At 36.1% G+C, this 71,710-nt stretch overlaps 5 protein-coding genes across 10 annotated transcripts; 2 read left to right on the top strand and 3 right to left on the bottom strand.

The window, feature by feature from the left end:
* Positions 1 to 26,701: 26,701 nt before the first annotated feature.
* LOC132175351 (transcription factor GTE3, chloroplastic-like) lies at positions 26,702 to 30,653 on the top strand. The gene is made up of 5 exons (XM_059587271.1): positions 26,702 to 28,640; positions 28,731 to 28,776; positions 28,894 to 29,007; positions 29,137 to 29,213; positions 30,290 to 30,653. The coding sequence occupies exons 1-4, from the start codon at positions 27,108 to 27,110 to the stop codon at positions 29,190 to 29,192; spliced, it is 1,749 nt and encodes a 582-aa protein (XP_059443254.1). The 5' UTR covers positions 26,702 to 27,107; the 3' UTR covers positions 29,193 to 29,213; positions 30,290 to 30,653.
* A 1,767-nt stretch (positions 30,654 to 32,420) lies between these two features.
* LOC132175157 (malate dehydrogenase, mitochondrial) lies at positions 32,421 to 36,168 on the bottom strand. The gene is made up of 7 exons (XM_059587002.1): positions 35,810 to 36,168; positions 35,116 to 35,289; positions 34,638 to 34,806; positions 34,210 to 34,271; positions 33,924 to 34,045; positions 33,232 to 33,349; positions 32,421 to 32,872 (listed from the first exon to the last, which is right to left on the bottom strand). Exons 1-7 carry the CDS (start codon positions 36,062 to 36,064, stop codon positions 32,732 to 32,734), a joined length of 1,041 nt encoding a protein of 346 aa, XP_059442985.1. The 5' UTR covers positions 36,065 to 36,168; the 3' UTR covers positions 32,421 to 32,731.
* Positions 36,169 to 37,100: 932 nt separating this feature from the next.
* On the bottom strand, positions 37,101 to 51,480 carry LOC132176374 (tRNA dimethylallyltransferase 9). Of its 2 annotated transcripts, none has more exons than XM_059588565.1 (12): positions 51,131 to 51,480; positions 49,929 to 49,982; positions 48,765 to 48,807; positions 48,455 to 48,563; positions 45,971 to 46,169; positions 45,397 to 45,619; positions 43,172 to 43,269; positions 42,471 to 42,565; positions 41,836 to 41,911; positions 37,911 to 38,050; positions 37,691 to 37,834; positions 37,101 to 37,580 (listed from the first exon to the last, which is right to left on the bottom strand). In XM_059588565.1, the coding sequence occupies exons 1-11, from the start codon at positions 51,383 to 51,385 to the stop codon at positions 37,771 to 37,773; spliced, it is 1,356 nt and encodes a 451-aa protein (XP_059444548.1). In that variant the 5' UTR covers positions 51,386 to 51,480; the 3' UTR covers positions 37,101 to 37,580; positions 37,691 to 37,770. The 2 variants fall into 2 exon arrangements, with proteins under 2 accessions (XP_059444548.1, XP_059444549.1); XM_059588566.1 differs by having other exon boundaries at positions 43,172 to 43,266.
* A 6,444-nt stretch (positions 51,481 to 57,924) lies between these two features.
* Positions 57,925 to 62,905, top strand: LOC132176373 (protein trichome birefringence-like 31). Its single transcript, XM_059588564.1, has 5 exons — positions 57,925 to 58,298; positions 59,910 to 60,081; positions 60,559 to 60,758; positions 61,960 to 62,106; positions 62,551 to 62,905. Exons 1-5 carry the CDS (start codon positions 57,925 to 57,927, stop codon positions 62,903 to 62,905), a joined length of 1,248 nt encoding a protein of 415 aa, XP_059444547.1.
* Positions 62,906 to 62,922: 17 nt separating this feature from the next.
* LOC132176372 (uncharacterized) lies at positions 62,923 to 70,973 on the bottom strand. Of its 5 annotated transcripts, none has more exons than XM_059588558.1 (7): positions 70,858 to 70,973; positions 69,954 to 70,011; positions 66,935 to 67,141; positions 65,633 to 66,566; positions 65,468 to 65,554; positions 63,935 to 64,080; positions 62,923 to 63,408 (listed from the first exon to the last, which is right to left on the bottom strand). In XM_059588558.1, exons 3-7 carry the CDS (start codon positions 67,034 to 67,036, stop codon positions 63,208 to 63,210), a joined length of 1,470 nt encoding a protein of 489 aa, XP_059444541.1. In that variant the 5' UTR covers positions 67,037 to 67,141; positions 69,954 to 70,011; positions 70,858 to 70,973; the 3' UTR covers positions 62,923 to 63,207. The 5 variants fall into 5 exon arrangements, with proteins under 5 accessions (XP_059444541.1, XP_059444543.1, XP_059444542.1 ...); XM_059588560.1 differs by having other exon boundaries at positions 66,935 to 67,134; XM_059588562.1 differs by having other exon boundaries at positions 63,236 to 63,365.
* Between the last annotated feature and the right edge of the window lie 737 nt (positions 70,974 to 71,710).

Below are 71,710 nucleotides of genomic sequence, written 5' to 3'. Positions count from 1 at the left end.
CATCACCGGGACTCCGACTAAGATCCCACCAAGACCCGACCGGGACCTCGAAAACATTTTACATTGAAACAAATGGAGTTTTAAGTAAACAAGTGGCATGCATCCAAATGGTGAAAATTTTGTGGCATTCATTGTTTGTTGAAGTTGCATATTGTGATCAGATAAAAGCCCATGTATTTGGATTAGGTGTTAAAAAAAAAAAAAAAAAAAAAAAAAAAATTGAAAGTGTGAATATAAATCTAAATCATTAAAAAAGTAAACCATACATCCTGTCTTTTTTTTTTACCGCACCTAAGCCTAATTCACAGCCGATATAGGGCAATATAAGCGGTTAGTGATAGTAGATTCATAGCGTTATCGAGACTGAATTTTCATTCGAACTTTTGAAGATTTCATGAAATATCTCCCCATAATTATTTGAAGTAAAGTTATTAAAAACTTCATTAAAGAGGCTATATTTCATTAAGACAAATTGAGCACATTACATCTCATAGGCCCTAGGCCAAGTAGTTTTGCCCCTTGCGTACGATAGGGTTCATACATATATATATAACTCCCTAAGCTTTTGCATGAAGTGACTACGCACGTAGATTAGTGATGACGTGGATCAGGACCTCCAGGACTTAGTCGCTTTGACTCGAAAGGGCTTACAACATTTCGTTCATTTCTAGCCTTAAACAATGCTTTGGCACTCTCAATCAGTGCATGGCTGCTGGCCTTATCGGAAAATGCAGCGCGAGAGCGAGCTTCATAGATTGAAAAGGAAACCAAGAGCAGGAAAAGGCATGACCAGAATTTCAGGCCACCCATTGTACGTGTATGCATTTCTCAAACTCTTGGCTTTAGTTTACAAACTTCTCGGCTTTGAGATTCATTGAGGGGATTATATATATATATATATATAGAGAGAGAGAGAGAGAGAGAGAGATCTCAAATGTCACTATTTTGACAAATGGGAGAACTTGTATTAATTGGAAGGTATATTCTTTTTTGATCGGTGCACGTTTCATTCTTCTCTCTACCTTTTCGGTTTTGAGGATTCTTTTTTACTTTCTTTTTCTCCCATTCATTAGTGTTTGCATTCTATTGATTCAAAGACAAATCTTGGACGACTATATATGTTTATTAATGGGTTTTGTTTGGACGACTATATATGTTTATTAATGGGTTTTGTTTTTTGTGTGTGTGTGTGTGTGTGTTTTCATTCGAAAAAGTTTTTGATATAATAAAAAGTTTGGAAGTACTGTTCTCACTTGAAACCAAATTTAAAAAGTGCTTTCATTTTGTAGGGTTCCCATACGAAAAATATTTGATAAACTTTTTAAAAAGTGTCATATGTTTTTTTCTTTTCATGTACGTGTAGAAGATCACTAGAAGCTATACGATGGCCCTTTCCTTACAATATATATATTAAGTCATCATTCAGACCTAAAAAATTAAACACCTGTTTTCTTAAAATATTTCTATAAAAAAGAAAAGTGTGAGAAGTTTAATTTCTAAAAAGGGTTTTAAGTTTTGTTTGGTATATATTTTCTGAAAAATGAAAAGTTTGTTTTGTATTTGAAAAGAAAAGCAAAACAACGCATGAAAATTAATTAAGAATCAACGTTAATCACGTGGTTTCGTTTTTCTCTTCTTTTGGAGCTTTATACCTATAAAGTTTCGTCTAAAGTCAAAGGTTAGTGCTTTGACACTCAAATCTACTTTTTGGAATGTTAGATGAGATTAATAAATAATACAGAAAAGAATTTGCTTTTCTTATAGAAAAAAATAATGATAATATATGTAAAATGAAGTAATTCTCTTATGAGGGTATGCTTAACACACGATCCCACTTCATACATATATGTAAGAGGATGCTGTACAAATTTTTTATTTGTATAATAATGTCCGCAAAATGATTAGATTTTGAATATCAACATATATATATGGTTCATACTGTGATTACGAAAAATAGGACTGACTTGGTGAAGTAATTTCTGATCCTATTCCCACCTTTTTCTTTCTTTTTAATTTCTTTTTGTTCTGAATATGGGTAATGGGTTAGTCACTGATCATCCCATCCTTTTTTTCTTTTCTTTTCTGAGCCGGCCAACAGGTATGTGGATCCTACTCAATGTGAATACAATCCAAGTTGAGCCTATCGACCGACCAGACCACTAATGGCTCATCCATATCTTTGCTTCCAGACTATCTTAAAAGACAATGGTTACAGTGGGTGCATGCACGCGTAGGTTTTTCCTTCTATTGTTATTGTGGTTCCTTCTATTGCTATTGTGATTTGGCAATTCTCTCTCTCTCTCTCTCTCTCTGTACCATGTTTTTGGTTGTCTTTTATAATGACCTGGATTGACTACAGTCTTCGGAGTCTCTTATCCCACTTTCCTCCACTTCTCATCATGCCCTATGCTTGAGATTCAGGGTTCTCAATGAAGAAGAATGAGAAATTGATTTAGGAATGACTAGGGGTGGGCAAAAACCCACCCCGATCCACTCGGATTTGGTGATTTATTTGCTGAAACGGGTCGAATTTCGTCCAACCTATGCAGGGCATGGCGGGTTTCGGGTAGAAACAATTTTGGGCAGTTGGTACCCTCCCTGATCTGCCCTGCCTGGCTAATAAGCCCAAAAAGAAAAAGAAAAAGAAAAAAAAAAAAAAACCCTACTTTTCTAGTTTTAGGTTCTCTCTCACGCCTCCCTCTCTCTCTCTCTCTCTCTCCTCCTTCTAGAAAAACCCAGCCTCCCTCTCTCTCTTGCCTCCCTCTCTTTCTCGCTGCTCACTCTCCCTCGCCAGTCGCTGCTCCCTCTCTCTCTCCAGTCGCTGCTCCATCTCAACTCTCAGGTATCTCTCTCTTTCATTCTCTCTCTCTCTCTCTCTCTTTCTCTAGGAAGTGTTGATTATGTTGGGTTGCAGTATCTCTCTCACTAACAAACTTGCAGGGTTGATTATGTTGGTTGTTAGGTTGGATTTTTGGTCTATGATTCACGTTCAAAAAAACAATACTGCAAGATCCATAGCACCCGCCCCGCAAAACCCGAAACTCGGCAGGTAAGGTTAACTGTATCCAGGTTACGGGTAGGTTTTTTCAAACTTGCAAGGTCCGGGTCAGGTGGCAAGATATGGATGAGGGTCACCGATCTAACCCGTGCCCACCCCTAGGAATGACAAAGAGCTTCGCAAAAACATGAGTTGCTCTAACCATATTGTTCTTATATACATTAAGGAGAAATACAAAGGAAAGTATGCACTATATGGTATATGTGTGTAGATTAAGGAAAAACCTTAATCTACAACAGTACAATTTTGGCTCATATAGGAAACTATGCAATGGTCATTTTAACACATATAGAAGTTCTTGTCTATGTCCACATACACATCCATATATACCACTTAATTATTGAATGTCTTCAACGACTAGGTCTTCTCTTGGTAACTTGAATATATCTTCAACGGCTAGGCAATCTTCTCTTGATCTTAGGTCCACAAATCCACATACATTACTTATGGAATATCTCCAACGGCTAGTTCCACCAATTATGGAATATATATGTCCCTAAACCAATTAATCTCTTCACCCATAATTATTTTTGGTGAAGCTTAATTTCTTTTAATTCATTTGCTTTATCACTCTCCTTCAAGCTGGAAGGCATCAGAGGCAGGACTCCAAGCTTGATGCGAAGAGTCTTAAAGCAGTCTTTAGGTAGTGCCTTTGTTAGAATATTAGCTACCTGTAAAGCAGAGGGAACATAGCGGGTAATAAGGGCACCGGCAGCAACTTTTTCACAAACATAGAGAACATCAAGCCCAATATGTTTAGTGCGAGCATAAAAGACAGGCTTCACTATCATATGAAGAGCACTATTGTCACAAAATAATGTAGGAGGATGGTGTATTGTAAGACTAATGTCATGGAGCAAATAAGCCATTCAGGTAAGCTCAGCTGCAGTGGAGGGCATGGCGCGATATTCAGCTTCAGCACTAGATTGGAAAACTGTGGGCTGCTTCTTAGAAGTTCAAGAGAGACAATTTGCACCCAAATAAATAGAATAGCCAGTTGTAGATCGCCGTGTGTTAGGGCACCCAGCCCAATCAGCATAAAAAAAAAAAAAAACCATAGAGATTAAGGGATGAGCAGGATAGTAATCTTATCCCATAATGCAGCGTACCTTGGAGATAATGCAAGATGCGTTTGATAGCTTGGAGACAAGACAATCCAGGTTGTCGTATAAATTGACAAACAAGATTGATAGGGTGTTTGAGATCAGGACAAGTCAAGGTGAGATATTGTAAGGAACCAACAAGACTACGATAATTTGTAGCATTAACAAGAGATTCATCCTTACTGTGCAGTGTTGTGCAAATTTTAATATACTCGTAAGTGCACAAATCGTTTGCAATATAATGTTTTGCAAGTGGAAGGTCGATCCCACAGGGAATTGTGTTTTTGAAAAAAAACAAATTATACCTAAACTAATTTAATCATAACCTAGTTTCAAAAGAGGTTTGAATTTGGGGATTTTTAAAATTAAAGAATAAACATACACTAGATTAGATAAGAACAAAAGAAGGTACTAAGGTTTGAGAATCCACACTCACATAATCACAACAACATACTGTATGTTCATTAATATTGATCCGAAGTTCTCACAATTAAAATTTTAGATATGTTTTGCTATGCTTCAAACAATTAATCAAAACCATCCAATGTATCCATTCATTGCACAAATCACAAAAGGTATCCAATATCAATTAAATCATTAGATGTATCCGTAAATCACAAAAGATATCCAATTTTAATTGAAACACCAAATATATCCGTAGAACAAATCACAAGGGATATTCAATTTTTAGGCAAATAAAATCAAGCAATCAATTATGTGAAATTATTTCAAATCATCAAGTGTATCCTTGAATCACAAAAAATATCCAAGGATCACTCCACACATTGAAAAGAAGTAAAACAATTGAAATATTAAACTCAATAAAATCGGATAAATAAAGACTTACATAAAAGAAATGTCGTTCTTCATTGGTGAGGCTTTCATCCCCAACCTTAGTTGAGAATTTAGCTCCACATAAAAATAAAACCTAAACCTAAAGAAAACCTATACTAAAAAGAGAAAAGCTGTGTAATTTTGTTATCTTAGAATTGTCTCTAGAATTCTCTATTTTTCTTGAAGGCTTAGAGGTCTATTTATAGGACTTACGAGCGTCCTAGAAGCCCTAGTAATCCTAGGAAATTCGGAGGTCTGTCTCCCAATCAAATTAGAAAGCAATTGGAGCTCAAATAGAAATAGGATTCGTCCAAGTTTGCGTTCTTATATTTTGGGACGATTTTGGCATAGAAAACGTCCGAATTTGGAAAATCCTATTTCACAATAAATTGTATCATTTTGAGATAGCTTTCCAATGCCACTAGTTTCACCTCAATTCAATTCTTGAACAGAAAGTTATGGGCAAAATACTTTGGTGTGTGCAGAATCTGAATTTGAATCCAATCTGATTTTGACTCCAATTAGAGAAATTCCGATTTAATCCTTTACTTGATTTGGTTAAACTTAACCACATCATCTAAGTCTTCTCAAAGTGTGCTTTCTTCCAAAATTTGCATTTTTTCCTTTAAAGACGCAGTTTTTCTTCAACAACCTACAAAATATTAAAAACACAAAACATTATATTACAACACAGTTAAGGGATTAACTAATGTAAATTAAGGGGTCTAAATATGCAATATTTGACAATTATCATGCAGCTTAAGCTTTAGAGCAAGGGGAGTGCCAATAGGATTGGTGATAAAGAGCAATGAGCTCACCTTGCATAGCTTGTAGCCAATGGGGACTTTGTAGAGCAGAAGACAAATTACGAGGCTCCAAGAGAGGTGTTGAGCGTGAACTTAATTACTAAGCCAATATGCTTACGGGTTTTGCTTCGAGTGATCATTGGATGAATATTAAGCAATGAAAAGACACTATTGCATGAGTCCACAGGAATGGGAGGCAAATCAATCTATAAGTCACCTAGATGAACAGGTGTCGGAGAAGGAAACACTTGAGAAGTGGCAGAGCTAGTGCTTGTTGATGAAATGTCTGATGTAAAGGAAGTATGCTGAGGAGTGTCAGGTGACGATGTAGTCTTGGCAGTAGTACTATTGATTGAAGAAATTGGAGTGTGATCATCTTCAATGGTGGGAGGGACCTAGATGTTGTCATTCTCTTATCTGTCGCATGGGTCCAAGGCAGATGGATCTTGGATGCTACACGGGTCCATGGAAGCTGGAGTTGGAGATTCGGTGAAGCTGGGTTCCCCGTTTGACAAAGTAGGCACAAGAGAGAGGGCAACGTCTATGGGCTATTGGGAAATGGCACGTGCTAATGAACAAACACGTGATTGGTCATGTGTACCAAATTGTCTTTGTTGTTCACTACAGGATTGCCCAATGGTTGCATCTTAGAGCCCAGTGGATGAAGGTTGAAAAAATCCACATGCAAGTTCGGTAAATGTAGAAAAAACACTACTTTGTTGTGCAAGAGAAAACAACAGTTTTGGCTCATATAGGAAACTATGCAATGGTCATTTTAACACAGATAGAAGATCTTGTCTATGTCCACATGCATGTCCATATATACCACTTAATTATGAAATTTTTTCAACGGCTAGGTCTTCTCTTGGTAACTTGAATATATCTTCAATGGCTAGGCAATCTTCTCTTGATCTTAGGTTCACACATCCACGTACATTACTTATGGAATATCTCCAATAGCTAGCTCCACCAATTATGGAATATACATGTCCCTAAACCAATTAATCTCTTTTCCCATAATTATTTTTGGTGAAGCTCAATTTCTTTTAATTCAGTTGCTTTATCACTCAAAGCGGTTATGAAAATCGTCTAGGTGGCATGGAGGTGGTGTGAGAGAGAATCATGTGCGCCAATGGTTTGGTGAGCTCGGGTCAACGAATTGGTATGCTGGTTATATGGGCTTGTCACCTCATAAGTCTACTAGCTAGTTACTCTTTAATTCCCTTGCCCAACATGTCAAGTTGGACAAAGTAAATTCTATGTTGTGGACATATGGATCGGTGTCTCCCTATGATGAGTGGAGCTGACCGTTGGGATTATATAACGTAAGAGAAATGTTGGACATAAATCCGCCGACTTGGAGATTTGCATTTGCCTATTCTGTTACAGATTTTAAACTTCAACACATGCGACATTTGAAATTTTTTAAGTATGCATCCCTCCAGAAATTCTTTAAAATTGAGCAATTAGTGCATTCATCCCCATTCTAGTATTTTGTTTCCTCGCACTTCCTTGTCATGGTCGTTTCCATTTATGTGATCTTTCTCTTCACATTTCTAGTGGCACTATTAGGTTACCCTTCAAATTTTCTTGTCTTTTATTTCTTTAAGATTTGCCGCTTTTGTGTTGCCATTGATCAATTTCCAACCCTTGAACAATTTGTTGGAATAGATTCACCGTTGTCAATTGTTCTATCTTGTATTATGTACCTTGGATTAAGCCCTCTATCTCTCAAATCTGCTAAAAAACAGCTTCTCTCATGGCTTACACTAGTGCCAATTGTGGGACATCTCGGAATGCAAGTAAGTAGGTTGAGTCGCATTAGGCCCGTCATGTTGTTCTTGATGGAACTTCGTGGTGTACAATGTAGGGATATAATGATTTGGAGAGGCTGCATGTTAAGTACACTATACTCAAATGAGTTATTCTCTATGCTCATTAACCAGAGGAGAATGCCTTGGTGGACAGAAAACAAGATAAAGTATGCTTATATGAAGAAATGTTCAAAGCTGGCCTTCGACTTCCCTTTTCACAAGGTGAATAATTTTGTGGAACTTTCATTCTTGTCCAATAAGGAAGCTAATCAAGATAGCTTCCATGAACTCAAGCATAAAGAGATGAGAGCAACGATTCTTTTTAGTGTCAAGAAAGGGATGGGAATTTTGTTCATGGGAAGTTGGTAGTCCCTCGGCATCTCATAGAGTCAACCATTCATGGGGAAATTCAACGTAGAAAGTGAGTACTCCAACACATTTTTATGATTTTTTTTTTATTGTGTTTGTTTGTTCTGTGATCTTGTTGCAATGACTTCTAAACTTGACCTTAGCCAAATGGAAGGGTATCAAACAAAGAAGATTGTCAATTAGGTGAAGGATAATAAGGTTTTGTGCGATTTCAACGAGCTTGCATCCGAGGATCACTTGAAAATGTGTATTCTTTATTATGAGAATTTGGTTAAGGTTGCTCTGAACGAGTTAAAAGACGGTCTTCCTATGATGCCCCAAAATTTCAGAACCTAAAAAGATTACAACTATTTGAAAAATAATTGTCGTATTAATCACTTTCATAATGCAACCATTGCTTGCAGTGATTTTAAAAGCCTCTTTATTTTTGAAAAGCAAAATTCAACTGTTAGCTTATAGTTGAACGTTTGATGAGGGGCCACCAAACATTAACGTTCGAGGCTGTACCACACCCAATGTTTGACCTACAACCATAGAACTATTAGGTAATAGTACATAGAATGTTTGAGTATAGTACTGAATGTTCGACTTCAGTCTGAAAATCAATTTTAACCTATTCTCCACTTTTTTCAGCATGCAATACACCCCTCCCATTATGAATACCCCCACTTCTGCCCTTCAACCTCCATTCCTCACTCCCACATCCTATTAACCCTAAACCTAGAAGGAAAGAGAGATTATAGAGAAGAGAGAAGGATATTTTGAGGTTGCTTTGCCCTCATTAATGTAAGCCCATTTGTACTAAGTTTGTTTTCATGTTGTTAATATAATTTGCATACTTCTTGAAAGGTTTTAAAGTACCATGATAAGTTTGTGCTATTATTTTCTTTAAAAATCAAAACAATTTTCAAACATTTTAAAACACCTCTTGCTTTCTTAGGCTTGCGTGTCATTATGGTTTACTATGTTCTTATGAACCTATTAAGAGCCTACGAAGAGATTTCTTACGTGATGATTTGAATATAGGAGCTTTGCATGCATTCTGGCATTCTAACCGAACGCTCCTTGCATTCTGACCAAACATTTAACCTTGAGTCCAAACATTTGACCATAAGCCAGAATATGGGTTTTGTGACCTTCTATTTATTTGCCTCTCTGTTAGAAATTTATGTGTTTTTAATAGGTTCTCTAGTACTATGTGTAACCCTAGGCTATGTTTTGTTATAACAGGAACTCGAGATGTTTGAGGATTTGAGTGAGCGTACAAGGTAAGTAAACACTTCTTAGAAACCAAAACTATACTTTTATGGTGTAATAACAGAGGCAACACCCAATACGTTTGTGAAAACACACATTTACTTAGGCATATAACGTAAGCTCATTTCATACTTAACTGTGAAATTTACTTACGCAGTATTTGCGGTATGTCAGGTTATAAGAGGACTCCCTAAGATGAGGAAGCTAGGAGATTGTTTCGCAATACCAAGTTTGATTAGAATGATTATTTTGGTTAGAAGCTCCAAATCTATGATTAATGGTAATTCTTACATACTTCATGATTTTTAGATATCTTAAATCTGTTACTTTCACATTTCGCTTATATTTACTCTGAGTATGTTAGACGGGCGATCTCTTTAGTTAGTTACCAATTAACTTAACTGGATGAATTGTCAGTAACCCTACCAAAGTAATTCAATCCAATTTTGGGAGCATTACTGTAGTGACCCAAATAATTAATTAGTCTTAGGACAACTTAATTGGGGGATTAATTGGACTTTGGTCACTAAGAACATTTGGAGGGGCATTTTGGGCATTTTAAAATTTTGCTACAATAGACGAACGCTCAAGTGGAGGACCACATGAACGCTCGCCTGGCAACCATACACGAGCGCTCGTATGGGGACCAAGACGAGAACTCGTTGGCCTTTTGTTGACCGCTGATTTTTACCCGCACGTGCCACCTGCAACTCTGACCCTTCTGAGCTATAGTGCACGAGCACTCGACACTGTAGCACACGAGCGCTCGACACTGTAGTACACGAGCGCTTGCACCTTTCCAGAAATTTTTCATTTTGCCCTCAACCTCTTTCCCCTATAAATACCCTGTAACACCCCACCCCATTGACACACAATATTATACTCTTTTGGCTCCCCCAAACCAGACTTCCCAGGAGGTCACCCATCCTAGTACTACTCTCGCATAAGTTCGCTTAACTGCTAAGTTCTGATCGGATCATGACCATCACGGCTTTAAAATGCGTTATTGTTATGAATAGTGTAAGTATACATATAAGCACATCCTCATCTCCATACCCACGCGATGTGGGATGCCACAATCACTCCATCTTAAGACCCAGCGTCCCTGCAGGCGACCCTCATAGGATTAAGTGCCCGCTAGCAACCCATGGGCTTGTGCATGCTCCCCCCATCTCAGGCTGGGCAATGGTTCTGATACCATTTGTGACACCCCACCCGATTGACACACAATATTGTTTGTTTTTGGCTCCCTCAAACCAGTTCCAGGAGGTCATCCATCCTGGTACTACTCTTGCATAAGCTCGCTTAACTGCGAAGTTCTAATGGGATCATGATCATCATAGCTTTAAAACGCGTTATTGTCATGAAGGGTGTAAGTATACATATAAGCACATCCCCATCTCCATACCCAGGTGATGTAGGACGCCACATACCCCACTCCCCATTCGAGTTTTTCAGCCTCAGAAGCCTTAGGGAGACTCTACTGGTTTGTTTTGCGAGTGTTGTGAGGTTTTGTGTGCTTTTGGTGAAGAAGGGGGCGCTACTTGGAGGACTTGCTTGTTGAGGTAATCTCTACCCTTTTCCTTGAGTTATTAGGTTGATTAGCTCGGTTCTTGTTTCTAATAGCTTAGTAGGTAATTGTAGAGAGTTTTAAGCTTTAAACTTGCTTAGTCATTCTTTTTTGCTAGGCTTAATCTTGTCATTTGGAGACTTTTTTTGATTAAGGAAGTGTTATAAACCCTTTTGTAGCCTCAGGACTAATCGAAGGAAGCTCGAGAAGCATTTAGACCAAATGAGGTTCTACATGAACCTCACTAGCCGAACGCTTGTTCCAAGGGTCGAGCGCTCACTCAAAGATGTTCAGGGGAATGCCTTTTTGGCCAAGCATCCAAAGACTCCTGTTTTCAAGCCCTAGGTTCGTTCTAGTTGGACTTAGGACTAATAGAAGGTTTTCTATAGATTTGGAGAGCCCAGGACTTTTGGAGAAATACTCAGAGAGCTTATACAACCCATGTGAGTTTTAACTCACATAGTTCTCGCCATTTATTGTCCCGCATAACACGACTATTTTTGTATACCAAAACCTGCATATTTACAACTCTCAAGGTATATTCCTTGCTGCACATGAACTCTAACTTTTTGTGAAAAATGTGCTACTTAACAAAGATAATGACATTGAGATTTGTAAAAGCATGCATGTAAAATACGGACAAGATTAATTGCATCGTATGACATGGTACACCGGTACGTGCAGGATAACTGCCATGGGCTTACTATGCATGTTAACTTTTGGTCAAATATGTGTGTAATATATAGGCCTTGGATCTAATGGTTGTTCGTGACCAACGCAGCCTTAATGGGTGGTCACTACAAGACATACATCATTAGTAGCATGAGCCACCCGAGGTCCGACTCAGTCTGGCTACTAGTGTTATGGACGGTAGCATACAATATTCGAGGCATCAGTATTGTATTACAAGTCCCTCTGGACAACGCCAACCCTGCTGAGAATGGTTAATATCTCGGGTAGACAATACTGTTGAACTATTACTGTTACTCATGATTATAAGCATGTATTATATCTATATCGCATCATTGGATAACTGTCATGACTAAACTGTTGAATTCTTTACCAAATGGAATTCATCACTAAAATGGCATGGGTATTATGTGCATTAACTTTCACGAAGTCCTTGGACTTATCCCCTTTATTTTTATGTCTTCTCCCTCCATTATATACAAATTGTGTGGTCTAGCTAGTATAGAGGAGGATGCCTACAGACCGGACCTAGGTGGTGGCACAGGATTTGATTAGGATTGTGTTTGAAGACCTGGACTCGGTATGGCTAAAATCGATATGGGATGGTGGAGGTATCACACTGGCAGACATGATGGAGATTGTCATCTCTCTGGGAATACTCAAACTTAGGATTTGATCTTTTGTCATATTGCAATACAATTATATTATGGATCTATATGTTTATCCTGATGATGGTCTATTGACCGATACATTTGATGACTTATTTATATTATGAGGTGTTATGATTATTTTGGTGTATGAACTTGTGGTTGTTTAATTAATTATTTCTTTCTTCCTAAGAGTAACAAGTCTTCTGTTGAATTCTCTCATCTAGAAGAGGTTAAGATCCCTGAGTCTTGTTCTATGAGGGATAGGGCTGGGAGACGAACCATGGAGTCAATTACCAGTTAATTGATTTTTCATTGGGATCGTTACACATTTTCCCCCTCTCAACCCGAAAAAATTTATTTATCCTTGGCAAAAATTTCTCTTATATCTTGGTTGCCCACCCTCAACTACTCATCAAAGGGCATTTACATTACACCGGCAAGGTTTTCCAAGACTAAGAAGATCAAGATTCAGTATTTCATGTTAACACAAAAGTTTCACTGTCTCAAAATTTTCAAGTAATGGAGGCCACACACAAAGTTGGCAACGACACTGTATGGAAAGTTGAAACAAAACAAAACTTCTGTGGTTAATTTTCAAAATTCATGAGAAATAAATGTGATAAACAAAACCTTATCTAACGATCAAAATTTTCAAATTCTTTAATTCTTTCTCAAGAGGGTCCTTTGAATCCAACAACCATTCAACAAATCAAATCAAGTATGAGCTTTTTCTATTTTTTTTTTTTTTTTCGAGATGTGCAATGAAATGAAAGTGCTTAAAACAAAGCAAAAGTTGGCATTTTTTTTTTTTTTGACAATTTTCCTTTCTAAAAAATTTTTAAGTATGTAACCAAATTTTTTATATTTTTAAATAATATAATGTCTATGTATATAAGCTTTTATATTTAGATTGATTTTTGAGTTAATTGTTTATGAATATATGTTATTTCTGTTATATGGAATATATAATTGTAAGTACCTGATATTATAAAAGACAATGATTCCATTGTCAAATTCTAAACGAGTTCCAACTAAATTTTGTTGAATTGTTTATTTATTTAATTAATTATATTAATTTTAAATCAAATAATTTTAGTTTTAAATTTTGACCCCCTGAACCAATTAATATCTTGGCTCCGCCATTATATATAAAAGCATATGAGATTTTTTAGATTTATTTGTGAGTACGTTTTTTTTTTTTTATTGCTCAGTGTATTATCGTCGGTTATTTTTATGGTATTATATTTCAGAAAGTACGTATTGCTCAAAAAGCAAAAAGAATAAAAATATTTTTAACTATTAGCTTGGCTCCATCCCCCAACAGTTAATCCATGGCTCCACCACTAATTATATCATATCGATCCAATAGATTAATCTAATTCCAGTTCATAGAGTGGAAGAGATTGACTTTCTATATGTATATAATTTGTATCTAGAAGAATTTCTTTTTTTCTTTTTTTCTTTTTTTGTAAGTTAAAAGAAGGGAAACTTTTATAAAGATTAAAAAAATCATGAAATATATATATATACATATTTCGTGATGAATACGATGAGTCCAACTTGCCATATATAATTATAACATGTGGAAAATGACAGCTTGGATGAAAGCAACTACTCAAAGACAAAATGAATGACAAATGATGAGAAGGAAAGAGATGATCAAGAGAAAGATTCCGATTTTAATCCATGAAGGAGAAAAAGATTTAAAATTTAGAAAAAGAGTTAATTTCCACAATTGATACAGTACAAGAAAATGAATATTAATTGATATATTGCACTTGAAAGTTAAAGTAGTCAATATTCATGATCATGCATGCATATGCTGTCATACCTATCCTTTACCACGTAGATTAGCTCTCTCCTATTTGAAAATTTCAAGTTATTCTCCATTTGTGTCTTGCACTTAATTTGTCTCACATTGAAAAGTTAAAAGAATTTTTGTGTTTTAATTATAAGAGATTGTCTGTCTTTTACCAAGACTAAAAATGGCTCTTGAGTAGACACGTACTAGTAAAGTTATGCACTTGGCGGCGTTATTATATATGCTTTCTTTAATTCTGAAATTCCCAGATCTTTATTTTCTAACATTGACCATCCTATGATGTTCTTTTTTTGTGATCCTCTTTGTACCAAATTCTATTAAATCTCAACCCCAAATGATGTTCTTTTGACATATATATATATATACCTACCATCATACCTATCCTTTCCATGTAGATAAGATATATCATATCATGCGTGTGAAGAGAATCCTAATTAATTTGACAAATCCTGTCTACTTATAGAAAGTTCTGACTCTCTCAACCTAGTCCAGATTCTAAAAATCTCAACACCAAATGATGTTTTTCTTTGACCTCTTTAATCCCATGTCGGCAAGGCCGGCTAGTAAGTGGCATCCAATTCTTTGTGGGAAAAGCATTAAGCATACAACAACAAATTAATGATAAGGATATATATACAATTCCACTTGTGGATCAATTTATTTAGTTAAAGTTCATATGGAAAGAGGACAATGAAGGATGACTAGATACATTGTGAACTGAAAACATCGGCTTGGCTTCCAGTGATAAAAAGATTGATCCAATTTGGCTGTCCCAATAAGCATCATCATCAATGACTTCAGAAAGCAGAAAAGTCCACGTTTGAAATAAGACAAGCTAATAAGCACACTTCTTATTTGAAATTATCTGCTTAATCAGCTTGCATTATCAGCCCGGCCGCCTATGATTTCATTAAAATTAAACAGCAGTCCGTACATCCCATTGGCCTGATATATATATAACAAGACTTGAATCATGTTTAAGGATACTCTTGCCCTACTACATACACACTGACTAATTAAGCTGGTTTTTTTCACAAATATTGTAAGCTTAATTACTTCCTATAGCTATGGCTACTACTTTATTAAAGGCAATTAGGGTGGTGATCATCATTGTATTATTGATTGTAGGGGCTTCGGAGGCTCGTCTTATTTCTCCTGGCTTCTCAAGAATGCCAAGAAACATCGACAGAAGCATTATGTTGCGTGAGCTGCAGGTAAAAATATTCCAGTACTACTACCAAAGAAGGATGATGCTTGGTGCAGCAACCCAGAGAGTCTCACCTGGAGGACCAGATTCTCAGCATCATTAACCAAAAATAAAATAAAAAATAAAAGAGAAAACATCTTTCTCTCATCTTTTTTTGGATGAATAAACATCTTTCTCTCATCGTACTTGTTAGAAATGAGTCTTGGGCCTAACTCAACCCAAAAGCTAGCTCATGAGTTGAGGTTTTTCCCCTCACATTATAAATGGCCCATCTCCTTAATACCCAGGCAATGTAGGACTTCCAACAATACTCTTAAAAGGCATATTTTAATGAGCAGTGTCTACGGCAGTAAAGCTTTGCTTGTCATTACCTTGTCTTCTTATCTCATTTTCTGGGATTTTTATTGGTTTCCATGCATTTTGCATTATATATATATATATATATATATATATATACTACTGTCGGCAATGGATTACATGTCTTTATATTATTATACTCTCAAGTTGGCACTCGACGCCGATGACGCGTAAAAGAGAAATTATCTTTTTGCGTCTCCTATACATTTCTAGTAAATTTCTTCTATGTGGGTCGTATAGATTCAATAGTTAATTATAACGGCCATCTTTTTTTTTTTTTTTTATGAATAAGCATTCATTAAAACCAAAGCTCAAATCAAAGCAACACCAAAACACAAGTACAACCCCCTTACAAAGCAAAACATGGGAAAACAAAACCCTCAAACCAACACCAAATACAGCACCTTACACCCCTTACAGATTAAAAACAAGGAAAAGCAAAACTACAAGCTAACATTATAGAGGATGGCAGAAGGTAAGTTCCACAAAGAACACAACAAAAGGTTTTCCCTAGTTCTAAGAAAACCTCTTTTTACAGCAATTCTAGTCCTGATTTCCCAGAAAATCTGCTTCAGCAGTTGCTCTTCAATTTTTGGAACACCATCATGTCTAAGCTCATTTCTAGTACACCAAAAGTTATAAACTACAAAACCAAGAACTAACTGACATATCAAGCATTTAAGAGAGTTCTTTCCCCACCTATTATAGCCTAGCTACACAAAGTTCATCCCAAATCACAGGAGGCATATCAATTCTGCAACGAATCATGCAATATAATATTTCCAAATTCTCGAACTATAGCTGCATTCAAAGAAAATATGATCATGAGTTTCCAGTTGGGAATGGCAGAAACAACACTAAACCTCACCCTTATAACCCCATTTGAATAACCTTTCATCTGTAAGTAGCTTATCCTTCATAGCAAGCCACAAGATAAAAGCTTGCTTAGGAATTGCAAGAGGAAACCAAACTATTTTCCACCAAATAACATCTGCATTCTTCTTTCTAAGGGCTTCCCAAGTCTCAGCACTAACATAGACACCCTTCTTAGAAATAGTCCAAACTGGCTTATCACATTTGCCTAAACAAACTTCAGAAAGCCTAGCTTGAATATCAACTAGAGCTTCTAATCTTGCTGGTCTCCAAAACCAATCACCACTGCAAATAATAGAAGACAGTTTAGTTTCAATATTACTTTGAGTATCATAAACAACCCTAAAGCCATATTGCTCAATCAAAACTCCTGCAAGATGCCACAAATCTAGCCACATATGAATGGTATCCCCATTCCCAACCTCAAACTTCAAGAACCTTTTGGCAATATCTCTTAGCTTCAAAATTTTCCTCCAACTCCAAGAACAATTCTGAGGAATACCTACACTCCAAAAACTCCTTCTTTTCAAAAGATTTTCTCTAACCTAGGCAACCCAAATAGAACTAGACCTAGCAAAAATACTCTAGATATGCCTAAGCATAGAAGTTTGATTCCGAATTTCAAGCCTCTTTAATCCCAAACCTCCCTCCTTCTTAGGAAAACAAAGATCAGGCTAGGAAACCTTTGATTTAGCTACACCTTCTTCTTTCCCATTCCATAGAAACCTATTGAATTTTTGTTCAATAGCTCTAATGATCTTTTTAGGAAGAATGAAAATGCTCATCCAATATACTTGTAAACTATAAAGAAGAGAAGATAACAACTGGAGCCTGCCTGCATAGGAAAGATTCTTGGAAAGCGAAGAATCTATACGGCTAGAAATTCTGCTAAGTAAAGCTCCACAGTCAGCTGCAGAAAGTCTGAAAGAAATAAGAGGAACCCCAAGGTACCTCCACAGGGAGATGACCTTCCTTTATCATCAAATCATCCACCAAAATATGCTTCATTCTATCTGAAATTCTAGAACAATAGAGAGAACTCTTTGAAGAATTAGCTTTCAACCCAGACAGATTCTCAAACTCAATAAAAGCAGCCTTGATAACTTTTATAGAACTCAAACTAGCTTCTGAAAAATGAAAAGATCATCTGCAAAACACAAATGAGTAAGCTTCATTCTCTCACATTTAGGATGGAACTTAAAACCAGCATTACCACCAGTATGTGCAGCCATAATCCGAGAGAAAACCTCCATAGCAAGAACAAACAAGTAAGGAGAAATAGGGTCACCTTGCCTCAACCTCTTTTTACCTTCAAAATAGCCAACTAAAGTACCATTGATACAAACAGAAAGTTTAAGAGATGTAATGCACACCCTGATCCAGCTCAAAAATCTAGTAGGGAAACCAAAACAGTGAAGACAATGAAGCATAAATTCCCAATTCACAGAATCATATGCTTTCATAACGTCTATTTTCAAAGTACACCTAGGTTTCCCTTTTTCTTTATGATAACCCCTCACAAGTTCCTGAGCCAATAGAACATTTTCAGATATATTCCTAGAAGGAATGAAAGCAGATTGGTTCATTCTCACCAAATCACCCAAAAAAGGCAACATCCTGTTAGACAGAATTTTTGCAATGCATTTATATATAACATTACAACAAGCAATAGGTCTAAAATCTCCCATGGCAGAAGGATTAACCTTTTTAGGAACCAAAGAAAGAATAGTAGCATTCACTTTCTTAAGCAATAAACCAGATGTAAAGAAACCTTTAATAGCAGCCACTACCTCCTTACCCACAATAGACCAAGTAGACTTAAAAAAATCTACTGAAAACCCATCAGGACCAGGGGCCTTATTTGCTTTCATATGAAACAAAGTGTCTCCGATTTCATCTTCAGAAACCTCCTTCTCCAAAGTAGCAGCATGTTCAGAAGAAATAGCAACAGGAATAAGTTGCCTAACTCGAGCTGCTTTTGCATCAGTGAATTGTAGGTGATTTGTACCTAACAGATTCTTATAAAAGTCCTCAGCCACCCTCTTAATCTGATCAACATCATCCACTTTAGTGCCATGCTCATCTCACAGATAATTAATAGTTTTCTTGGCATTTTGAAGCTCTATAGAAAAAACTATTATTTTGATCTCCCAAATTCAACCATTGATTCCTTGTCTTCTACTTCAAGAAAGATTTCTCAGCTCTAGAAATAGAAACATAAGCATGAAGACATTCCCTTTCCTTAAGAAGACTATCAGCACTGCCAAAAGAAGCAAGAACATCATTTTGAGCTAAATTCAGATTCTCTCGAGCCTGAATAACTTTTTGCTTCAAATTCCCAAAACAAACCGGATTTTTCTCTTTTAACATAGCTTTCACAAACCTAAGCTTAACATACAACTGAAACATTGGGAATCCCTCAACATGAATGCTCCAACCCTCCTTAACCCAATCCAAGAACCCTTTATGCTCTAACCAATAATTATAGAACTTAAGAGGTTTAGGGCCAAAACTTTGTAAAGTACCTATTGAAATAATAGCAGGAGAATGATCAGAAATGCCCTCTGAAAGGAATTCCACAACAATATTCCCAAAAATACTTATCCAGTTTACATTAGCCAAAACTCTATCTAGTTTTCTTGCTACAAACCGAGGCTCCTCACTTTTATTAGTCCAAGTGTAAAAACACCCACTAAAATTAAGATCCAAAACTTCAAGATCATTTAAACACTGACCAAATTCAATTTCATAAGAAGATAGTTTATCAGATCCCCATTTTTCAGCCAAGGAAAGAACTACATTAAAATCCCCACAAATCATCCAGGATTAGTACCTACTTTTGCCTTCATAGAACACAAATTAGTCCAAAGATGCTTTCTATCCACCCCCTGGTTAGCCCCATAGACAAAAGAATGAAACCAACAGAAATTACTAGTAAGGGACTTAATAGAACAATTAATACTTTGCTCACTTTTATCCAAAACAGAAACTTCATAATCAGAATTTTTCCAACAAATTCAGATTCTTCCCAAAAAGTGTTTATCGTAGTTAAAAACATAGTCTCAATCTAGAACAATACAAGCCCTAACTTTTTCAGCCTTATTTTCCTTCACTTTAGTCTCAATCAAACAAATAAGGCTAATCTTATGTCTTTTAATCATACTCACAACCTTCTTCTGCTTAAAGGGGTGATGCAAACCCCTTACATTCCAAATCAGAAAATTCATACAGAAGGAGAAAAACCTCTCATCAAGACCTCCTCCTCTTCACCCATTTTACCTTTCCCTTTAACTTTTGCACTCTCCTCCACCAAAGCAGATTCAATAACTTTTTGAAGAGAAGAAAAAGTATTTACACCCTTCACCTCTCCTGATTTAAAATTACCATCAGCTCTAGCCAAAAGATGAAAAGAATTAGTCCAATGACTATTGCTATCCTTTATAGTGGCCTTTGAAACAGAAGTTCTTTTAGCTCTAACCACATTCCATTTAGGCTCAACCACTGCTTTAGGAACAACATTCTTCACCTCAGCAACCTTCTCCAACACAGAACCAACATGCAAATTATAAACAGGCTCAGATTTTTTTGGAAGCCACACCTATTTCTCAACCTTAGAACAAGTATGGGAGAGATAACCAAATGACTTACACTTCTCGCATTTGATAGGAAGCCAAGGATATTCAATGCCAACTACAACCCTTCCCCCATCAACACCAACAATTTCAATCCCCTTTGGAAAACCAGAATCTATATCCACTTCAACCAAAGCCCTAGCAAAACCAAGCCTCAACTGCTCCTCAGTGACAAAATCGACACAAATAGGTTTACCAACACCACTAGCCACATAACTCAAACATGTAGCATTCCAAAACTCAATAGGCAGATTATGTAATTTAATCCAAACAGAAACAGAAGATAAAGAAATCTTGAGAAGTTGCATGCTAGGAGTCCATTTACGCAAGATCAAAGGTTTATTAGCCATATGCCAAAATTTTGCCTCCATCACCTCATCTCGTGTCTTCTCATCAGCAAATTTAAACAAATATAAGCCATTCTCCAACAAGTAAACTTCAACCTTCCCATATTGAGCCCAAATACTTTCTACAGTACGTTTAACAATATAATAGGGGAGGGGCTTGTCAAGAAACTGGCCAACTAGAGAAGAAGACCATTTTGAAATACCTTCCTCAATAGTTTCCTTAGGTGGCTTCACTACAACTCCACCATCTTCAAGAGAAGGAGCAAAATACTGCAATGTTCCTATAGATTTCTCCTTATGAAACAATTGCCTCCAATCCTGAACTGCACTCTTCTGAGCAACCGTAACAGAAGGCTCAACAACAACAGGATCACTCACTAATTCAACCTCAGGAAAACCAGAAGGAATCGCCATAGCCTTCTCTCGCAAAACAGAGTTGTTTTCAACAAGCAAATTGTAAGTATCAGGTTTCGAAGCATCCACATCCTCACAAAACACTGTCAAATTATCACAATTCTCTTCCTCTTCACTCAGATCTACCTCACAATCCAGAGATCGCGAAGCAACCTCCAAATTAGCTGAAGCATCCTTCAACAACAATTTTGATACCTTCTTCCCACCACGACCCATATTTGCTCGTTTGGCCATAACTCACCAATCGATCATTCCTCCAAGAGAATTTCAATGAGCAAAGAACGCCGGGGCACCGGCACTAGAATCGAAGTTGTCAGAAAAGAGACGTGCCTACACGCACTAGAACAAGAAGGCGCTTAAGAACCAGTCGCAGAGAAACTAACTACCTCTAAAAATCGCTAGGAAGCTATGCCACATCAGCAGAGCCCATTCCCATCCTATGTCATTTCACTTTGGCATCTTATAACAGCCATCTTACGCGTATAATCATATTGCACTGCCACTTGTGGCATTATGCAATATCTCTACAACTACTTGTGCAGAATTAATGTTACTCCAGTTATTTGGTCCAAACCAGAAATTATGGTTCTGCATGCATGATAATATTACTTCAAATGCCCTTCATCTTGCTGGTTAAAGGCTAGTATGAAGCCTATAAGAACTCTCATCGGCTTCCACACCCCAAATTTGGTTACCCTCCTCTTCCAATTCTTTCAAAATGAATTTTGAAATGACCAATGAGGAATTCTCAATTCTTACAGGGCCAACTCTGTCGCCTAAGGCCCACCATCGAATAAGTCCCCCAAAATCCAAACATATAGTAGTAGTAATGATTGGAAATTACATTCTTAATGCTATTCCATTAAAGAAAAAAAGGAGAGGAGTAAAGAAATCTATACATATGCGAGCCAAGAGTCTACTCATCTTTAATTTACTTTGCTGCATCATATACAAAGAGATTAGAGAGGGACCTATAGTTATAATATGAGGGTAAAATGATTCAAACAAAAATTGAAATTACTATTTTACCCTCTTGTTATAACTAATCAATTCCTCTCCACTTCTTTTTAACTAGAGAGGATCCTGGTCCAATTTGATGTTATTTTACAATTAAATAATTTCAAAGAGGTGAGCTAAAAGTTCACACATCTTTAATTGGTAATACAACATTAGAAGAGTTTCAATGCTATTCTCCCTCTCTCCGTGTCATTTCATAAAAAAATAAAAGTAAAATAAAACGAAATTCAAAGAGGGTGAGCTAAATCCATTCATCTTTCTTTAATAGGCAACACCAAATACAGAGAAATTTGAATTAAATCCACTACAATTATTTTCTCTCCCTCTTGTGACTTTCTATCTTTTTGTCTCTCTAAAGTCTCAATCCTTCATTGAAATCTTTTTCAATTTGATAATTTCTTTTGCTTTGAATCTTATATAGTTCGTGGTACAAGTCCTTCACTTTCTGAATCAGTCATTCCTTATATGATAAAAAGATTAATCAATGCTCTCAAATTGCCAATAATGCACTCATAGTCAGCCACTTACGTACATTAGGTTTTTGGTTTGATTATCATGAATTATCATGGATTCTTTATTTATTTGTTGTTGCTAATTGATCATATGTTAGGGAAATTTGTCTTTCCTTGTGCAGGTTGAGTTTGTTAAGTAATCCTATCATAAAGTGAAGCTAAAATTGTGCATTTGACCATTTAGGCTGGTGGTTTAATGACCTAAGGAAATCTCCAAGTGGTTAAGCATGTACTAGGACATGGGTTCAAATCCCGTTATGGGAATCTCCATGCTTAATTAGTATAAATCACATTAGTTCTCATTACTGTCCTGATGAGTTTGAGTCAAGTTATGGCTTAGATGGACTTAAGGGAGCACCTGCGATTCCCACCATCTAGGCCCCTCCATAGTAAGTGCTACTATGGTCACACCCAAGTAGAATAGTCATAGCTAGTCTCTCCTGAAATTAAAATAAATATAATTTAATTCATATTTAAATATAAGAAATTGTCTCACTTAAATTAGTTGCCTTAAGCCTCAAAATCTATTGAGCTAATTATGTGATAAGCGTTAAATGTTGCACATTCAAGCCCCTTAACTCATATATATTAATCTCTTAGCTTCATTGTAATATAATATTTTGTGTTGTTTTGGTGTTTTCTGTGTTTTCAGGTTTCTAAGGAGAAATGCACTTAATTCCATTAAATTCGGGCTTGAGAAAATACCAAGTAAAAGGGGCTTCAAACGCACCTCAGTAGGCTCTAGCGCAACACACAGCTCAAGCACCGCTTTAAGGCTCGTGCGCATGCAGCACCTATAGCCCATGACGATCGAGCGCAGAAACCAGGCTCGAGCACATAAAAAAGGCTCAAGCACACGCGTCAGAATGTGAATCTTTCCCTGTGAAACCTGTTCAAAATGTTTCCAACGCCTACCATAATTCAAGTAGGCCTTCTAGAACACGCCTAGGACTATTCTAATCTGATTTTTGGGAGGCTTAACCCACATGGAAGAGAAGGAAACACAATGATGGGTTTTTAATCAAGAGATAACCTATAAATGTGTGATTAAGCTGAAATTGAGAGGGGGCTGCAATTCCTTGAAAAGAAGACTTAAAAGCAACAACTCATAGCTTAAAAAGGGAGCTAATTTCATGCATTGAGAGGGACCAGAGCTCAAAAGAAAGAACACACTACACTTGCTAGCAAATTCGTTCTAAGGCTTGGGAGGTGCTAGGAGAGGAAAATGGACAAGGTTTAGGCTTATTCCAGCACCTCCGTGAGTGGCTAAAGTCCACCATAGGGCATTGATGAAGCCTTTTCCAAATAGCATGGCTTAATTGTATTATTCTTTCAGAATTTATGCATATGTATGATGATTGTATAGCCTAGAGTATCACATTTGTGTAATATTTGTGGATGGGGAGAACCATAAGTCTAAAACACTTGTGATTGGGATTAAAGTTCATATTCAATCTTGATGAAATCTTAATCTTGTCTTAAAAAGCTTTTTATCTTGATTGATTTCAACCATTTTCATTTTCTGTGATTATGTGAATGATAGTTATGCAATGGTATTCTTTGACACAAACTCAAGAGGGTTTGATAGGTCATGCCTAGAAAAGATGACTCATATTACACCTTAGTTTAGTATAATGTAGATAGATGGTTCATGATAACCGAAAATGAGTTATGCTTCTACATTGAGTGTATGTAAAACCTTCTTGAGAGTTTTGATCATTTATGCCTAGGAAAGATAGGTCGTGCTGCATTTTAGTGATTAGGCGAATGATTCGTGCCAACCAAAAATAGACTATGCTTAGCTTTTGATTGTGGTAATTTCTTGCAAACTTGGTTGGGTGTTTGACACAAACACACGGGGCATATAATGCATAGAATGAGATTTTCATATTCAATATGATTAGCCATTGTTATGAGGTTAATGGTGAAGTTAATCATTTATCCCTCATCCATAATATTTACTCTTTCTATTTCTGCATTTACTTTTCCTAAGTGAAAACCATGCAAACAAATCATCTTTTTGAATTAAGTTAGAAAAGATCTTATGAGCTAAACAACAAGACCACTTTTACGCAATCATTGATGTTCGACACCTTCTATATAATCCTATCCTACAAAGATTCATACTATTGCGAGTAATTATTTTATTATTGATATATGCTTAAAAAAAAAAAAAAAAAAAAAAAGGGAATCACATCACTCTGCTCGATTGGAATCCCCCTTTACACTAGACAAAGCAATGTCCTCCTTGTGAACCAAAATTTCAAAAGGCTCAAGCAGCCTATATGGAAGCTCAAGAAGCCATCAAGCTTGGCCTAGCCTGCACATGAAGTCAACTTTCTTGTTATCATCCTTGTACTTCAAAATATAGCTCTCAGTACCAATTGAAAGACATTTCCTATTATTCCATATTTTCTTCTTCCATTGTTTTTTTTTTGATATGTCCACACAAGGGAAGGGGGAGAGGAGATTTGAACTAGTAACTTCCGCTTCATGGGGCGTGATCCACAGCCGATTAAGCTACCCCTTGGAACTTCTTCTTCCATTGTTGCTGCCACATGATGGTCAGCAGAAAAGGTTCATAAAAAATCCTCCATTTGTGCATGATAATGTCACTCTAATTAATGCCCTTCATCTTGCCAGTCAAATTAGAAAGCTTTGCATGGAGCATCTTTATTCTTGGAAAAACTCTCTAGCGCTTCCAAACCCCAAATATGGTTACCCTCACCTCCCAATTCTATCAAAACAAATTTTGACATGAGAAATTAGAGAGGATTCTTAATGCTAGTCCCCATATGCAAGAACTCAAATAGTACCCCCCATGTTTAACTGGGCAAGAAAATGTTAGAATTCATAGCACAGACAAGAAAATTATCTACAAAGAAGGAGGAAGAAATCAAGACACAAAAATTTAACATGGTTCAACAAGATTAGCTACATTCACAGGAAACTATGATAATTCTTCTACGAAAAACTACAATGAACATCTCTTTCTCTTTTCTTATGAAACCTCAAATTACCTCTATAATACCCCAAACAAAAACAGATTGTAATTTTTAAAAAAATAATAAAAAATAAAAAATCTAAAAACATACACATCATTAATAATCAAAGGAAATACAATAATTTATGAGAATAAAATTTGTATGGGAATAATATCTTTAATTAAAGGAAACTAGTGTTATAAAATGGGAAACAAATAATAAAAACCCTAAAGTAGGAAAAAAACCTAGAAAAATAATAAAACATATTAATAAGTAACAAAAAAAACCAAAATTTGAGCAGACCGATCAATTAGCCTGGCCACATCAGCACCTTATCCACAGTCATCAATAGATATCGGTACAAAATAGTGATTGATCGGTATAAGACCTGCATGCGAAAATAATATGTTCAAAACTTGTTAAACATGGGACTTTCACTATAAAAATAAAAATCCCATAAACCCTAGAAGACGGATTTCTTTGTCCAACTAGCAGTCAAGAAGGAGAGAAAGAGGAGGGAAGAGAGAAACCATTTTTATGGTGCTTTGAGGATATGGAAGGAGATTCCACACCACCAACGGGTAAAATAAGAAACTCTAGTCTCCATTTCATATTGTTTAAGTTTACTTTGTTTAATATGTTGTTTAGCATGCTGAAAGTGTAGATCAACTTCGGCAAGATGACAACTTTTTGTATTACGAAATTGTATGGCTAAATAACTCTTGTGATTTGGTCTAACACACAACTCATTTTGTGAGGGAGTCGATGTTGTTTCAAGATGTAAATGGGTTGGAATACAATAAATTTAAAGACTTTTTGTTAAAGGAGAAGGACCCGTTGTCAAGCCCCTCACTTGTGAGGACGCCAGACTAGCGTCTCGCAAGTGGCTCTATAGTATAACATTAGGGTTCACGTCACCCTACTTGCAAGTCAAATTTTTTTTCAAGCCATCTTGACCTCTTCCCAACCTCCGTTTGTCACTGAATTCTATGAGCATGTAGATCTCTTTGAGATGAATGTTTTGATGCATGGCATGAAATCTTTTGAGTCCATTTGACTTGGGTTTTAAGACTTGAAATTTTTTGTTACAATTTTCATTGTTATTTTAATTGGACCATGAAACCAACTCCAATTAACTCCAAATTTTTACTACTTGTTCTCAACACGTGAAAAGTCATATATTAATGAGTCAGTCAAATTAAATTTCAATTTCTAAACCTTGCTCATTATATTTAATGAATGAGTAAATGTAATAATCCTAACCCATGAATCTACAGTAAACCGACCGGAATCACCGGATCGGAGATGTCCATCCTCTTAAACATCTAGCGACATGTCCGCATTAAGCCCACGTGCGGGTGCTACTGACGTGGCGCTGACTTGGCTGCTTCCCTCCCAACACTCGCCCTCTAGCGCGTCTCCTCCCAACCTCACTCTCCAAGAGCAACTCTCACAGAGAGCGAGCAGAGCTAGGATCACCGATTTCGCTCCAGTCCAGCCGTCTAGGGTTCCTCTACCCCAACAAATTCAAAACCTGATTCGATTACTTCCTTTCTCTGCGGCCCAAAACCCTAAATTTCCTCCGCCTTCCCCTCCAAAAACCCTAATGCCCTACATTCCAAATTCCCCCTAACCCCTAAATCCTGGGGTTTTAAAATCCTCCATCAAGATAGGGTTTTTGTTTCTGGACTTCTCCTTAGTCAAAAAAAAAACTAAAGATATTACCTTTAAATCGTTTCGGTTTCCAGGGTTTTCGTTCAAATTAGGGTTTTTGGGAGCTCGTTTACATGTATGGCTTCAGGGCTACTAGGCGGTGACGAAGCGAGAGAGAAGAAGCGCAGGTGGGAGGAGAGCAACCACGTCTATTCCCGGAAGCACCACAAGAAATCCAAGAATTCCAACAATGTGTCCTCCCAAACCCTAGCCACCACCACCACCGAAGACAACAACTCTCAGCCGCCGCGGAGTTTCGATGAGGTGGCTTCCGACGATTCGTCTAGCCTCAATCGCCCGCAGCCGGTCGCACAGGGCGGCCGTGAGCTCGCCAATGGGAATGACTTGCCGGGTTATTCGAGGTTCCAGGACCGGGTTAGGATTAGCGTGAGTTCGAGGCCGAAGAGTGAGGTTAGAGAGCTTAGGAGGAAGCTAGTGAGTGAGCTTGACCAAGTGAGGGGCCTAATGAAGAAGCTTGAAGATGCGGTTGATAGGGTTGGGAGTGCAATGAGGGTAAATTCGGAGGTGGGTTCGAATTCGAAGCCGTTTCGGGCTGTGGCGGAGACTAAGGATCAATGGGTTGGTGAATTAGTGGAGAAAGAGAAGAGGGCGCCCAAGGAAAAGCAGTATTATAAGAATTCGGATTTGGTTTCAGGGAAGGAGAGTAAAAAGAAGTTGAAATCCAATGGAGGGAAGAGGGATGATGGGCTTGAAAAGGGATTCAGAGTTGATAAGGATTGGCATTCGAGTCCGGTGTTCAAGAGTTGTGGTGATTTGCTGGTCAAGTTGATGAAGCATAAGTTTGGTTGGGTGTTTAATAAGCCAGTGGATGTGAAGGGTCTCGGACTTCACGATTACTATACCATTATAAAGCACCCTATGGATTTGGGAACGGTGAAGACTAGGCTGAACAAGAATTGGTATAAGTCGCCGAGGGAGTTTGCAGAGGATGTAAGACGTGCATTTAGTAATGCCATGTTGTATAATCCGAAAGGGCAGGATGTTCACTTCATGGCTGAGCAGCTGTCCAAGATATTTGAGGACCAGTGGAAGCCCATAGAGGCCGAGTTTAAGCGTACTAGGAGAGTTGAAATGGCTCGTGATGCAGCTTTGTCAACACCCACATCAAGAAAGGCTCCAATGCTAGCTCGAGCTCCGGCTCCAGCTCCAGCTCCTGCTCCTGCTCCTCCACCACCAGTGGAAATGAGGACTTTGGATAGAGCAGAATCTATGACAATGCCTGTGGAACCCAAAATGAAAGCTGCTAGCTCTAGTCAGCTGGGTAGGACCCCCCTTCCGAAGAAACCAAAAGCTAGGGATCCTGATAAAAGGGACATGACTTACGAGGAGAAGCAGAGGCTCAGCTTAAACCTTCAGAGTTTGCCTTCGGAGAAACTAGATAATATTGTCCAGATAATTAGGAGGAGGAATCCTGGGATTTTTCAACAAGATGATGAGATTGAAGTGGACATGGGAAGTGTTGATCCAGAAACACTTTGGGAACTAGATAGATTTGTGACCAATTACAAGAAGAGTTTGAGCAAGAATAAGAGAAAAGCTGAACTTGCTCCTCATTCAGAGGCAGAAACCGACCATGCTACCCAGGAGACAGTAAGACCATGAATTACTTATTATTTCAGTCTCTCACGTTCTTTTCTACATGAAAATGTTGTTGGCTAAATTCATGTAATCATCTTGCAGAATGTGGCTCCAGCCATTGCCGAGGCACCAAAAGAAAATGAACCAGGTAAAATTCTTGAATTCAAAAGGATTGGTGGTTCTTTGGTTTGAGCTCATCCTTGGGTTCTGAGGAAAATCTAATTATGTGGTGATATTATTTGGAAACCTGTTGGATTTTGGCTAGCTGAAAACAATGCTACCAAATTCACCCCAGTTCAAGGAAAAAAGCAAGGTGATAACGTGAGTGGATCGAGTAGTTCCAGTGGTTCTAGCAGCGGCTCTGGATCCTCTTCAAGTGGTAAATACTAAATAGTTCCAATTAATGGCTGCTAAATAGTATGTTTGCATGTGTTTGATTGTAGCACCATCTAAGTCCGTATGTAGGTTAATTAATCTACTCTATTATTCTCTATTATTTTGCTTTCAGATTCTGACAGTGATAGTCGCTCTGTTTCTGGATCAGATGCGGAGCATTTACCATAAACTTAAGAGGATCCATTTGAGGTTGGAAGCATTATCTTTTTCTTTTGTATACATATAGCATTATCTTAGTTATTGAAATTCATTGGTATCCTTTTATATATGTGACTTGTAATAACATTGCCATTCAAGCTTTGTATTATACATTTGGGAAATTATGTAACCCAAAAAGTGCGAAAGCACGATAGGTTGGTGACATAATTTCCCTATGTCTTTCACCCCTAAGACTCAACGGTTGAGTCCATCTCACCCGCTTCATTATTGAATATCTTTTAAAGTGTGCCCCAAACATTGTAAGGTGGTAGTAACATGCTGTGTCGTTATGTAAAGCCCATGTTCTATGCCGATTGTTCAGTTGCAGCTGGATTATAAAAGCTCCTTTGAGTCTGAAACCTGTTCATAAACTGAGCGTACTTGAAATGAGAATATTAATATGGATGAGTGGGAATATTAGGAAAGATAAGATAAGGAATGAAGTCATCCATTCAAAGTTACGGGTTGCCACTGTTGAGAAAAAGATGAAGGAGAGTTGTTTAAGATGGTTAGTCGTGAAACGGAAACAATCAATGAACTGGTAAGAGAAAGTGATTTAATTGAAGTTGATGGAGTGAAAAGTGGGAGGCTTAGAATAACATGTGGTAGAAATAAAGAAAAATGATATGGTAATTAGGGAGGCAAGAGCTAGTATGACTTTAAATAGATGGAATGGGGAAAAAAATAGTTGAATTGATTTGAGAACTGAAGTGGTTTTTTTTAAAAAAAAAAAATTAATTTGTCATTATTTGTGATTTATATGAATTTATCAATATAAGTTAACTAATCGGTAATAGTTTCAAAAGAGATGCAGATATTTTGGAGAATTCCCTTTCCAGATTCTATTTCCAACTTATGCCATGTAGGCTTTCATGGTAACACAGTTTTCAGATTGATTCTTGTTATAGAAGGATGACTGATAGTGTTTGTGTGTGTCTGTGTGTGGGTCTCTGTGTGCTTTTGTGTGTATACTTTGCCCATGAACACACACTCGCATGTGGGAGTGTGTATGGTCCAGTTACGAGATAATGAAGCCAAAGTTGATAGGCTCACTTATTTTGCTGCAGTTGTTAAAGGTGGGAGATGTAGGTTGATCTGCAACTGTGACAACTGAAGATTTGAGATGCTGATTTTGAGTGGGATATGGTTTGGTGTAAAACCATTCAAGGTGCTTTGCTTTTCGGTTGCTCTGTAAAATGTTTTCTGTTCGGAATATTTATAGTGCTTACAACTGTTTTTGCAGCATTTTGTATGATAAAGTAAATACCCTAATGACAGGAACCTTTTTTTGTTTTTTTTGTAACAAATGTTCATTGCCACCAACCGCTAGTCACCCTGATTTGAGAATGCTGATGCTAGGGTTTCCTGTTTGTCCTGTAAGCATTTGCGTCAACATTGTTGGTCATTTAAATTTTTTATTTTTTCTTTTAACCATGGCTGATCTAAAAGGCAGATTGATAGTATCATGTCAGCATAATATGATAGTGGTGTGGTATATAGCATTACTCTATATTTGTATATTAAGTATTATATTAACTAATTAGCTAATATTTTAGTATATATATATATATATCCAACAAGCTAACAAATCGAGCAAAGTTTATACGATCGTTAACTAAATTGAGCCGAGTTTATACAGATATGTATTGGTCAATAATTGAGCATACATTTATGCCCACAAATGCTCATATATTAAAGGTAATAACTTCTATTAGGATATAGCACAAATTAAGTTTTTTGTGCGCTCTAATAAGATAATGACAAAACTGAAAAAGACGAAAACAGGGAAGATGTTTTTCTCCTCCCCCATTCCCCCAATTCGGCCTTCACTCTACCAATTCAAGAGAAGAAATATATGAGTGAGCTCTTTTAACGTATTCCTTGAGCTTTTCACTAGTTTGAATTAGAAAGGCCGGCACCATAAGAAATTTGGAAGTCTTGTATTAGTCTTTGGTGAACTTTGAATATTAACTCATAATACAAGTCATGGAAATCATCTTCTCTCCCGTATAAATAATTCTCTTTCAAAATTTATTTTCATTCATATGATTGTACGAATCCAAACAATTCTCACAATGCCTTCTATTCTTTTCGCCTAGTCTTCTTTCTCCTCTTGTTGCCCGTTTTTGTTGTTGCTTAAAATCGTAATACTTACTGAAGATGCTGAGATTGCTCCATGGCTTTTCGATTCCGGTGATTTTGCTTTCAGAAATGGGTGAATGGGAGACTGTCGAAGAGAACAGCATAATTGGGGGAATTGGGGGAGAAAGAGTAAATATTCTTGTGTTTTTGTCTTCTTAATAATCTTAGGTGGATATTATTTTTTAAAAACTAAGTGAGAAAAATAAGTGCTACTTTCTTTTTTATTTTTTTTATAAAATAATATCCACCCAAGACTAAGAAGACATCAAAAAAGCATCTAACATTTTTCATATATATATATGCTAAGAACCAATAAGTTCTCCATATTTGACTCATATTCTTCTATAAATTTAATAAATCAACTATTAAATTTGTAAAGTCTACTATTGACTTATGTGAAGTTCACATAAGTTCACAAATCTAATAGTTAATTTATAAAATGAGATGAATCAAATATAAAAAAATAAAAAATAAAAAAAAAAAATATTGACTCCTTGCATATATATATATAGAGCCACATTAACTCAGTAAAATAAAAGCGACAAGAGATTAAGACTTACAACAATTAACTGCCTAAATTGTGAAATTCCAAATAAATCTCACCCACCTGCCCAGCCACTTACCTGTTCAGTATGAGACCTCCCACAATAGTTACCCAAAACAGACAACTAATTATTGTAGATCCAATCCGAAGTAGCATGCAAGTATTCTGGCAGGCAGTTTTTAAGAAGTAATTTCTAAAAGTTTTTCTTATATCCCTCCGAGAACTATTAAAATCATCATTTGATCAAAATTTAATAATAATCAATCACAAACCTATTAGTAATTTTAATAGTCACATCATTTTTTAAAAGACTCAAGAGAGACTTGTCGCATTATTCGTCTTGAAGCATAATTACCCCCTTTAAATCGCTATACATATATAATAATTTCAAGATATTGCCCTAAAAATAGCAACTTTAAATCGCTTTGTTAGACCCGTTGCATTTTCTTTTTTCTTTTTTTTCTAGTTACAATCTGATTTTAAAAATAAATCTTAGCCACTGAAAAGCAAAATAGGTAACAATCTACAGATCATCGCATTAATCCACCCAATAGGTGATCAAGTAATAATGAGTCAGATGAATAAATTATGACCAACTACTTGGACAAAGTTCAGAATCACAGCTATCCCTCCCTAGGAATGCCACAGGGAATTATTGATGGAATCTTTTGCTTTATGAAAAGCCTGATAAAATAGCAAAAAGCCGGTGCCACTAGCATCAACAAGCACAATACTGATAAAGAAACCAAGAAGCAAAATTTGGTGCAGCTTTCTCAAGGAGCTAGCATCATCCACGCCAGCCACCCATATGTAATATAGTCATCTAACTCTGGTTGGCAAACTTGATTCCCTTCTCTATAGATGACAAGAGTTCAGGTTTCAGGGTTTCCAAACTTTCCTTTTCAAAGTCAGAGAGAGGACCTAGCCCCAAAATCTCCTCTACACCATTCTTTCCAAGCCTCACCTGAAAAATAGGAAAAAGGTTAGTACAAATAACCAGTAAAACCAAAAGATATCCGCACTGTTTCTACTATCAATTGGCCAAGATATGCATCAAAACTACGCTGACAATAAAATATTAAAATGTACATGTGAATGCATTTTTATCAAAGGAATTCTCGCATTCACGCAAAAGTAACGCCATTCGAAAAATGGTAGCCTTCATAAATTCTGAGTAAAATGAAGCTGTCTCCAGTCTAAAGTTTGACCAGATCATTACAAAAGCATAACCCCACCCAAAAAAAAAAAATCAACAAAGCATTAGTAATCAGCACGAACAGTACTATTGCTCTAACAAATAGTATATAAGTTCAGGTCAATCACCTTAGAAGCAAAGAAAGGAAGGTCAGTGACACTTGATTGAACATATGAACATTCCACTACATCTGGAACACCATTAAGTCCCTTCAGGCAAGCGTCGGCAAATATGGCTCCAGCATAGCTATAATAAACAAGGTAATTAGTCCAGATAAAAATATAGCAGTTTCATTTTTTTCCACAGCTGCTGTGAAACTAACAGGCATAGGAGATTGGAGTTACAAAATGAGGAAATAATGGAAGGATTGAGAAAGACAAGTGGGACAGAATACATCTAATCTAGCCAAATGAACTCTTTTAAGCAAAGTTCTCAAAAGTTCCAGACAGTTCCTAAAAGCAAAATCCAAATGCTTGCATTCATTCATCCATTAAAAAGATGTAATTGAACACATTTCAAATTAGCCATCAATGAATATGGTACCCAAACTGATATAAAAGTTAAGACTAGAAAATTTTTTGCCCATTATTTTCCCATTTATCATGCATGTATTCCTTACTGTCAAGTCAATCCATAGATGGGAATTCTGTCCATTGCTACAAACAAAATACACCGTATATGTATCAACACATTCCTTTCATATTACTATCAAAACTGGCCAAAATTTTGCTCCACGAAGGAACCTGATGGTGTCAAACAAACAACAGTATCAAAATATCTACAGAAAATACAAATTGGATTGGTATAAACCAAGACTTACGCCATTGACAATGTTGCAGATCCCTTCCCAGCCTTTGCTTCCACAACTTCTGTCCCTCCCTCTTGAGTTCTCTTTGTAAGAGCCTTGATATCTTCATCTGAAAAATTGGCTTTCGGTGTGGCCTATCAAACAAAGAAATCAGAATTAGCAAAGCCTCCATCAACAAGATGGAAGCAAACCAGATTTTACATGAAAAAAAACATAAAAAACATAAAAAAAAAAAAAACAATGGTAATACAATTCAATATGATGGACCATGAGGGAGGTTGAGGAGCAAAGAAAGTACTTGAGAAAACAGTGGGAGAATGGTTATGCCAGCGTGGCCACCAACAACTGGTACGTTAACCTCTGCAAACAAATGCACAAGACTCGTGTCAACATGGAAACTGCCTATAACATATATTTTTTCTTATACATTGTGGCACGTTTGTTGGTAGGGAAAAATTTAAGGGCAACAAGTTAAAAACAAAAATTCAGCTGTTAAACTACAAATATCATTTTTAAAACCCAGTAGAAAATCAAATCCTCAACTCAACTGAGCATGAAGTAAGCATCTTGCCCAGTTCGAAATGAGTTATAATTCTTTAGAAAACAAAACAGAAATATGATCAACCCCTTTTTCATCCTCTCGTTAAATTTAATCTTTTAGCAACCAAACAGAGAGTTACAACGAACTACAAGAACTAGTTTCCAGTAATAAGACACCAGCCATACCTGCAACATTCAGGTTCGCCTTTCCAGCATAGAATGTCTTAGCCCTAACCACATCAAGGGTAGTCACACCAAACAACCTCTTCTCATCATATATTCCTGCTTTCTTGAAAACCTCAGCAGCAATGGGGACTGTTGAGTTCACAGGGTTGCTTATCATATTAACGATGGCCTGCTCCCACAAATCAATTCAGCAAACAATCATATAAAAGACATTTTACAAAAAAAAACCCACAAGAAGGAGGCCAAAAATGGTTAAAATTACTTAGGGAAGTGTTCCATTGCCTTCTAGAATACGAAGCCATTACAGTCTACATAACATTTCACTTAAGGTTGTTTTACAATAGCATTGACATTTACAAAACTTAAAAGTCAAACATAGAAAGAGATTAAATTTAAACCCCAAACATTTCCTTTGAAATGGCCAATTCAATTTAATCAATTTCCAACGATGCTTAGAAAAACATAGACAGTTACTCACATTAGGGCAGTACTTGGCGATGGCAGCGCAGAGAGATTTGACGATACCGGCATTAATGTTGAAGAGATCGTCACGGGTCATACCGGGCTTTCTGGGCACGCCAGCAGGGATGATAACAACATCTGATCCCTCCAAAGCTTTTCCCAGCTGGTCGTCACCCATATACCCGGCCACCTATATCAACACAATATACACAAACAACTCATTCAGTTAAATCCACAAACATAGACCATTAAAAATTATCAATCTGAGAAATTCAAAAAAAAAAAAAATTAAAAGAGATGGAGACAGAAAGAATCGGTAATCCAATTTTTTTTTTTTCCTTTTTCGGGTAACACGAAGAATTTTAAAATAAAATTGAAGACCTAATTAAAATTAGAAAGAAAAGAACGAATAATGAAAAATCAAGTACTTGAGTTCAGTAAAAAAAAAAAGCAAGAAAGAAAATCACAAATAGACACATTAAGGTATCCACGATTATACATAGTATCTCCACCGTTGATTATCGCTTCAACAGTCAAGATCAGCCTAACTTAATGTCCAGTTTTGGCCTGGACCACAGAAAAACCCTAGATGCAAGTCTTATCAAACCTGAGCTAGCAGCAAAACCCTAGAAATGGAAAGAAAAATCAAAGACAAGCATCACCGAAAACCCTAAGAGAGAGAGTGAAAGAGGGGTGCGTGCGGCGAGGACCTCAGATCTGGTGTTGATGTGGCTGACATCGGCGGCAACACCGGGGGTCCCAGCGATATCGTAAAGGGAGAGCCTGGAGACCAGAGGGTTGAGCTTCATCAGCAAAGCCAGTGGCTGCCCGATACCCCCGGCGGCGCCGAGAACGGCGACCTTGCGCTCCGGGACGGATTCGGAGGAGTAGCCACGTCGAGCGACGTGGGCCGAGGAGCTTCTCGCTACGGCGGACTTCACGGATCTGAACATGGAAGGCCTCATTTTTGGGAAGAAAGCGGAGGCAGCGAGAAAAGGAAAGAGAAATGAGTGAGTTTTGAAGGGAACAAGTGGTGTGTGAGTTCAGAGTTCAGCGCCTCGAGAAGTCCGTCCACTGCATTTTTATTACAGGAAAGTTGGGGGGTAAAACTTAAAAGTATTGGATGGTAATTTCTGTAATTACTGCCAATTTCTGTCTTTGAAACGTAGGATATGTCTGCTTTGAGTTGTTTAGAGCATCTCCCGGAAGAATGTTTATTTTATTATTCAAAATACAATTTATTTTATTACTCGTCTTATGAAGCGAAGGTTATTAGTTCGATTCTCTCTTCTCTCCTTTCTTTGTATAGACATATAAAAAAAAAAATTATATATATATATATTGACAAAGTTGAAGCTTTTTATAATCTAAAGATTAAATTAAAACTTACCGGACATTTCTAGGGACAAAACTATACATTTAAAAAATAAATAAATAAAATTAAACTATTGATTATTTTAAAACCATTCACGTTCTCATGGGTCATTTTAGTTATTTCAAATCGTTTAAAAGGTGACGTGTAGTCGTGTAGAATTTAATCCTTTCCAAATGTCTTAACTGTTGAAGAATTAACCAAATAATTTTTGAAAAAAAAAAAAACCATGCCTCTTAGAGAAAAGTCTTTTTATTATACAGCTAAAGGTTGAATTGGTTTCTTCATCCTTAAATTACGAGTTTTATTAGTCTTGACAAAATTATGAATATTCATACTTAAATTTTATATATATATATATATGAAAAATGCTAGGTATTCTCCCAGTCGTAAGTAGGTATTATTTCGTAAGTAGATATTATTTTTTAAAGAGAAATGCTTAATGTCAATATTTTGCCTATATAAATAATGATACTCTCATTTCCTTACATCCATTTCTCTACACCCATAATTGAAAAAATGATGTCTAATTAATTAAATTCATTTTTTTATATTAATTAAAATTTTTGAGATAAATAATAATTTAACATAGCATCATAGTAAAGACATTAATTTCAAACTATATCTCCATAATTAATCTCTTCCTTCAATTAAATATTTCAATCTCACACAGGAGGAAAAGTAGTGTTAAATTACCACAGAATATTCCTCTTGGGTAGGAGGATAACCCACAGAGATGGTGCAATTGAAAGTTCTTAACTAACCATCAGTCTTCCGGGGAAACAGTCACCCAGAATTCCAAAAACCAAGACAATTAGCTAGATTATAATGACCAAAAGGTTAATTTAATACAACCATCATCTTACTATGGATAGAGTTATCTTATCGATAATATCATTCAGCAACAAGTTTTTGTGTCAGGACAAAGAATACCATGCAAGAATTTAGCGGCATATGTTGCATCAGAAAACATTACCACTAATCCAAAAACATTCCGGCAGCCTTTCTCCTCTTCAATCCGCCCATCTCTCTCTAAAAGAAAAACGAGTGACAAAATGCCCACCCCCAGCCTCTCTCTCAAGTGACGATTAGCTGGAGTCGACGAGCCACTGCCAAGAAGATAAATGCTCAAAGGCCTTCATCAAAGCTTATAAGGATAGAAAAAGAGAAGGTGAAATTAAATTTAGACCGTTGAAAAAACTATAGAAGAAAAGCTTACAGAGATTAAAATTTGTCTCATTCCGATTAAAGTCAAAATGAGCTTTAGTTCAAGTGAGTGAATAGATGAACTTCATTGCTTCATCCTTGGGTTCTCCTTATCCAGTCTAAAATATCAGAACAATCTTGACGACTGACAAAATGCCTTCACAGTTAAAGAAAAGCTTTTAGCTCTTTACAATAAACAACACAGCATAATATTGAGTATAACAGGTTCGTACCTATTTCTTGTGCGGTAGGCCTTAAGTTCGGCAGTTTCTCGGCGGCCAGAAAGATCTTTCTTCATTCTTAGTGCTTCAGGCACCACCAAAACTCCACTGTCGTCATGGTATGAGTCATAAATGAAATTCAGCACTTGTTCCTGCAAAAATTGTCCCTCATGCAGATCAGAATAAGGTAAGAAGAGAATTTGAGCAACAACTTTAAGGACCTTATATGCATATAATCATTTACACTTTGGTGCCAAAATACAAAGCTCACATTTATCAGTCTCTTAAAAACTTATGCATTCACAACCGTAATTGAAGCAAGAAAGACTACTTACTACTTAATTAGAAAACAAAACAAGTTAACCTATGACATCTTGATATCTTGTCACAAATCATATCAATGAATAATGCTTTTGCATTATTGTCCCAAGACCAGAACTCCAGAGAAAAAAATTAGAGGGTCATAATAGTTCAATGCACCACACATAACCTTTTAATCAAAACCAATTTGAATCAAATCCTTCACGAAAGAATAGTTTGCCGTATCAACCCATGATAATCAAAATGAGGATTCTTTTTCATTGTCGAAAATCTCATAGGATCGAAAAGAGAGAGAGAGAGAGAAGAAGAAGAAGAAGAAAATTAAAACGATTGATCAGGAAAACCCATGGCATGCTTCTGAAAAGTCACTCTCACTGCTAAAAAAGATGATATAAGCTGTACACCAACCAAGAGCAAAAAAGGCTGCCAAACTAGCAAATTTATTTGCCGCAAATCAACTGAAGATCAATAATAAATTTGATGATTACATGTTTCTTGCATCCAAAATTTTTCAAAAAAAATCTAGATTTCAGATTTAACTATAATGCAGTTTATGCCGCATAAGCTGATAGCCTGTTACGTGAAAACAAATTACTAGTAATATAAAAACACTGTAATTAATAGTAGTAATGAATAATAAGCCTTTGACCATCGTCGGAAGACTTCCTTCATAGGATTTGTATCAAGAAGAATCTTGCTTCAAACTTCGAACTCACAGCTGAAAAAGATTAGAAAATATTGATAGGACCTCCTTCTGCTTTTCATGGTTTTGAGCTTTAGTGTTTTTCCAATTTTACAAATCCGAGACCCTTCCAACACCTTTCTCTAATTTTTCATCAAATAATAACAAAAATAATATGAAAATACAATCATGCCTTCCTATCAAAAAATTGAAAAAATAAAAGAGAAAAAAGAGAAGGAAAAAGAAGTTGAGTCATGCCCAGTCATATGTAACCATGGGTGGCTGGGTTACCCAGCCACTGGGTATGACCCAATAGCGTCATAGCTGGACCTAACCACAGTGGCTGGGTTCTCACTCAACCAAGGTCGTGGCCTGTTAACCCAATCACTGTTGTGGCTAGGTCCCAACCACCCATGGCTGGTATGGTTTCTCTCTCTCCTCTTTCCTTTTTCAATTTTTATAGGAGGGGAATGATTCTTTTTTTACATCATTTTTATTATTTATTTAACCAAAAAATGGATGGAGGTCTCGGGCTTAAAATGATCGCAAACTCCGAACTCAAATTTGGAAAATTTGATACTCTAATTTTTTTTTTTTTTTTTTTTTTTATAAGTAATAAACCAATCTCATTGCCAATATAATGAAAGCAGATTTTTGTCCATGGAGTCCCTAGAAGGTAAGAACTGCAATCTGTCCCATGCTTCTTTGGCCAAATATGCTATAAAAGTGGGACCTACATTTTTTTTTTTTTTGATAAGTAATGTTTATATCAAAAGCGCAGAGGGGCGCAACCCTAGTACACAGGGGGTATACAAGGGAAACGACTAGCCAGAAGAAGAGAAAAGAACAAGAAAATTAAGATAGCTAATAACTATAGGAGCAAGCCAAACAGTTGTCCAAGTGTAAAGCGTATGGAAAAAGAAGGCCGTGAGTTCCTCCAATGATCTCTCTGAATCCTCAAAGCATCTTTCGTTCCTTTCTAGCCAAAGGCACCACATAATGCATAGAGGGACCATTTTCCAAACAACAGCACACCTAGAGCAACCTCCAGCCTACCAACAAGCAAACAAGTCCGCCACCTTCCTAGGCATGACCCAATACAACCCAAAACAACTAAAGATGGCCTACCATAAGGAACGAGCAATCTCACAGTGAAGGAAGAGATGATCAATAGTCTCCCCATCAATTTTGCACAAGCAACATCTATTGATCACGATAATATTCCTTTTTTCTGAGATTATCAATTGTGAGAACCTTCCCTAACACCGCCGTCCAAGTAAAGAAAGCCACTCTCGAAGGTGTCTTGGTGCGCCATATGCTCTTCCAAGGAAAAGGACTCGCTTCTTTGCTTACCAGGATATTGTAGAATGATCTAACATCGAACTTCCCTTTTCTTGATGGGATCCACCAAATTTTGTCCACCCCTCCCCTACTCCACTTGTGAGAACATAACGTAGTATAGAACGAGGCTAGCACTTCCAATTCCCAATCATGGATCGATCGAAGGAAGGTAACATTCCATTGACGAGTTCCACCCATAAACTCCAAATTATCAGCAATGGATGCATCTTTTGCATTAGCTATGTTATATAGGCCTAGATAAGCTTCCTTAAGAATCATTTCCGCGCACCAAACATCATCCCAAAATCTGATTTGAGATCCGTCTCCTGGGTCGAATTTAATATATTTAGAAAACACTCGCCACCCTCTCCTAATATGCCTCCAAAGACCCACCCCATGAGACCCGGGATTGTCAACGGAATGCCATCCACCCCATGCAGAACCAAACTTGGCATGCACCACAATTCTCCACCAAGCCTCTCTCTTGTACGCGTAACGCCATAGCCACTTCCCTAATAAGGCTTGATTGAAAACTCTCAACTTCCTAATCCCTAAGCCACCTTTATAGACGGGAGAGCATACCTTATCCCAACTAACCAAGTGATACTTGAATTATTCGTTTAAGCCACCCCAAAGAAAATCACGTTGGAGCTTCTCTATTCACTTGGCCACAGAAGCAGGTAAAGGGAAGAGGGATAATAAATAAGTAGGAAGATTGGAAAGTGTGCTCTTGATCAAAGTGGGACCTACATTATGAGCAAGGTTTGCAAAAAACTGCTGCTTTTTTCCAGTTTCGCAACCAAATGAAATTGGGTTCTTCCGGGAAACCATGGATGTTTTTAGTTTTTGCCATTGGTTACTACAGGTTTGTAATAAATATAAAATTATGTGCTGCTTATGAATAGAATAATTTGAATGAAATGGAGAAATGGTTGTACAGTTTACCAATTTTCAGCGTTTCTGTTGAAACAACTAAAGCAATCTAAAATACAATAATCTGAAATATTGCCATTGTCATTCTAGGATATGAGAAAAGCACATGGAAATATGGTATTCCTTAATGTTATCTTATATTTTATTATTAATATATGTAGCTAAGCACAAATTATTATGATGCACCATGGTATGTGCATGTTAGTTAAGATTTTTTAAATGGTCATAATGCATAAAAAAAAATACAATATAAAGAAATCTGCCGAATGAAACACCCCAGCCCATGCTATGTGCATCAGCAAGTATTTCCAAAGTAAGTGGGAAGAAGAGATGTGGCCCTTCTATATTTTATTTCTCTATCAAGCTAAACTCCATCATTAAGAATTGTACTCAAATTTTGGATCTTGATGACATAGTATATGATTTCCATGTTGATCAGAAATATGCCTCTTCATAACCAGTTCTAGACACAAATGCAGAAATGAATACATTCATCCTAAACTACACCAATACGGCAATACCCATGTAATCACATGTTGAATTTTGCCAAATAAATATGCATTTAGCGAGATAACGTAGACGACTGAATGAATTAATACACCAAAAGAAGAAAAGTAGTTAAGGCAGATTAGGAACAAGGAAAGAATGCAAGTGACATACCAGAGGCTTAGAAGCATCAAGCCAGTGATATATACTCTCATTACGAAACCATGTCAATTGCCTTTTTGCAAAATTTCTGCACAACAAATTTACAATTGCTGGATTAATATATAATGGTTAAGAGCATCACAAACTCAAAAATCGTAGGATTACTGAAAAGCACAACATACAGCATCAAGTTTTGTACCAAAAAAATAAAGTTATGTACAACTAGCTGGATATGTGATACATTAGACAGGGTAATAAAGTTTAAGCTACAACAATCAAGCAATTACTTTTAAGAGGCCAAGATAGGAACTTATTTATTTTATCAAAATGAAATAAACAAATGAACTTAGCTAGTCAAAAAATAAAGAAATCAAAATGCAAGAGTGTTTCAATATTAATTCACTTCCAACACTTACAATGCCCACGGATTTTCATTATGTGTAACATAGAAGAACAGAATTAGATGATACAATAAAATATTTATGTTTACATGTGAGGGATATCATGCCATTTTCACTTTTACTGTTTTACAGATCAGGAAAACTATCAAAATCTCAAATACATAACAAAATACCTCCTTACTTGGATGCACAGGACCCTAATATATGAGTCATATAATTATAGCGATAAAGATTGAAACACGTTACCTAGATGCTTTCTGAAAGTCAGATAAAAAAGCGAAAAATTCTCCAGGAGAACTGCTACCTCCTTGCTCCCTACAATGTGATAAGTACTCCATTGCCTGAAATTAGTAAATCATACAAACCAAATGAATCTTAAAATAGAATAAACCACTTAAAACCAAAACAAGCCAAAATCAGTTGGAAAAATAAATTAGAGCGAAGTCAAGGACGAAGTAGGCAAGATAGCATCATTTAAAGGTTCAAATACTACTTTATCCAGAATGGCAATAAGAAGTCATGGTTGTAAGGTTAAAAAATGTAGTAACAACATTCAACGCAGAATAGGTGAAGAGGAAACAAATGTCTAGAGCTTGGAAGTAACAAAAATTCAATGAATCAAATATTCAGCAATGAGAAAGTTGTTTTTATTTTCTTTTGATACATACAGCAACGAGAAGGTCATGGATTTCAAGAGATACCCAAAAAGACTCTGCGAAGGTGTTTGGACATAATTGATTATAACACACACGAGCAACAAGCCCAAGTGTAAAGTGATGGGCCTTCTTCCTTTATGAATCATATCAAAATTCGGCTTTTGAAGAAAAAGGTTAGTTGGATAACCCAATTCCAGAATAAAAACAAATTATTAGGACAAGCACTGCTGCTAGCAAATTAGTAAATATGATCAACAGAAAGAATAGAAGAAGAAAATATGAAAGGTATACTTGTCTGTAACCGATTGCACGAGTTGCAGAATTTGAATTCGGTAGAAGACCTGTATCAAGAAGCCATCTGGCCTCAGACAAAATCCCGTCGTTTCCTACTGGCAAAACCAACCATTCAAAATGAATACAGCTCTAGAGTTGAACCATACAGTAAAAAGCTAATATTTCAAGAAAAGTTTTATATACTGTAGTGGCTATCAAAGTATTTCCTTGCATATACTCGAAATCATTCATAAGAAAATATCCGTTAATATCAGATTATCGTTGATCAATATAACTCTTATTTGCATTCATATAGGAGTGAAGGGTAAAAAAAAAGTATAAAATCCATAACAATACCATAATAAACATCTACAAGAATGTGGGACTACAAAAAATAAATCAATGAATTGCGAGTAAAATAAACATAAGATGGATAAGCTTTTGCCTCTTTTCCTTTCAATAAAATCGTTATTTTTGTATTACGAGGGAAAATATAGAACCTATAATCCTCTTGAGAAATTCTTACTCGATGTATTAATTTTTTTTTATAAGTAATTCAATCTCATTAAAAGGCGCAGAGGGGTGCAACACCAACACACAAGAAGTATACAAAAGAACTCCCTAATCAGGAGAAAAAGATGAAAAAAAGTTTAAAAAATTGGAAAAACTAGAAAAAAGCAAGCGTTGAACATATTCCTTTTCAGCTCTACCACTAAAGTCTTAAATATCTTCAAAGCTTCAAGCATTCTACTCCCTCCAAATACACCACATTAAACATAATAGAGTCAACCTCTAAACTTTGAAAATGTTACCACACCTACCTGATCTCCCCAACTCACCAACAATTCTCTCACTCTTCTAGGCATAACCCAATCAATCTTTTACTTCACAATGAATCAAAATGTGATCAATGGACTCCCCACTCTTTTTGCACATACAACACCACTCCACTACCACAACATTCCTCTTTCTCACGTTATCCAAATTCAATATTTTCCCTAATGCTACGGTCAACACCAAAAAGCCACCATCGAAGAAGCCTTTGACTCTCCAAATACTCTTCCAAGGAAAAGGAGATCCAGTAAGAATGCTTAACCTTTGATAATAAGACTTCACTTCAAACTTGCGTCTTTTGGAAAGACTTAAACATATTCTATCCACGTCTTCAACCACAGCAAGCAAATGACATGTTATCGGATTACTTCCCTTAACCTCCTCCCCAGGGACATTCACTGCTGCCAAAGGAGGATTATTCATATCCCCACACAAGGCAAACAAATCGTTATTCTACTCAACTCCAATTGACTCATATGCAGGCACCTCCTTTAAAATCTGACCCTGATCTTCCCTTCCCCCAACTCATTCGCCAAAGGTACCAGAGCAGGTCTAGGAGAAGACAATCAAATAATCTCATGCCCTTGATGCCATGCTCCACACCGCTTCCCAAAAGTAATGATATGAGAAATTGGCACAGATCTATTGAATGGGACTGGGCTAGCACAAGAAATTTGTTCTTAAGAGTTACATAATGGTAGTAAATTAAGAAAACTTTAAGATACAGAAAAAGAGACTGGGTTTTAAGATGAGAAACAAACTTACAACACAATATGTTTTGTCATTATACCAGTGTGACACTAAAAGCTTTCTAGCCTTGTCCAAAGAGAAATGTTTTTTTTTCTAATTTGGTCGGACCGTAGAGATATGTTAAAGCCCAAGCCCATAAAGAAGTTGACAATGAATCTCTTAAAACTAGCTCATGCATAGTGTTGTCTCATTGCATATGAAACAATTTCGAAGAAATTGAGAGTAAAATGCATCGATGCTTAGGCATAAAGCCAATCTTAAGAAACACTCAAATCTCAACATGACTGGCCATTTTCACTTATTCTAATTTGACAGGCATGATATCAGGGTGCCAACAAAAGCCCAAAAGAAAAAGGTGAAAGGGGATTGTCCTTGATTATCAAGCAGGTGCCAACATGATTGAGTCAAAAATTTGGTTGCCATGAAACTGAAAATCTCATGTAAGTTTTAATGAAGAAACGGGGATGATCTCAAAGTCCTATGCCCATATATGTGTGTGTGTGGGTTGGGGAGGGGTTGACAACATTTTATAGTCAACTTTTCAGAAATAATCATCACGACAACTTAAATGTATAGACTGGATGTATACTTCAAAGAATTTGATATTTTTAAGTGGCAGAAAACTAAAAAGATAGTGGTGTTTCCGTAGCATGATCTACCTGAAAGCATATCTTCACACCGATAGTCAATTGATTTGTAGAGATCAACTCTTTGGGTAGAGAGGAAAAAACAAATAAAGTCATAATCCAAATCCTTTGATTCATTTTCCTTGAGTGCATCAGCGGAAGAGTTGACATCATGAGAGCTGTCTATTACACTACTGCATTGTTCCCTGAAAGAATCATATGGTACCCGAAAAGCAGATGGAGGTGATCCACTAGACTGCCATTCCAAAGGAAATATTGATAAATTATGAACATATGTGGTAATGAACTTGTCCCAAAGTATTTTATTAATTTAATTAAAGAAAATCCTAAGTATACTATCTAAATATGTAAAAGATTATCTTTGTAGGATTAGATTATGACAAATAACCAATAAAAATTTAGGTGCTAAAGCTTACAACAAAAAGAAAATAAGCCTTCTGAACAGAACCTTACTTCTGTAGCTTTTGTGGAAAAAAATTTATGACCATTGTGCAGCTTTTTGTTTGTTTTTGTGTTTGAGAGAGAGAGAGAGAGAGAGAGGTAGTCCAATGTTCAGAAATAAACCCAAAAAACATAACAAACTAACCTTGATAATCTCAAGGCTACGCCGTAACCGATACCAATCATTGACAGCTATAAATTGGGCCTTTGGGTCACCTGCTTTGACCACCAACTGCACTGCTGCATCCCAGTCTTCATCTCTCTGTAAATCCGCTAATTCTGAATATACTTCGGAGGCAATGTCACAAGAAGCTTTTGGAACGTCTGGCTTTCCATACATGAACCTTATTTTTGAAATATATATAATAAAAAAAAAAAGGCATTTACGTACCATAAAAGCAGGCATACAATAATGTAAAGATTTAAAATTACAACAACATCATGAAATATCTACGACAGGAATGCACATACAACTATTTTCCCCCAACAACTAACTAGCATCAGCATTATTTCATGTGCAATCAAACATTGTAGTATTAAATATAACAAATAAAGATCAAAACTTTCATGAACTTTAGCTGCTCATCCAGGGCTGTTAACATTAATGAAACCTTATGAAATTCCTTCACATAGATACTGTGCCACTTTTGCACTGCGTTTGGCTGCAGGCAGTTGTAGATAGTAATCTTTCCAATTGTTCCTGAGATAAATATCCATGATATGTTTTTAGCACAAAAGTATGAGACATTCCAGACCACATCTGCAATGCTTTCCTGGGCTTAAGATGTACGACTCATTGACAAAACATAGTAACATCCAACCTTTAATTATTCTTTCTTTATTCTCTGCTCTCTCCCCCTTGCTTGTGAAGAGCAGAAACTGCTTCACTGAGTAATTGTTGCTAATGCATCATACATGGTCATACTAGCAACAACTGAAGGCATAACAAAGTTAAATTACCTTTACTGATTAGCATTTAGAAATTAGACATCATATTTAGCATTCAGAAATATAGTATATTACAAATTTTCTTTTTCTTTTTTATATTTTTTTTTTTATAAATAAGTGATTCATTGAAAAGCGCAGAGGGGTGCAACCCTAGTACACAGGAAGTATACAAAGAAAGGCCCCAGTAAAGGCAGAAAGAAGAACATAAAAATAAAAATTGAGACACGGTAGAAAATTGAGGCACACTAAAAACGTCGGCCCAATGGACAGTACATATAAGCATATTTCACATTTAATTTAGAATCTGTTTATAATGTACAGTACATATAATACGATTGCTAATCATCCTTCTACTTTGAGGCTCTTGTAACTACATTATTTTTCAATAAACAAGATATTTTAATTATAAATATTTTGATTAGTAAGTTACGCACACCCCTCACCCACCATCCAACTCTTATGGGGAGGAGGTGCCATGAGCTACAGCTCATTGTAATTTTTTCAATTGTAAATTACTTTAGTAGCAGGGAATTTGAGGGAGGAAAAAAATGTATTTTCTCCCTGCGTGCTAACAGTCTACCTTAGGTAGCTAAATGCTATTTGGTTAGAGACAAATGTATTGTTCTTCCTTTTTCTATAACTAAAATAATCTCATTTGAAAAGCGCAAAGAGGCATAACCCTAGTACACAAAAAGTATACAAGAGAACCCCCTATTCAGGAGAACAAGAAGAACAACAATTCAAAAAATCATAAAAACTAGAAAGAAAGGAATAAAAAAAAAACTATTATGTGCTGCTGCTATCCATGTGTAAATAGAGTTGAATATAATCTTTTTCAGCTCTATTACTGAAGTCTCTCCATCTTCAAGGCTCTGTCCATTCCGATCTCTCCAAATACACCACATTAAACATTAAAGAGCCAACCTCCAAACTTCCAAAATGTTACGACACCCCTCTTGACCTTCCAGCTCACCCACAACCCTATTTGTGTAGAGATAAAGCTAATGTTCTGAACTTCAAGTACTAATAACCATGTTGAACAATTTGATTTTTTGTTCACCTTTAGACCATCAGCCATATGGTGCCATTAAGTTTTTGATAATTTTCTTATGCTCCCACATAATTTGTGTTTCTACTGATGTTTTGTTTTGCCGGCTTCCAAGCCATACCACGTGGTTTGAATGGCAGAAAAACAGGACATATTAGTTCATTTTTCTCCACTTTTTTTTTTTTTTTGATAAGTAACTTTTGTCCCCATGCAGATGGAGGGTGAAGGGGAGATTCAAACTAGTGACATTTGCTTCATGAGATATTTTATCCACACATATTGCAGGAGATAACAACAAATAGGGACTAGAAAATTTTTACCACAGTAAAAGTATCCATCACTTTTTTTTTTAAGTTCTCAGAAATTTACAAAGAGCGAAATTCTCTGATGCTTCCAATTAAGCACATAAGGTATAGATGGCCACAGAAACCTCTAACAGTCCCAGAGAGACTTGAGACAAATTGTAATTAATTTTAAACAAGTTATTCCCTTGTGCCAATATCATATCAACAATGGTATTAATTTATGATGGCATGCTCAACAACACTTTGGGTATCCATTCAAGGTTTCAGTTGAAATAGAAGAAACAGTTCTTATAAAGATCATCCTACAAAAGGATTCATGGGAACATACCACCGCAAGTACAATCCAGTACCTCCAGCAACTATTGGAACGCGGCCACTGTCAAGAATACATCTTGTAGCCTGCCTTGCATCCTCAAAGAATTTCCCAACAGAATAATCTAAAATATGGAGAAAAGAAATGTTAAAAGGCCCAGAAAAAAAAAATTAAAAAAATAAAGAAAGAAAGAAATGTTCAAATACCTAGCAATTAAAAAATCAAAATTACTAGTAGGAGCCACTTTTGTATCATAGCCTCCAAATCTTACATCATATGAACATTATGATATATGTCTAGTTGAAAAGAGCCGATCCCAACATACCTTCATATGGATGCAATATGTCAACAAGATGATGTGGTATCTCCTAGAAAAAAAAGATAAATTTTAAAAAATTAAAAATTATTTTCTTAATAAGTAATATGCTTTAAGAAAAAGGAGAAAACTAAAGTACCCAAGGATTGTAAAATTATGGCAACAAAAATGAAATGTGGTAGTCAAATTCAGTTACTAAATGACAAGCTAGGCAAGAGAATATATGACATATGTAACGACCCAAGAAAGCAGACCACATCTGCGTTATCACTCCAAAATGGCTAGGTCGAGTTAAAATTGGAGGTTCCTAGAATCACTTATAAAGCTCGGTCTCACTTAATAAAGAACTAATGTTGGACTTTATAATCTACTCACTCAATATGGACAATTTATCTTCCCAATATAGGACTAACTTTCTGAAATGTCACAGATATCGGCTTTCATCATTGATTGCACATTGTTATCATTGCAATGACTATAGTAGTATGCATGCACTAAATCTCCAGCAAGATAGTTTCACTTTAAAGGTTCCACCCTTTATAATCTTTTCATGTTCCTTTAGCCCATTTCAGCAGAGAAATTTGTCAAAACGTCTCTCAAATTTTGTTTTCTGTGGGGTTAAATTCATCAAGAACTAAAATTGAAACATAGGTCGTGAGCAAAATGCGGAATGACAGATATGGAAATACAGAAGCCACTGACACCACAGCATGACATTCACAGCTGATAATCTCATCTAGTATTTACAAATCTAGACAAACGGTCTCAAGATGACACATATAATTCAATTAGTGAAAGCAGCATTAGATGAGCAGATGCGGCTGATATAAAAGTCAACACATTCTTGCAGAGGCTATTCAACCTAATGGAATATGCTATGGCTAACAATTTCGGATATAGGTTAAAGAACTTCCAAAAACATCATGGCACATCAAGGAGCCATACAATCATATATAATTATATTGAAACAGTTTCCCTTTCTAGTTAGGTGATCCTATTGTATACTCCTAGTGTACTTTTGGGAGCCTTACGTTTTTAATAAGACTGATTATTACTTATCAAAAAAAATTATATTGAAACAGTAAGCAGAAGAGCAAATTCTTCCACCATATAAAAATGTGAATTTGATAGTAGAAGCAAATACTGAATATGTTTCTTATCTTAATCAAGCACCTGTCTATCACTCGGAGAAGGCTTCGCAGATCCAATATCAAGACCTCGATATACCTGTAGTACAAGGCATATTCAATTGAATAATTCAGTACGGAAGAAATTCCACCATTGATTAAGCATAAAGGAAAGGCAAATGCCAATTTAGGCAATACTTTCAAATAGATTTCTAAATAGCACAATCTCAAATTCTTTCCGTCTTACAATTTCATGGCAACCAAAGTAGCTTTAGCATGCCTATGTAAACAAGGAAAATATTAAATTATTTTCCTTTCCTTTCCTACATTTTTGTCAAGAAGCAAACAAAGGATTCATCATTCACATTTTATTAGCATACATTAGGGTGTGTTCCTTATACAGGAAATCAAGAGTGGAATTAATTTTCAAGAATTCATGAAAGTTTAGTTGTTCATTTAGTGAAGTTACTGATAATTAAAATTCCCATGAACATCCCAATTTCCATGAAATGAGAGGATTGTGAGTCCCACCTTTAAGTTAGGAAATGTCTAGTTCTCACATATCTTGTTTTTGTAAGAATTACTAATGTGACACTTAAATTCAATTTTTTCCCAAAATTAAAAAAAATAATAAAAAATAAAAAAAAATACGTAGAGTTAACTTTAGGGATAAAAATAAATAAAAAATAAAAAATAAGAAATAAAAAGGTTTTGTGTTTCATCTCAAAATTTGTTTATCAATGTTCACGGGCATTCTTCTCTTTTCAAAAAATATCCATAACAGTCATTAATAATGTCATAGCTACTAAATGAGTATTTACAAAAACTATTTGATATCATCAAAGTTTATATTTTTAAAAGCAATGTTGCCTAAAATATGATATATATTCTAATTCTAAACATATCCGCATAACAATACTGTCAAGTTCAGAAATTCTAACTCGGTGTGATTTTAAACTCTCAATAATCAATATCTCTCGAGATTTAAAATTCTCAACAATCAAACACGCACTAAATCAATTTAACTTCTTGGAAAACCAAAACATCCTTCAAAACAAAAAAAAAAACAAAACAAAAAAAAAAATTAACCCAAAACAATTACTGGCACTCAGCAATTATCTCAGTAACCAAACAAAATATTAAATTATCAATTTCCTATACTTACTTTCTTTTCTCCCCCATTTTCTCCGCAAACAAACAGCCAAACGGGGAACAAATAAACTTTTTGAAAACAAACTCTTTCCAAACCTGGACAGAATCGGCGCTGATGATTTCTCCATTGAGCCGCTTGGCGAGCTCTATAGCGAGCCGGGTCTTCCCGGCGCCGGTTGGCCCAGATATCACAATCACCTTCTGCTTTTTCGCGCCGGAAGCTGCACGGGCGGTGGAAAACACGCGCCGGCGGTGCCTGAATCGCAATGTAGCGGCCCGGAGGAGGGGCCTCTCCAGCGAGTACGGAAGCCGTAGGCAACACGCGCGGAGGCCACACGCTCCACTCAGCATTTTGGTTTGTGGAGACAACTTTCACACTGTCAGTGTTGGTTTGCTGGTATTTTGTATTACCGCTTCTTTCAGAGGTTTTGATGAGGTTTTAGATGTTTGCGTATGGATATTTCTGCATCCCAATGTTTGGATGCGTTGATAAGGTATGAATGCTACGGACTATAATTTTCTTTATTTTTTAAGGTTAAATACCTTGTTAAATACCTTTTTGCCCCTTATGGCTTAACAACAGTATTTTTTGGCCCTTATTAGGGTTTAGTTTTTATCACAGGTACCTCGGGCATACAAAAAGACAGAGATGGTACCTCCGTCTAACTTTCGTCCAAAATTTGACGGAAATTCACGTTAGCGCACCTAAAAACTTAACACGTGTCAATATACAGTATTAACACTTTCAAAAAGACCAGCACCCCAAGTCCTCTATTTTTCTGTTATCTCTCCAACACCCCAAGTCCACTATTATTGTTGCATCTCTGCCACCTACAGTATTAACGCTTTCAACAAGACCAGCACCCCAAGTCTTCCATTTTTATGTTGTCCTTCCAGCACTCCAAGTCCTCCATTTTATTGTTGTCTCTCCAGCACCCCAAGTCCTCCATTTTATTGTTGTCTCTCCAGCACCCCAAGTCCTCCATTTTTGTTGCCTCTCTGCCAGCTATATTACTAACGCTTTCAAAAACACCAGCACCCCATGTCCTCCATTTTTCATTGTCTCTCCAGCACCCTAAATCCTCCAATCTTTTGTTGTCTCTTCAGCACCCCAGGTCCTCCATTTCTGTTGCCTCACTGCCACCTATAGTCGTCCATTTTTGTTGCCTCTTTGCCACCTACTGTACTAACTCTTTCAAAAAGACCAGCTCCCCAAGTCCTCCATTTTTCTGTAGTATCTCCAACTCCATTTTTTTTTTGTTTCTCCAACACTCCGAGTCCACCATTTTTGTTGCCTCTCTACCACCTACAATACTAACGTTTTCTAAAAGACCAGCACCCCAAGTCCTCCACTTTTCTGTTGTCTCTCCAGCACCCCAAGTCCTCCATTTTTTTGTTGTCTATTCAGTACCCCAAGTCCTCCATTTTTGTTGCTTCTCTACCACCTACAATACTAACGCTTTCAAAAAGACCAGCACCCCAAGTCCTCAATTTTTCTATTGTTCCTCTAGCACCCCAAATCCTCCATTCTTTTGTTGTCTCTCTAGCACCCCAAGTTCTCCATTTGTGTTGCCTCTCTGCCACCTATAGTACTAACGCTTTCAAAAAGACCAACACCCCAAGTCCTCCATTTTTCTGTAGTCTCTCCAACACCCCAAATCCTCCATTTTTGTTGCCTCTCTGCCACATACAATTCTAACGCTTTCCAAAAGACCAGCACCCAAAGTTCTCCATTTTCCTATTGTCTCTTTAACATCCTAAATCCTCCATTTTTTTGTTGTCTCTCCAGTACCCCAAGCCTCAATTTTTGTTGTCTCTCTGCCACCTACAGTAGTAAGGCTTTCAAAAAGATAAGCACCCCAAGTCGTCCATTTTTCTGTTGTCTCTCCAGCACCCCAAGTCCTCCATTTTATTGTTGTCTCTCCAACACACCCCAAGTCCTCCATTTTTGTTGCCTCTCTGCCACCTACAGTATTAATGCTTTCAAAAAGACCAGTACCTCAAGTCCTCCATTTATCTGTTGTCTCTCCAACACACAAGTCCTCCATTTTTGTTGCCTCTATATCACCCCGTCCCCTCTTTTTGCTGCATCTCTATCACCCCTATAGTACTAACACTTTCAAAAAGTAGCAGCCAAATTCCTCTCCATTTTTTTTTTTTTACCTCTTTGCCACCTACAAGTCGTCCATTTTTTTTGCCTCCCTGCCACCTATAGTTCTAATGCTTTCAAAAAGACTAGCACCCCAAGTCCTCCATTTTTCTGTTGTCTCTCCAGTACCCCAAGCCCTCTATTTTTCTGTTGTCTCTCCAGTACCCCAAGTCCTCCATTTTTTTGTTGTCTCTCCAGCACCACATGTTCTCCATTTTTGTTGCCTCTGTGCCACCTATAGTACCAACGCTTTCAAAAAGACCAACACCCCAGGTCCTTCATTTTTCTGTTTCCCCGCTAGCACCCTAAGTCATTCATTTTTGTTTCCTCTTTAGCACCCCAAGTCCTCCATTTTTGTTGCTTCTCTCCCACCTACAATATAATGCTTTCAAAAAATACCATCATTCCAAGTCCTCCATTTTTCTATTGTCTCTCTAGCACCCAAAGTCCTCCATTTTTGTTTCCTCTCTAGCACCCCCAAGTCCTCCATTTTTGCTGCCTCTCTGCCACCTACAGTACTAATGCTTTCAAAAAGACGAGCACCCTAAGTCCTCAATTTTTATGTTTCCTCTCAGCACTCCAAGTCCTCCATTTTGGTTTCCTCTCCAACACCCAAAGTCCTCCATTTTTGTTGCCTCTCTTCCACCTACAATATTAGCGCTTTCGAAAAGACTAGCACCTCAAGTCCTCCTTTTTTTTTTCTGTTTCCTCTCCAGCATCCCAAGTCCTCCATTTTTGTTTTCTCTCCAGCACTCTCATGGGCTGTGGGGATGGATCGCCACCCCAATCCGACCATTTAGGGCTGGTTGGCCATATGGGGATGGCTCGGCCACCCCCAATGGCTTTGGGGGTGGTTTCGGTCACCCCATTTGGTCCTTTGACCACCCCCAATCTGGCCAGATGAGGGTGGCCAAGCCTCCCACCTTTGAAATTGCCAAAGGTGGTGGCTGCAGCCACTACCAATGTTTTTCTAAAAAAAAAATTAATTTTTTAGTGGTGTTAATTTAATTTTTTTTTCTAATTAGGTATATGGATACGTGTCAAGTTTTTAGGGGTGTTGACTTGGATTTCCGTCAAATTTTGGACAGAAGTTAGACGGAGGTATCATCTTTGCCTTTATGTATACCCGAAGTACCTCCTATGATAATTAAACCCCAAGGGACAAAAAATAAAGTTGTTAAACCACATGGGCAAAAATGTGTTTAACCTTATTTTTTATTTGTAGGGGAAATTTCACTTTAGACCCTTAAATTACTGCGTGTTTTGAGAAAATCCTCCTAAAATTCAAAAACTCTCAATTTACACCCTTGAACTTTCAATTTCAATCAATTTACCCCCTCCATTAATTTTAGTTGTTAACTTCTAATGGAAATGCGTAAAAAAACGAAATTACCCTTTGATTTTTTGTTTTTTTTAAATGAGGAAAAAATGGGTCCAAGGTGAGTCGGTGACCTTGGGTCACCATGGGTGAACATTTTTTTTTTAATAACTTTATTTTTTATTTTTTTATTTGAAAGTTTATAAAAAAGTCAGGGATATAAATGTTATTTTATTAACGTTTAAAATATGACGGAATGGGGTAAATTGATTGAAATTGAAAGTTTATGGGTGTAAATTGAGAGTTTTTGAATTTTGGAGAGGCCTTCTCAAAATGCGTGGTAGTTCAGGGGTTTAAAGTGAAATTTCTCTTTTTTTATTTTTTTGTTTTTTTCATTTTTGAGGAAATAGGAATAGATTATTGATTCTTGCTTTTCTATGATTTCCTTCTTTAAAAAATTCTCATGGTCCTAAAATAATATTGACATAACAAATTTGAATCACTTAATTTCAAAATAATCGATGAGATTTGACCAAATTTACTCAATAAATTTAGGAATTCTGAGAATATTAATTCAAATTATTATGTTTCTTCTCTTTTTGTCTTAAAGCGAATCTAGGGGAACTGTTAATGAAGTTGACGATAATGCATATATTCTTCTGACATGACTCATAATATAACCCCTCTGCAATTAATTTCCTTAATTTCTCTATTTTTGCTCTATTATAATCTGCAATTATCACATTCACATTCAATAAATGGAGAAACCAAAAGCAATTAGCCATATAGACCAAAGATAGAATTAAAAAATAAAAAATAAAAATAAAATAAAAATAAAAATAAAAATAAAATCAATTAATCATCCATGACCTCCCAGAATGAGTTCCTTCAACTTGGACTGGATAAGAAACACAAAGAATCACTGTGTAATTGACATAATTAAGAGTGGAGTTGAAATTGGGGTGACAATTTGTGTTCACGTATCAAGTTTAAATTGTGTTGAGGTATAAGTATAAAATTATATAAGACAATCCAAACCTAACCTATTTAATTAAAGGGTTAAATACTTCATACCCCCTAGGGTTTTTCAACTTTATTTTTTCCTCCTTGTGGTTTCATTTTTATCACAGGAGGTCCCTGTGGTTTTGATAAGTGACCAAATTAGTCCATCCGTTAGTTGACCGTTAGGACTGACACGTGGACCAATCAGACGTCGACACGTGGCACATATTTAATTTAAAAAAAAAAAAAGAAATTAAAAAAAAATTCATTTAAAGAAAAAAAAAGGGAAAAAAATTTGGGGTGGCTCCTTGGCCATTTGGGGGTGGCCTTTGGCCATGGGGGTGGCCGAAACCACCCCCAGTACCCGCAGGAGTGGCTCGGCCACCTGGAGAAACACCTGGAAGTGGCGAGCCATAAATGGCCAAGAGCCACCCCCAATTTTTTTCTCTTTTTTTTTAAAAAAAAAAACATTTTTTATTTTTTTTAAATTAAATGTGTGCCACGTGTCGATGTCTTATTGGTTCACGTGTCAGTCGTAGCGGTCAATTAACGGATGAACTAATTTAGTCACTTATCAAAACCACAGGGACCTCCTGTGATAAAAATGAAACCACAGGGGGAAAAAAAATAAAGTTGGGAAACCTTAAGGGGGTATAAAGTATTTAACTCTTAATTAAATAAGTCAGATCCATCAACCATGACACAACCCATGCATGTAAAATAAGCAAGTGACCCAACTGATCCACATAACTCATTAATAAATAGGTCATGTTGGGGTCAACCCAACACCAATCTGTATAACCCTTTTAATTAACAAAATTCTCAGAGCAGTACAGAGAGAGCATAGCAAAGTGAGGGGAGGGAGTTACGACTCTCACCTCCCTGCCCCCTTTCTCTTTCTCCCTTTTCCCGCCTCCACCATAGATCAATCAAGGCACATATGTCAATGGTCATCGGGATGCTTTTTAACGGCGTATGGCTGGCCGATGGTAGTACATGGAACACGTGAGGGTGTGTTGGGTTTTTGTTATTGTACTTTCGTTGTTTTTAAATAAGAACGTATTCTCTCTAGATCTGCTTTTAGTAGCAATCTATGGGGTTGAATTTTATTCGTTTTCTTAGGTTTTGTTTTCACAAATCCTTAAGAATAATAGAATTGGTTTTCGGTCCGTCTTTTGTGTTCTTATATTTCTTTTTCTGGGAACAAACTATAGACCGATGATAGAAGAGTTATCAAGCATAAAGAAGAATTATCACTATAGTAAAGGCAGTGAAAGGGATTGCGACTGATAAAGCACTAGTAGCGGAGATAACAAAAAAAAGCTAGGGAATCAAGGACATGACAACGGATAAAGACGTGATTTGCCCGAATTTGCTATACATATGAAACTGATTGAGACAGTAACTTTTCATAAATATTGTCTTATAGTAGCCCGAGAGGCTACTGTGTATGTTATAGATAATGTTTGAGTTGTGAAGATTCCAAATTATATCTTTGGCATTGTACGGAGCATTTTGCCCAATTTGATTGTTATATCAATTAAGAGATAATTCGTTAAAAAAAAAAAAACAAAAAACAAAATGCTCTATTATTGAGCATAAAAATGTCATTTTCAATTATTGAATATGAAAATAAATTATACTATCGAAATTATATATTTACAACTAGGGATGAGATTGGAGGCATTGTTTTGTCTTAGACTTTAGGAATTTAATCTTTCAATGGTAATATATATATATATATATATATATATATATATATATATATATATGGGTCACTCGTGAGTTAAGCAGGGTTAACCTGAAATAGACCCTTTTATTAATTGAGTAAACTTAATTTAAAGTAATTCCAAGGACCCTCTTTTTATCCTCCAAAAATTAATGTGACTTTTAAAATCACTATTAGATCAAAATTCAACAGTAGTCCATTCTAAATCCAATGAAGACTTTAAAAGGCACATCAACTTTAGGAAAATAAAAATAAGATAAAACGATGGTCCCTAGCATTGCTGCTTAGTTTGACCCGAATACTATTTTACTAAACTCTAATTTACTAATTTCGTGTCGGGTTCGCGAGTCGTATCAAAATTTACAGTATCTTAAACACAGTACAGCAGTTCAAAGACTTGAACTACAATCTGTCAACTTAGAGCTTGACAATCCACCTTTCCTGTGGCATGAAAACCAAAAGAAAACAAGGGTAAGAAATCCCAACAACTAAAACTGGGAGTTTTGAAGTATTTTGATGGTGACAGACTTCCATATATGCTGATGCCAAACAAACTACCTAAACTTGAACCAACCAACTGGTGGTTGGGTGTAGTAAACCCAAAGGCATTTCATTTCATCTTGTCTCTTAACAGTTGGAAAGACGCAACCATTTGATCATGTTTCTTGATCATCAACCCAGTACTCCAAAACATGAAGCAGCTCTCTCTTGATCGCCGGATCCAAACCCTCTTCCCTGTTGCATTGGCTTCTCTTCTAGTCCTGGGGACTGCAAGGCTTGTCCTAGATCACTTGAAGAGCAACCACAGCCGGGATTTCCGGCTGTATAGCCGGCCAAGAAGCCATGAAAAGCACAAATTACCAGTTGTTATTTCTCCTGAGGATCGTGTTGCAGAAGGATGCAATGTTTTTGAAGGGAAATGGGTGTGGGATAATGTGTCTTATCCCCTTTACACAGAAGAGAGCTGTCCATTCTTGGTTAAACAGGTGACTTGCCAGAGGAATGGGAGGCCTGATTCATTCTATAAGAATTGGAGGTGGCAGCCTAATGAATGCAATCTCCCAAGGTAAACATTCTTCTAGACCTACTAATGACTAATGAGGGGGCATTTGATCTGCCCCGCTGTCAGTGTTTTAACGGGCAGATCAATCTTTAGTTCGCTGCTTCAAATCGCCGTTTATAGCGGTTTAAGGGCTCGTTTGGATTTATGATTTTTTTCTATTCTACTGAACTGAATTCAAAATTGCAAATACTGATGAGAAAAAAGTGTTGAAATTATGTTTCGGTTGTTTGAAGAATATAAAATTTTGAATAAAGTTAAAAAAAATTTGAGTTGAGTATTAGTAGTGTCAAATCAACTAAAAAGGAGAAAAAAAATTTGAAAAAATTTGGAAGAATTGTCTTCCCAAACAAGCCATAATTGGCTTAGGAGCCGAGTTTTAAATGGGCCGAGCCAACTTTTTGACCAATTCCCAATAGTCCTTAGGTTTTGGTTGCAGTTTGCTGATTGTTTTGTGGGGTTTGATGGGTTGCTCCACCATTATATTTTTTTGTGTTGTGAATTGTGATGGATAATATATTTCTCCCCTTTCCTTTTCCTTTGTAAATTGCTTAGGGCAAAAAAAGGGGGGCATTTGGATGTCAAACTGTCATCATTTTAGACTAATTTGGCCACCATTTTTAAAGCACTTTTCATGCTTTTGAAAGTGAAAATAAGGGTGGTTACTTGGTGCTTTTTATTATTATTATTATTATTATTATTATTATTATTATTTTTTGGGTGATTAGTTATTACTCTTCAAAGGAATAAAAGTACTTCTGGCATGCATCAACCAAAAATGTTTTTCCTTGTTTGTAGAATCACCAGCTTTTTGTAGTTTTCAACACACACAGCAAAAGCAAGCTGTTAATAAAAAGGCCACAATCAATATGGAAGAGGGTTATACACAAAGCTGATTTTTTTTTTTTTTTTTTTTATTTAACAAGACAAAACTCTCACATGCATGTTTTTCTTTATGGTTGAATGGAGATAAAACCCATATTCCCACACTCTTATATAACACCTTAAAAAGTATGACATGATGAATATAACACTCAGATCTAAAACCAGGGGCTTCTTTGTTAAACCTCCCACCATCCTCCCACATTCTCCCACATTCTACCACACTATTCACTTCATTTTTTCTAAAAAAAAAATTCTTACTTTTATATCTAATCATTTACTTTTTATATCACATCATTTACTTTTTATTACTATTCAAATAAAAAAAATCACTACAAAACAAAATTTTTCACTTTTCAATACCACTTTTTTATTTTCCCATACCAATCATTATTTTTTTTTATTTTTTTTTTTAACACCTAAACAGTGCGGTGGTGTTTGGTGTTGTTTGCCAAACACCACCCAGCATACAATTCAGTGCTTTGTGCCAACACTAAATAATATATTACATAAACCAATAATAAAATACTAAATAACACAACCCATTAGCTCATAATTAGAGATCAATTAAAATAAACAACCTCATATAGGTAGGTTTAATTTCCTACACTGTTATGGTGTGGAAATGAATTCTCAAATATTAATGAAATGATTTTTTTTTTTTTTTAAATCTGTCAACATTCTTTTCAAATTGTTGCTGATATGGAATTTTTTAAATTTTTTTTGGCCTCTCAGGTTCGATCCATTAAAGCTGTTGCAGATGTTGAGGGGTAAAAGATTGATGTTTGTTGGGGACTCAGTACAGAGAGCCCAATTTGAATCAATGGTCTGTTTGGTACAATCTGTAATTCCTGTAGGAAAGAAGTCCCTTCAAAGAGTTCCACCCATGAAGATCTTCAAAATTGAGGTACACCCAATTCGACCATTATTTGGCAAAAAAAATACTATTTAGTAAATTGTTATACAATTGCTATTCAATTGGGATAACGTGACAGTGATTGTAACCGCCACATCATCCCAATTATATAGCAATCTATTAAATAACATTACTTTTTAATTAATATGTCCATCTAAGATTTTTTTTTCCTTCCCATTATGTTTCTTTATTAGGTTTGTTATTCTTTTAGGGCTTCTTGTTCACCACTCGCGTGTTCTCTATTTATAGAGACCATTATTCACAATATATTATACTTCTGCTCTCTCTTTCTTCTCTATCATTTTTCTCTTTATTACAATGTATTTAACGGTCATAAAACTATGAAGTCTACGATGAAATTAAATTAACATTTGGTTTTATTGCTCTACATCATTCTAGTTGTATAGCAGTCATATAACAATCTACTAAATAACATTATTCGTATATAAACTCCGGATTTGTTTGCAGGAATTTGATGCGTCGATTGAGTATTATTGGGCTCCCTTCATCGTGGAGTCAAATTCGGATCATGCAACAAATCACACTGTGCTAAAGCGGTCTGTGAAGCTTGACTCCATAGCCAAGCATAGGAAAGAGTGGGAAGGCGTTGATATCTTGGTTTTTGAGAGCTATGTGTGGTGGATGTACAAGCCTCTTATAAATGCAACGTGAGTCCTTTGATTCTACACTACATATTTATTGGTTGAATTTTTTTTAATTAAAAAAAAAAAAAAAAAAAATTGGATGGAATAATACAAAACAGCAAGTCCCCTAATCAAACTCACGTAGATTTTTGTATATCATTTTCGAGTAAGGAAATAAATTTCTTACAAATTGGGTTGTAGGATCCTACAACTCAATTTTCAAAAAATATTGTGTCCCTTTGCATGTGAGAAGCACGTGTCTTTCTAATAGCGTGTCTTTCTCACATGCTTTTTTAATAGTATTAATACAAAAAATGCAATTCTCACATGTTCAAGAGATGCACGACACTTTTAGAGACTCGATTCTAGAAATTAAATTTTTATCTTACAGATATCTCACAATGTTGAAGTAGCAATTTCAATTAACCAACCATCGGATCAAATGAATCCTTAGTTTAAAAATAATAATCAAAGGATTAGCTGAAACTGCCACATCAACATTGTAGAATAGTTGTGGAATAAAAATATATATGGTTTATAACATTGAGAAATGTTTGGTTTATTTCTTTTGCCTATCTTTTGTTCATCTCCATACAAGAGATTGGCAAATCCACCATTGAATATGTAGAATTACATGTAGGTCTCATAGATTCAATGATGAATTTGCAAAAACAATGGACAAGAGACGGAAGTATAACACTTCTCGCATAACATTACTCATCAATTTTCAGGTTAAGTAATGTTATACACCACATTTTTATCATATTTTGCTGATGTAACACTGCCAATTAGCCCTTATATTTTATTTTTTAAAACAATGGCCGATTAATAATACTACATCAACAAAGTCGTATAAAAGTATGATATATGGCATTTCTCTTTTAGATTAAACATATGCTGGTTGGCAGGTTCTGTTTGCGAAGTGCTACACATCTCAAATTTTTTTCCCAAAAATTAGTTCCAAAATAATATGTCACCATCTAATAAGATTTATTATTTTTGGAAGTATAGTGACACACCATTTGAAAACCAACTTTTGAAACAAAAATTTATAATGTTTAGCATTTCTCATTGTGCTTTACCTATGTATATCAAATTATCTTTGGAAATTAAATCATGGCACTGCTTGTGTTGTTAGGGTTGTTTGTATTTTTCATGGAAAATGGGTTGGTCCATTGAATGTAACACTGGGTTATTTCTGCCTTGTGTTGTTTTCTGCTTTCAGGTATGGATCTCCAGATGATGTTAAAGAATATAACGTGACCACTGCATACAGATTGGCTTTAGAAACATGGGCAAATTGGATGGACTCCAAGCTCAATCCCCATACTCAAAAGGTGTTTTTCATGAGTATGTCACCAACACACCTGTGGTAAGTTAAGAAGATATAGAATACACATAATCATTTCCCAAACATGTCTTGTGAATCCACAAAAGGTATATGGTCTCATATACGCTCTCTCACATTACTTGCTCAAATTGCTAGCAATTCGAACGGGTTCTTTGTCAGTGTTGGAGGAGTGCAAGACTTAACCAAAAAGAAGGGGAAAAAAAGAAGAGTTTTTAGAGGATTAGATGGTTATCTACCATTGGATAGTCTACAGGTTAATGAGGGATAACAATCCACGACAACTACCTGCCGGAATTACTAGCAATTTATATAGGTAATATGAGAAAGCTCATATGAAACTCACATGCTGAGTAGGTAGCTAGGCAACCCAAAATTTATATGGATCCCAATCCCCGTTACAAAGGAAAGGACACAAAGTTTGCACTCCACCCATTTTGAAAACATGCTCTCTTTATTTGGTTGTAGGAGTTGGGAATGGAAGCCTGGAAGTGATGGGAACTGCTTCAATGAGTCACACCCAATCCAAGGTCCATTCTGGGGCACTGGTTCAAACCTCGAGATCATGGAGATATTACATGACACATTACAACAATTAAAATTCAATGTTACACTTCTAAATATTACACAACTCTCAGAGTTTCGGAAGGATGCTCATACAACAATTTATGGGGAACGTAAGGGAAAGCTCTTGACCAAGGAACAGAGATCGGATCCAAACAATTTTGCCGATTGCATTCACTGGTGTTTACCAGGAGTCCCTGATACATGGAATGAAATTTTGTATGCATATTTGTTGAAAAATTATCAAAACTTTTTGTAACTTAACAAGCTCAAATAGAGAGGAAAAACATCAACTAGTACTGAATTATTAGCAAAAGGGTATAATTTACCTCTTATCGAAATTGTGCCACAAAGATGTTGCAGTATTTTGCAACTTAACCAGAAAAGAATGCAATTAAATCTAGGACTGAAACAGCCATCATAGCCGGCCTTATTTTGCATATGTACATGTACCTTGGAAGTGACAAACTCGCCAGTGATTATTCACACAAAGTGGAATGTCTGCAACACGTTCATTTGCACATGCGGGAGGCTCGATATATACAAAAGTTTCTTGTTTAACTACAGAAGCTCCCATTCGGAGTCGCATGGCAGCTGTGTTTGCGAATTCTTCGAATTTAAGAGTGTTGCAGGGGTAGATGGCAAAGGAGGTTGCCATTTGTCGTTGCCAAAAATCATATCAGCATCTCCATGCCAAATTGCAAGCTGTTCATATTCCGCTGCCAATCTCTTTTTTGAATTAAATGCATCTTGAATCTTTTTCTAATGTGGGGAGAAAGAAAAGTAAATAAAAAAAAAAGGATTCAATTGCTCAACTCTCCAGGTGATACTTTTGAAAATAAGTAAATAAATAAAAGATAAGGCACATAAGATTCTGATATAGTTTCCAAGAAACATAACTAATGGGTATGACTAAAGCACATTTCATGTATAAGTTGAAATTCCAAATAGACGTGCCCTTTCAACATGATATGATGAGTCCATTTTGGCAGATAAAGCCAACTTAATTTTATGCATAGAGCTTTTTCCAACAATTAAATCTTTTAAAATACAACAGATCTAGTTCTTTCAATGCATCAGGAATATGACGTTCAATTTGAATGGTTAAAACTCGTCAGATCTAATTCATTGCTGTAAATTAAACATATTCAAGAGGGCAGGACAAATGGTCTGTTCCTATCCATTTTTATTATATTAAAATTCAATGAAATGCAACAAAAAACAGTATAAAGACCTTCCAAAATATATTCCATTGAACGAAACAGAATATCAGAGCGGGAGAGAGTACCCTGTATGATCTGAGTTTTCGGGCTCTGCGAGCAACAGCATAAAGCTCACTAGGTTCTACAATGACACAGCTTTCATCAAGTTTCACCTTGTCAGACAATTCAATCGTTTCCATGCTAGGGTCATTGTCCAAGTCATATGAAGGTCCTGTAAAAGCTCCATTATTGATAACTGATGAGGTAACAACAAAACATATCATAGGTTTAGGGATGATCAGAGATAATTCTCCAATTAACAGTTCCTTCAGTTGCAAATCACCCAACTTGTGGAAGCAGCCCAAAGGGACACGCCGGTCATCATGTGAAAGCAAGAATATCTTAAGAAGCAGCAACTACAACTATACTGACCTCTTATAGAATGACAATAATACCCTCACATGAAAGGAATTGAATGGAATACTAATAAGCTTGTACCAAGAGTGTATAATACATGAATCGCTATAGCCTTTACCTTGTTAACAGTAACTGTTTCTGACATGAACATGATATAACTATGAAAGAAAGTAATGTTAGAATGCATTAGACCATATTGAAGTAAATGGAATTCTTACTTGATGAGATAAACATTCTATATGATATCCAAAATAAAGAAACGAGTCATAGTAGCTAAATCCCAAATTGAACATTTAGTAGTTGGCCAAATCAAACTCCAGAGACAAAAAATTGAAACCCACACCAAGACCTCTACCTAAGAACATATAGCCTTGGCCCTAAAACCTGGTCCACATGGGTGGAAAAACAAAACAAAATGCTAAAAGAATTGAATAATTGCTTCCAAAATATTTTGAGCTGCTATCAATTTCACAATTAATATAAGTTGGATTAGGAAAGCAGATCAATAGTACTCAAACTAAGCTACTCATTCTAATATTACCGGGAATTGAAGAATCAGATTCCAATTTTATATGCTAACTGACACATAGATGAATCAAAAGGCTAGAAAGTACGAAAACATTATTATTATCACATGACATGAGAGATAAACAAGGGTTTAACAATTATGTACAGAGAATCTGCTTAAGAAAAGAACATATATTTACTGCAAATAAAATGCATGCTCCTTTTCTACTACATTTTTTTAATAGTTTTTTAGGGAAATTACTTATCAAATATATATATATATAGTTTTTTAGGGAAATTTGGATATTGCGAGTCAAAATTTTGCACGTATATGTCACAGTTGCAACTTTCCATCCATTTTAACGCTAGCACCTAATGGAGAGGCCAAATTGCATCAAAATTGTAGTTTGAAAGGATCAAGTGTCACCAATGATAGTTTAGGGTATGCTTGTTAAAAGGAATGTCCGTTTGAGGGTAAGTATAATTCCCTTAATTCATAACTACCCAAAAAAATCAGGAAAAAGGCTAATGAGCTCTTGCTCAAATGGCACCTCCTCCTACAATAAAATTGGGATGGAGGGTAGGAACCAGGATCATCCATTGGCATCTATGTAACTTACCAATATATATATATATAATCGGAGAAAAGAAAACCAACTGAGAGGAAAGGGTAGGGTTAGGAAAAGAAGTTTCACCTTGGGCAGACTCAGAGAAGTGAATATGTCTATTTCCAGATGATTCAGTCAAAGACAGAATTTCCTTAATTCTGGAAGTGTTTTCCTCTGCCAAAATACAAGATGACACCAATTGTTTAGGTAATAAAGAAAATTTATAATAATGTAAGAAGGAAAAGTACCAACCAAGGGATTTCAATGATAGGATACTGCTGGTGGAAGCAAGTCCTAACTCAAGTGTCTTGCTCTCACAGGAGACAATTGGAGTAGGTATAGAAGAGGAGAGCTTGCTCAAACTATCACAAATATGATCGCTGGGATTATTACAAGATACTACATTCAGGGAGTTGTCCAGTGATTTTCCAGACAGACTACAAGATTCTGCTAATGGAGAACTGCTGGAGAATATAGATCTCATCTCTGCTATAGTTTTCTCACCAGATACAACAGAAAAACCTAAGTCAGAAGAAGCAAGAATACTTGAAACATTAGAAACGCTCTGAGTGACATCTGCAGGGCTATCACAAACTGCTGCCCTGGGGCATTCAAACTCCACACTATGAAATGACGATGCCGGTGAAACCTCAGCCAGAACTCCGAAAGCATTTTCATGATTATCATCTTTTAACTCACCAGACAATGATGCTTCAAAGGATTCTTTATCACCTGGAGAAATTAAGTCCAACACTTCAGGTGCTGAATACTCTATTGCATTTTCTTCAGTCCCCACATTTGGGTTTTCATTAGTCAAAACATTGTCAACCTTTTGCAATGATGAGTTAGTCTCTGCCTCTTCAAGGGAATCTACAGAAGTTGGAGTAATATGATTTATGAGGTGAAGCCTACTTGATGCATCTGGAAGCTGGTCCTTCACATGATCAACTGCATTGGGCTCCATATGCGATTCCTTAACGTCAGTTTCTACATGAGTTTCCTCATAACTTATCATTGACTTCAAACAGGTGCTAATGGCAGCATTGCTTTTCAGAGCCACAGCTTGTGCTTCTTGCTTTACAGGATCAACTAAAGGAGGAAGTACATCTTGCACAACATCAGAATATAATTTCTTCACACCTCCACCCATATTTTGCAATTGGTTCTCAACATATTTCACTGTATCCTGCGCATTAAAGCAATTCAAAATTATGAGAGGAAATATCTGCTGCAGTGAAAAACTTAATTGCAACTAAACTATAAGGTAGAGCTCAATCCAATAATTTCTTTCTTTCTTTCTTTCTTTCTTTCTCTCTTTTTTTCTCGTTCAGCTAGGTTGAATCAGATTATATCAGTGTGTCTGACAAAGTTATATATTTCACATAAACATGAGTACCAAATAATTTTATATATATAAGAATGAGTACCGAATAATATCCAATGAAAATGGGAAAAAAATTGTAGGATCAGTTAATGGGCATCAAAAATAATATGAAGATTTTATGGAGAAAAAAAAAAAAAAAAACAAAACAAAATCTCTAAAATTAATGATACCTTGCTCACAAAACCATCCACCTCTTGGCACACAGCTTCAAACTTCTGGAAAAAATTTCCAACCCAGGTTATACCTTTATGTTTCAGATCCATTATGGACATGTATTATGATGCTGGAACCAATGTTTTAGATAGCTAGATGCTCACAACAGCCTAACAGGTGCAGGGAAATATTCTTATTCTGGGATGATAAACTTTACCTGCAGACTTTCAAATAAAATTTTGTTAACATTCAGATGACTCAGATATGCGAATATCCCAGCTCAAATGCTCAGGATATATATAAAATACATAATAAAAATAATAATGAACTCCAGTTCAAAGCAACTATGCAGAAACAAATTCCCCATAAATCCAATAGTTAAGTAAAGCATTTTGAGAAGCTGAAAAGAGGTAACAAGAAATTTCCCTGTCCCTCAAGCTATCGAAATAGGTAACCTAAGTGCATTTAGGATTAATCAGTGCAATATACTCAAAACATGAATAAGTGGAAATAGAGGTGGGCACCTTTCATTGTTCGTCAATCACAATAGATGAAAGTGAGAGTAGTGACCCTTCACTTCACTTTATGAATAAGTTTCATAAGTACTGAGCTTCTAAAAGTGATGTAGAAAGCAAATCGAAAATAGATCCGTATTTGATGAAGGATGTAGAAAAACTAAATGCCAATTTTGATATTCTAAATTGGTGGAAGGTGAACTCAACCAAATTCTCAATACTTGCCCAAATAGCACAAGATGTTTTGGTCATTCCCATTACAACGGTTGCTTCAGAGTCGGCTTTTAACACCGGAGGGCGTGTGTTGGACCCTTTCCGGAGTTTATTAGCTCCAAGAACAGTTGAAGCCTTAATATGTTCACAAAATTGGTTAAGGTCAAAACCTATAAGCGGTGGCAATGGTTATGATTCAGAGATAGTTGATGATGTTAAAAGTTAAATTTATAAGCACAAATCGTGTAAGCTTTCTATTAATCACTTCTTAATTTATTTAGCTATGTACTTATTCCATTTCAACTTATGAATTTTGATTCTAATTCTTTTTTGGCTTATTTATTTTGTAGAAATAGCTTTGAAGAACATCAGCATTTTGCTTGAATATGATTAATTGAAGGTGTTGTTGTGCTAGGGTTTTTGTTCGTATAGTGTTCTCATTGTTCTTATATGTTTTTTTCTGCTGGCTGCTGTTGGTTGCTGGTTAAGTTCTGATATATCAGTTTGACAGTTTATCTTTTACATGTGCTGCTGTTCTTTGATGGTTTTTTACTTTAGTTCAATTGGTTTGTAATAACTTTTAAGTATTACATGTTTGCACGTATGGACCTTTTTAAGTTTATGCTTTTAGTTTGATTTCACTTTTGCTAGACTGGTTGGCTAGTGGTTTTTAGGTGTGATGCCTTTGATCAGTTGATGTATCTTTTAAGTTTTATGAGTAATTTTATGATGGACCTGCTGGATTTTATTTATTGATGAACCTACTAGTTTTTATATTTCTTTTGTTTGTTTTTTTTTTATGATTCTTTTAAGTTTTATGTGACTTTGACGAAATTGTTCCCTTTTTTACTTTTTAATGTAATTTCTATGTATTTGATAATTGATATATTTTTTTAGTGTGTTATGTGTAATGTTTTTGGATCTAATTCAGCATGAAAAGCCCTGTTTATCTAGCTCAATAACTTTTTTTAAAAAAAAGTGGAAAATAAGTCCACATAGTTTGGTCTCAGCCCAATTAGATGTAACAAAAATAACAAAACTACAATTCGGATGACCCAACCCGCAAACTGAAATCATTACGAAAATATCTGAACCCCGCCCCGCCCCGAGAACCTGAAACCTACAGTAACTTGCATTTTTTTTCCTGTGGGACTCGGCATCACTTTCTGGAACCCGGCCATCACGGGACCGGTTCATGAAATCCCTTAAATCCGCCCCACCCCAAGCCATGCCCACCGCTAATTATTGATAGGGAATCCATGAATTACAGGGCGGGGCGGGGTGGGGCGGGTGGGTTATACCCACTCCTAAGTGGAAAAGAGTCATTGAAAGGCCAGATAATGTTAGTGTGTGAATAACTCATCATCTAGTGGGAGAATAGCCTAATCACTTGTACTTTGTAATATGGGAGCAGTATTAACAAAGGAAAAGAGAGTGCATATCATACATTCTCTTAATACAAGCAAGCCAATTTTACAATCTGAAGTGCAAGACAACAAGCAGCCTATAATATTACCTACAGTAGAAACTCCATTTCGAGTTTTCAAACATCTACACCAAAGATCTCACAACAAACCATGCCTCACGAATTTATCAAGTAGTAAAATATCTAAGCATACATAACTATGTCAAATTATCAGCAAAACGTAAAAACGGGAATGTTCTAGGATTGCAATAATAACAAGGATATAATGGCTACAGGAAAATAAATAAATAGCACTCAGGGGTCAATCCAACAAGATCAAGGAACAAGCTCGTGTAAACTAGAGTAGTTTCAGATAGAGACAACAACACTGACAACGTAAGGAAAACGATTAAATAAAAAAAAATAAAAAAAGTAAAAAGACCAATCAAGTTGGAGGAAATATAAAAAAGGAAAGAAAAAAAAATAAAGATTACTAAAACAATATTCAATTCATGAAGATAGGTTTCTTGAAAAAGGTGTATACTACCCAAAATGGGAGACAGAAACAGAACATTGACACTTCTAAAGGCGTCAGCATGATTTGCGCCCAGGTCAGATGTCAAAGGACACGGTGCCAAGCAGTCATGTAGTTAGTTTGATGTTAGCAAGCATTTGCTACATGAACTGAATAAAGTGATATTACTATCAAATCTGATAGTTCATGTGAAGTTCAAGAGAAACAGTTGGTCATCAATAGGCACACATATCTAGAAGTCCTCATAAGAAAGGGCATTTGATATCATACAGAAAGATTGAAACTCTGCATCTGGTAGGATACAACAAACCTAAAAGCCTTTTTCCTTTTTTTTTCTGACACAAGAAAAACATCTCAATAATGCTTACAGAAAATCACGCAAGGCATTGAGGAATGAGAAGGAAGAGCATCACAGCATGCCTATGACTGAGAAAACAAAAAACCAGTAAGTACAGAAGGCAATCGAAACAAGCTAACAAGAATAAGACACGCAAGTGGTGGGTATCTTAACAGAAAAACCAATATGCCAGACTGCATAGTTTATCATATACTCTTATTCCCATCATCAAGGGATGGTAAACAACCATCAGAAATTTCCTAAGAGTTCTTGAATTCTTCAGAAACACTCCCAATCTTTAACCGGATGAAACAGAGATTCATAGCCGCAATAAAAGTACGCAAGCATTTTTTTCTTTTCATTTGACGTGCACATCCTTGTCATTTCAGCAATTTAACCCGGATAAAGAAGCTTTAGATATACAAAAACTCACCAAGTACCTGACTTTAATATCTGGAATTTCACTCCTGATTTATTGTCAATCGGTACCAAAATTCACAATACAAAGGTTTACACAAATACGGCAATTAGCTTAATTCAACCATGCTTTCCCTCATAATCAAGTCAAAATTAATCTCAACACCCAATGCACACTACAATCCCATTATCATGAAAACTCAACAAAAATTGATAATTAAAATTCCATGCAAAACACATACACGCAAACACATGGTACGTGTGCACTACGCGTACATAAATACGCACATACATACATATATGCGTATAAAGAGCTCCTAAACTCACGGTTCCGAGCTTTGTGTGTACAAAGAAACCATATAGTGTGATCAAGCAATAAAGCAAACTGATATAATAGTTTTAACGAAAATATTGACGCACAGACAGTACGAACTGAGAGGGGAGCGAAAAACCCTAACGAATTCAAAACAGAAAACGTAAAAAAGAATATGATTGTGACGAAGAGAGTAGTGTATTACCGGAAACCCCGTAATATCCGGTGATCGGCGGTGAGTGTTACCGGTGAGTTTAACTCAGCTTTTACAGTGGTGGCCGCTGAGGTTCGTCGCAGAGAGGTTTTTGTTGAGGCGAGGGTTTAAAATTCCATGAGTAATTAAAACTACTAATAGTTTAATTGAAATAGGATTACGAAATAGAACGGCGTCGTTTCTCTGTTCATTTTTTTTCCCCTTATTTTATTATGTTATTATTATTATTATTATTTTTAAGTTGAAGGGCTAACGTAAAACAAGATTTAAGAGCACGAAAATATCATACACTATAATTTTTTGTAGATTAATGTTACAAATTCAACTCTTATACAACTCACATATAATTAGGCTAATATGAAATACTCATAAATTATTGGATCAATCTTAATTAAAAAATGCTCATAAATCTAATGGTTTATAGACATTTCACATCAGCTCAGTTGTACAGAAGTTGTATAAGAGTTGAGTTTTTAGATATACTATTTTCGAAGATACTATTGTTGTTGGTTACATTTGGAAAGCAACTATTAAAAATAATAATAGCTTAAGGGGACGATTTATATAATTACTCTTTTTAGAGTTCTAGCCAAATTTTAATTAAAAAATATATATTTGATTGGTCTAATGCCAATGCTTTTAAAATCGGTTGTGCTCTTTATTTCTTTTTTTGACATGTCCATGCAAGAAGAGGGAGGGAGATTCAAACTAAAGACTTCCGCTTTATGAGGATTGAGGCGTAGTTCCTAACCGATTGAGATACCCATTGAAGATAAAATTGGTTGTGCTATTTGAACAATTACTCTTACGCAACAAAAGAATCTGGCTTGTCTACACACAGTCC

This window comes from Corylus avellana, chromosome ca3 (genome assembly GCF_901000735.1).
Source record: "Corylus avellana chromosome ca3, CavTom2PMs-1.0".
Taxonomy (NCBI): domain Eukaryota; kingdom Viridiplantae; phylum Streptophyta; class Magnoliopsida; order Fagales; family Betulaceae; genus Corylus; species Corylus avellana.
The sequence above is the reverse complement of the archived record's forward strand: the minus strand, read 5'-3'. Positions and strand labels throughout refer to the sequence as shown.

Coding starts and splice junctions, on each gene's coding strand:
- LOC132175351 (XM_059587271.1), top strand. CDS start 27,108: ATGGCTTCAGGGCTACTAGGCGGTGACGAAGCGAGAGAGAAGAAGCGC. Junction 28,641..28,730: donor ACCATGCTACCCAGGAGACA/GTAAGACCATGA, acceptor ATCATCTTGCAG/AATGTGGCTCCAGCCATTGC. Junction 28,777..28,893: donor ACCAAAAGAAAATGAACCAG/GTAAAATTCTTG, acceptor GATTTTGGCTAG/CTGAAAACAATGCTACCAAA.
- LOC132175157 (XM_059587002.1), bottom strand. CDS start 36,064: ATGAGGCCTTCCATGTTCAGATCCGTGAAGTCCGCCGTAGCGAGAAGC. Junction 35,290..35,809: donor ACATCAACACCAGATCTGAG/GTCCTCGCCGCA, acceptor GTGTTGATATAG/GTGGCCGGGTATATGGGTGA. Junction 34,272..34,637: donor GGCGAACCTGAATGTTGCAG/GTATGGCTGGTG, acceptor ATTTGTTTGCAG/AGGTTAACGTACCAGTTGTT.
- LOC132176374 (XM_059588565.1), bottom strand. CDS start 51,385: ATGCTGAGTGGAGCGTGTGGCCTCCGCGCGTGTTGCCTACGGCTTCCG. Junction 49,983..51,130: donor TCAGCGCCGATTCTGTCCAG/GTTTGGAAAGAG, acceptor CTTGTACTACAG/GTATATCGAGGTCTTGATAT. Junction 45,620..45,970: donor GTAGCCTTGAGATTATCAAG/GTTAGTTTGTTA, acceptor TTGGAATGGCAG/TCTAGTGGATCACCTCCATC.
- LOC132176373 (XM_059588564.1), top strand. CDS start 57,925: ATGAAGCAGCTCTCTCTTGATCGCCGGATCCAAACCCTCTTCCCTGTT. Junction 58,299..59,909: donor AATGAATGCAATCTCCCAAG/GTAAACATTCTT, acceptor TTGGCCTCTCAG/GTTCGATCCATTAAAGCTGT. Junction 60,082..60,558: donor TGAAGATCTTCAAAATTGAG/GTACACCCAATT, acceptor ATTTGTTTGCAG/GAATTTGATGCGTCGATTGA.
- LOC132176372 (XM_059588558.1), bottom strand. CDS start 67,036: ATGTCCATAATGGATCTGAAACATAAAGGTATAACCTGGGTTGGAAAT. Junction 66,567..66,934: donor TGGATGGTTTTGTGAGCAAG/GTATCATTAATT, acceptor TTTAATGCGCAG/GATACAGTGAAATATGTTGA. Junction 64,081..65,467: donor CTTCTCTGAGTCTGCCCAAG/GTGAAACTTCTT, acceptor GAGCTTTTACAG/GACCTTCATATGACTTGGAC.